At 34.5% G+C, this 72,089-nt stretch overlaps 4 protein-coding genes across 4 annotated transcripts; 1 reads left to right on the top strand and 3 right to left on the bottom strand.

Moving 5' to 3' along the window:
* Nucleotides 1–27,748: 27,748 nt before the first annotated feature.
* On the bottom strand, nt 27,749–31,367 carry LOC133337201 (uncharacterized). Its single transcript, XM_061545457.1, has 2 exons — nt 31,350–31,367; nt 27,749–28,241 (listed from the first exon to the last, which is right to left on the bottom strand). Exons 1-2 carry the CDS (start codon nt 31,365–31,367, stop codon nt 27,753–27,755), a joined length of 507 nt encoding a protein of 168 aa, XP_061401441.1. The 3' UTR covers nt 27,749–27,752.
* A 745-nt stretch (nt 31,368–32,112) lies between these two features.
* LOC133337200 (uncharacterized) lies at nt 32,113–32,768 on the bottom strand. Its single transcript, XM_061545456.1, has 3 exons — nt 32,765–32,768; nt 32,670–32,686; nt 32,113–32,601 (listed from the first exon to the last, which is right to left on the bottom strand). Exons 1-3 carry the CDS (start codon nt 32,766–32,768, stop codon nt 32,113–32,115), a joined length of 510 nt encoding a protein of 169 aa, XP_061401440.1.
* A 4,500-nt stretch (nt 32,769–37,268) lies between these two features.
* LOC133337199 (uncharacterized) lies at nt 37,269–62,774 on the bottom strand. Its single transcript, XM_061545455.1, has 5 exons — nt 62,766–62,774; nt 58,628–58,795; nt 58,338–58,446; nt 58,142–58,278; nt 37,269–37,817 (listed from the first exon to the last, which is right to left on the bottom strand). The coding sequence occupies exons 1-5, from the start codon at nt 62,772–62,774 to the stop codon at nt 37,269–37,271; spliced, it is 972 nt and encodes a 323-aa protein (XP_061401439.1).
* Nucleotides 62,775–62,982: 208 nt separating this feature from the next.
* Nucleotides 62,983–63,669, top strand: LOC133337198 (lectin subunit alpha-like). The gene is made up of 3 exons (XM_061545454.1): nt 62,983–63,111; nt 63,177–63,285; nt 63,368–63,669. The coding sequence occupies exons 1-3, from the start codon at nt 62,983–62,985 to the stop codon at nt 63,667–63,669; spliced, it is 540 nt and encodes a 179-aa protein (XP_061401438.1).
* Nucleotides 63,670–72,089: the final 8,420 nt, after the last annotated feature.

The raw sequence follows: 72,089 nt of genomic DNA, 5'->3' as shown, positions 1-72,089 counted from the left end.
TCGGCACATTGGAGTTTATAAAAAGTTTGGTCCATCGAACTTCTAGTTTCTAGTTTTTTTTTTTTTTTTTTTTGGTTCCTCACATTTTTTACTTGTTCAGGGATTCAATAGATAGGAGTTCATTCGATTTAAAGCCAACTTGAAAGATTTAGAAATCGGTGTCAAAATTTACAGGGTATCGAATAATTCAACTTTCTAACCATCTTTATTTCTAGTCACTACGCGTTAAAACGTAACCTCTCAACAATAGAACTATATAATCCCATTTCCCAAAAACACTACACCTACTTCGCATACCTAGCCTACCACAATACTAAGTTTTTTTACTATTTATTATACACCAGCATCACTACATACATCACTCTAGATACGTACATATGTCTGTGTGTGTGTTTTTTGTGTTGCACGTAAATATCTACTGCAGCGGCACGAAAAACATCAAATGGTAAACAATGCAAAACAATCTGCAACACGTATTTTAATACTTTGCTAAACAATAAAATATGGCATTCAAGTTTAGATAGACTTGCCAGGAAGACGACACACCGAGTTGAGCAACACATCCACAACAACAACAGCAGCAACAACACTTTTTGGCCACTGCAAAAGACAGCAACAAATTTTGAAATCCAAAAACTATAAATATAAAAAAACTTATATGAAAACATGTCCACATCACAAACTCGTAGATTCTTCCATTTGAGCGCCCAACAACGACGTTACCATTAGAATTCGTAACTAAATGTTTATTCGGTGGAACATTAAAAAATGGTCGGTCAACAAAAATGTCATGCAATATTTCCGGCAAATACACACAAAAATAGTTATATATGTATGTGTATGTCATACATGTGTATTTTGGGACGGATATTAGAGATTGCTCCATGAGTACTTCAATCTGACAGTTTTTTTGGGTTAGCGCTCAAAAACGAAAAAAAACTTCACAAACACACCCATACACCAACACATATTAAACAGCAACAAAAAAAATTATTTTATGTTTTTAAGAACAAATAAAATAAAGTAAAAGATTTTAGTACGTGTATGAAAAACAAATGGAAAAACTTTAGTTTATGTTAGATGCCAGTAGTCATAAACTATTGCAAAAAATACATACATATATTTTTTTGCTTAAACTTTGGGAAAAAATGGAATTTATCTTTTCTTTGTGTGGAGACAATAGAGTTACCTTCAATATGAATTGATAATGGAGAATATGGGACAAGCTGTGGTACAGCCTTCAAATAATGTTGTCTATCGTTTTCATTTACTCCTACGATGTTTGGTATTGCAAATACGACATATCAGTCCAAGTTTAGATTCCATATAAAACGCCCACCCCAGTTTTGGTATTTTATAATTCTATATTCCAGGTTTGTGGAGGCTGACATACATCAATGCAGAAAATTATTAATATAGATCGATGTTTTGGTGTATAAAGGTCCCGTCTCGTTTTCGGCTTTTTAAAGACTTTAGACGTGGATTTTATAAGGATACTTTTCAAGGATAGCGTGGATCTTTTAAGGACACTTTTCAAGGCAGGGATGAATATTTATGGATACTTTTCAAGGAAGGCGTGGATATTTTAAGGACCCTTTTCAAGGAAATAGTGGATATTTTAAGGATATTTTTTAAAGAAGGAGTGGATATTTAAAGGATTCTTTTCAAGGAAGGAATGGATATTTTTAGGATACTTTTCAAGAAAAGAACGGATATTTTAGGGATACTTTGTATGGAAGGAGTGGATATTTTAAGGATACGTTTCAAGGAAGACGTAGATTTTTAAGGACACTTTTCAAGGAAAGCGTTAATTTTTTAAGGGTACTTTTCAAGGAAGATGGATCTGTTAAAGACAGGAACGCGTGGATCTTTTAAGGATAACTTTCAAGGAAGGCGTGGATCTTCTAAGTATAACTTTCCAGGAAGGCGTGCTGAAGGCGTGGATTTTTTAAGGATAACTTTCGTGGAAGGCGTGGATCTTTTAAGGATAACTTTCCAGGAAGACGTGGATCTTTTAAGGATAACTGTTAAGGAAGGCGTGGATCTTTTAAGGATAACTTTTAAGGAAGGCGTGGATCTTTTAAGGATAACTTTTAAGGAAGGCGTGGATATTTTAAGGATAACTTTTAAGGAAGGCGTAGATCTTTTAAGGATAACTTTTATGGAAGGCGTGGATCTTTTAAGGGTACTTTTTAAGGACTTGTTGACTATAAGGTCTTGCTGAAGGCGTGGATCTTTTAAGGATACTTTTTAAGGACTTGTTGAATATAAGGTCTTGCTGAAGGCGTGGATCTTTTAAGGATATTTTTAAAGGACTTGTTGACTATAAGGTCTTGCTGAAGGCGCGGATCTTTTAAGGATACTTTTTAAGGACTTGTTGACTATAAGGTCTTGCTGAAGGCGTGGATCTTTTAAGGATACTTTTTAAGGACTTGTTGACTATAAGGTCTTGATGAAGGCGTGGATCTTTTAAGGATACTTTTTAAGGACTTGTTGACTATAAGGTCTTGCTGAAGGCGTGGATCTTTTAAGGATACTTTTTAAGGACTTGTTGACTATAAGGTCTTGCTGAAGGCGTGGATGTTTTAAGGATACTTTTTAAGGACTTGTTGACTATAAGGTCTTGCTGAAGGCGTGGATCTTTTAAGGATACTTTTTAAGGACTTGTTGACTATAAGGTCTTGCTGAAGGCGTGGATCTTTTAAGGATACTTTTTAAGGACTTGTTGACTATAAGGTCTTGCTGAAGGCGTGGATCTTTTAAGGAAGGCGTGGATCTTTTAAGGATACTTTTTAAGGACTTGTTGACTATAAGGTCTTGCTGAAGGCGTGGATCTTTTAAGGATACTTTTTAAGAACTTGTTGACTATAAGGTCTTGCTGAAGGCGTGGATCTTTTAAGGAAGGCGTGGATCTTTTAAGGAAGGCGTGGATCTTTTAAGGATACTATTTAAGGACTTGTTGACTATAAGGTCTTGCTGAAGGCGTGGATCTTTTAAGGATACTATTTAAGGACTTGTTGACTATAAGGTCTTACTGAAGGCGTGGATCTTTTAAGGATACTATTTAAGGACTTGTTGACTATAAGGTCTTGCTGAAGGCGTGGATCTTTTATAGATCAATGTGTTGGCATAAAAATTTCCTGTCTCATTTTCGGTCATTGTAAGTCTTTATATGATTAGATTATGTAAATACGTAATAAAGTGGATATAGTGGATATTTACCGGAAACCCCATAGTTTAAGGGTACACCCACATCTTTGTAATAAAAATGATTAACGTTGACCCAGGTCGGTATTTAAGGTATTTTATTTCATGTTATTTTCATACAATTTGTTGAAAAAAATTAATTTGTTTGTCCTAGATTGACGTCTATATATTCGGTAAATATATTATGCATACCGATTCTCCTTGTTCAGGGACTTTTACTACAATTTGATGGAGAATATTTTCGTCCTTTTTACGATCCTTCAAAGACATCTAGTGCGAAAATTCGCAATATGATCGGTTTTAAGCTTTAAATGGCTCTTCATATTTTTAAGATTTTTGACGTTTAGGCTGATTTGAAAAATTGAAATTTGCCTCACAGTTTTTATATCCTTTTTTTAAATCAGTATATATTTTACTGTAGGTTACAATAAGAATCTTAGGAGCATCTCTAAATATTAACCGTCTGAATAAGTTGATCAGATCGTTTTCCCCATGTAAAATTTGTGACGTTCGGATTATAATTATAGAACGTCTAGAAAACCAGACAAACAGTTTTTGGTCCATTACATCCCCGAGATATAATCTGATCGCCATCGAACATTATAGGCGTCGTTATTCACCATAACCGGAACCGGAAATTTAAAATTACTATCTCTATTAGATCGTTTTTGTAACCGTTTTTTGGTCCTCATTCCAAATTACGAAGTTCCAACCCGAATACAAATGTTAGAATTTCGAGTACCTTTTCGTACCCTTAGTACAAAAAATTTAGCTATTTCGTCTTGGCGTTGATTACAACTTTTTCATACAAATACGTATTACTGATGTTTCCTTTAATTTTTCTCAATCCATGGCAACTCTATTACAATACTTCAAAATTCTGCACGTACATATGATATTGTCCTAGAGAGTTTATAAATAACGTACTTGTCCACGAAAAACTTAAAATCAAAACAATATCCAACACGACACAGTAGAACGAACGATATATCAACTCCTACTGCAATACAGCAGCAAAGACAGTAATTCCCACAAAACTTCTGTTTATTGTCACTAAATAATGACATTAGTCAGGACATGAGAAAAATGTCCACATAGACATGAAAATAAAAATGTATTTCACAACTAATAAAGTTGCAAAAAAAAAAATACTAAGAGGAAAGGTACATGCAGCAGTGGGAGATCCAGATCAAGTAAGGATTGATTCTATTATATTTATAGATAACAAAATAGATTGCTTAACTTTTTTAGATGTTCTATGTGATTAGTATTAGAATGCAATTTCAGGAATATATTTGTGCCTTAAAATAAAATCTTGTTTTTTATAAGATGTGTAGAGCAGAAATATACTTTGTATGTGATTGTCAGAAAACAATTGGACACAATCGACTATAGTAACAAACTTATGTACTTAATTAAAAATAAATGTTACTTTTAATTTATTTGACTGATGTAGCAATAATACTTGTTGTTTTATTCCAATATATGAATGTAGACAAAATGTATAACTTTTGCTAAAAAGTTGAAATATTTATCTTTTTTGCATGTGGATGTAAAATAAATATTTCCATGTTTATGTCTATACATTGATATTCAGTGAAGTTTATTTTTTATGTTCCATTAAATTTAATTTACAAAAATATATAACTAAGGATTGTTTTATTTTTTAATACAAATTATCAATGTTGTATGTGGAGCATTCAATTTCTGAAATATTGTAGTTTTTAAATAATAAATAACAATGCCATAAAATTCATTTATGGTCAATTACTGATAAATTTGATTAAAAACAGACTTTCTGGATGTCTTTACACGAGATTTCTACGGGACGACTTCGACACTAACTTGCCGTCCCCTTCGCAGTGTCGGGGACTTTGCAACACTCTGAGATCACTTATAGGGTGCTGAGTGATCAAAAAACCCATCCATTATCGTCCTGGTGGTGCTCAGACTTCTTACAGTCTTCTAATCCTTTGGTGGGGCTACTGTGATCGACTTAACGCGATACATATGAATTCTATCAATTATGAAAACCCTCGCAATTTCGTTTGGATTTGAAGATCCCTTTACGCAAAAGGAATTCCTTGTCGTTAATAGAGTCATTCGAAGTTAATTGCTCACCGGTAAATATTTTTGTCAAAGTTTTCTTTGGCAGTGACGTCTCTACTTCCACGTCCAGCTGCCTTAAAAGCCTCGACACTTAGCTGCATACCGTGAAGATGTACTTAGGATATTTGTCCTCGCCAGACATTTGCGATCATTGGGGAAGACTCTCCTTGATTTGGAGAAGTCACTAAGATAACTATTGTGTTAATCACCGTAGTGATAATGGTATCCATAGCGTCTTCTCGCCTATCAAGGGTGAGTCATCCAAGATATGAGTCAGGATACTCTCTTGACTAAGGCAGATGGAAAAGAAATTTTGACAAAAATCATGAGAGCAGATACAAACACTTTTCAATTTTACGAGCCACTACCAAAGCTATAGGCATGTATTATCATGATGAAAAAATCATAATTAAATTTTCTACAATTCGAGGTAGTATTCCTTATTGGGCATACGACCTGCGATCTATATCGTGTACATCACATAAATGAGGAAGTTTGACCCGAAGCATGGATGGATGGGAGAAGACTAAGTGAGCCAGTACCATGATGGCTGGGATTTCTGATCTCTCAGCCCCTCTAAGAGATCTCTGGATGTTGAGAAGTCCCTGAAACTATCCTCCAATGCGAAGGAGGGCAAGGCAGTGTCGAAGTCGTCCCGTAGAAGTCTCGTAGAAATGCATCCAGGAAGCAACTGTTGTATTGCCAAAACCTAAATCCAGGGTTATGGCAAGTGAATATTTGTAATCTGATGGCGATTACTTTAAATGGGAAATGCTATTTTATGAATAAATAAAGGGAATTCTTTCATTTTTTTTTAATGTTTTGATGATGTTTCGGCTAAAGGTCAATGAAAAACTTTTGTTTTTGTTTTATTTGGTTTTTATTCTTCCAATATTTCGATTGTCATCGACAATCATCATCAGGGATCTGTTACAAAATAAACAATTGGTTACAAATTGAAACACGAAAATTACAAAACACACGAATCTTACAAAGTTTTTTTAATTTGTAAAGGAAAAGCGTCTACTTAAATTAAGCGTCAAAGTCAAACTAAGTTTTCTTATGTCTGTGTTTATGTACTAAATTCCTATAGATATGTGCACAGTGGTCCGTGTCAGTTTTGTAGTTGATTCTTTTTTCCGTCGGTACATTTATGATATGTAACATTTCTAATGTGAATCGTCTTTTGTAATTATGTTCCTGTGCTACAATGTCGATATCTTTGAAGTTTGGTTTGTGACCCGTTAACGTGCAATGAGCTGCTAGCGCTGTCTTTTGTTCTAGTGGCTTGTCAGATTTTTGATCGGATTTATGTCCGGAAAGTCGAGTTTTTAATTTTGTTTTTGTTGTGCCAATATATACCTTTTGGCATACATCAGATTCGTCACCGTTACATGCTATCCTATAAACTACATTGCACTTATCTTCTTTTTTAGTCTTCGTTTTAGTTTTGCTGAACATATTGTTGACACTGTTGGTGGTTTTTAAAGCTAATTGGTATTTGTCTTTATTGTAAATGTTAGATCTGCCAAATCTCTCCGAAAATCCAGGAATGTATGTCAAAGATTTATAACATTTTTCATTTATCTCTCTAATTCTCACGTTATCATTCTGCTTAGCATGTTTTAATAGGTCGTCTATTGTTTTTTGTGGAAAGTTGTTCTTTTTTAATATGCGTCGTATTTTTATTTCGTTGTTGTGATGAAATTGTTGGTCACTTATATTGAACACTCTATGTATAAAATTCGTTGCTGTGTTTATTTTCACTCTTCGGGGATGATTTGAATGAAAATTTATCAGTCGTCCAGATGCTGTTGGTTTTTGGTACCAATCTAATTTAAGGTTATTGTCTTGTCTGATTATTATTGCATCTAGATATGGGAGCTTGTCATTTTTCTCTACTTCGTGCGTACATTGTATGTTTTTGTCGAATGAATTCAAAATCCTTAGTGTGCTTTCGACTTCATTTTTCTTTACTATACAAAAAATATCATCCACGTACTTCGTTAATAACCTTGGTTTCGTCGTCATCTTTTCTATAGAAGTGTCTAATAATTCCTCCATTATTACGTCAGCTATGATCGGTGACGCTGGTGAGCCCATTGGAAGTCCTTTGCGTTGTTCGTACACCTTGTCCTGAAATATAAAATATCTGGAGTCTTTTATGCAAAGAGTCAGTATTTCAATAAATAATTCTTTCGGTATCCTGGTATGGTTCTTCAGTATATTCCATTTTTCGGCGATCGTCTTAATTGCTAAGTTAATTGGAACGCTGGGAAACAACGACACTACGTCAAATGATATTAAGGTTTCGTCTTCTTCTATGTTCACATCAATAATTTTTGATTTGAAATCTACTGCATCCTTTATATTGTATGTTGAGTCCTTCGTCAAATATTTTAAAATGTCTACAATGTACTTGGACAGTCCGTATGTAGGTGAATTTATGGATGAGCATATCGGTCGTAGTGGTATTCCGTCTTTGTGAATCTTTGGTAGGCCGTATATCCTTGGAGCGAGTGATGTATTCGTCAATAACTTGTTCTTTTCGCTTAAATTTATTATGTTCAGATTATGTAGTTTATCCACAAGTTTGTTGTTTTTATTTTGTAGGTTGGTCGTTGGGTCTCTTTTTAATCTGCGATATGTGCATATGTCTTGAATTATGTCTTTCATTTTCATTTCATAGTCCTTTTTATACATTGCTACTGTCTTTCCCCCTTTATCTGCATTTAATATTAATATGTCCTTATTATTTTTCAAAAATGTTCTTGTTTGTCCCACTGTGTCTATTATAAATTTTTCTCTTATACTCAGCTTTCTCCGTTGTAAGTGATCGTCAATGAGTGATACTAATTTTATTCTTGCATTTTCTTGCTCTTCTTTGTTGTCCAAGGTTTGTATACAATCTTCACTCTCAGCAATAACATTCAGTAGGGGGAATGATGTGTGTGTTGTTGGCACAGCAAACTTCGGTCCCAACGACAACAGCCACTGAACGTCGTTTGGTATCTCTTCGTTTGTGTTGTTGGTAAACCAGTCATTATTATGTTGTATGTTGAGTTGTTCCTGTTGTTTGTCTTTTAAGCGTTGGTATTTGCTGATGTGTCTTGTTTTATTATTGTTGTCATAATTCTTACGGAGAGAATTTTCGCTCTCAATATAAGTGTCGTAATCTTTCTCGTCCATGAACTGTTGTAGGCTTTCTCTTGTGTTTGAAAGTATTATTTTGTTGTTGCGAAGTTCCTTGTGTTTTTGTTGTATTAAAAGTTTTAAAATTTTGAGATGAAAATTGTAATTATATGTCTCAATTATTGACAACAAATTTGGCGGGATTTTGTCGTTTCTTTTGAACATGTTGTAGGTGTTCTTTGTTGTATTGCGAATGAATGTAGGTATTATTCCTATGTTTCTGCACTTTATTAAGTATGTTATGGACGCTGTCAGCATTGATGTTTGTCTATTATATTTTGAATATTGTTTTGTGGTGTTGATCGTGTTGTTGTCATATTTTTCTTTTATTTCTTTGTATAATTGCATTTTGAACTTGATGTCTTACTCTTTTTCGGTGTGCCTCCCGTGTATTATGCTGTTGATATTTATAGTTGACCTGACAAATTGTTAATGTTTTGATGATGTTTCGGCTAAAGGTCAATGAAAAACTTTTGTTTTTGTTTTATTTGGTTTTTATTCTTCCAATATTTCGATTGTCATCGACAATCATCATCAGGGATCTGTTACAAAATAAACAATTGGTTACAAATTGAAACACGAAAATTACAAAACACACGAATCTTACAAAGTTTTTTTAATTTGTAAAGGAAAAGCGTCTACTTAAATTAAGCGTCAAAGTCAAACTAAGTTTTCTTATGTCTGTGTTTATGTACTAAATTCCTATAGATATGTGCACAGTGGTCCGTGTCAGTTTTGTAGTTGATTCTTTTTTCCGTCGGTACATTTATGATATGTAACATTTCTAATGTGAATCGTCTTTTGTAATTATGTTCCTGTGCTACAATGTCGATATCTTTTTTTTTTTTTTTTGTTTTGGTGAGATCTCGCATATAACAACATACGTGTGGAATCGCCAATGTGATCCAAAACTTGACACTTCAATATTTATTTAATACATATTTCAATTTAAAATAAATCAAGTACGAAGCGTGCTTCTTTTGGTAACATCCCACAAATGTTCAACAATTTTAGAATGTCATTTAAAGTGATCATAAATACGCATATCGTTATTTGAAAATGGTATAGGCTTTTATCTGTAAACTATGTCAAAACATTGATCTATATAATACATTTTCAGCCAAGAGGGATTTTATCCTCTAAACAATTAGTGTATTCATACTTTTTACCAAAGAGTTCGCCATTTGTGGAGGGGTATCAGAAAAGGTTGCCCTATAAACTCCATCTTCGGATGTATCAAATCGGTTGGGGGAGATCCCAGAAGGAGAGGACCGACGTGTCCCATTTTCGAACTTGATCTCTGTACGGTAAACATATTACTAGGTGCAAATTTTTAATTGGATATTCCGTTAGCTTCATATGGGATTTACAAGTTTGAACCGATATGTCCCCTTTTTATACTCTCCACCACAATTATTTAAAATTGTCATTCCGTTTGAACACACATCGAAATATTCACAGGAGACCTCACAAAGTATAAATATCCTGGATCTGAATAAAATTCTATGTCGATTTACGTATGGACGTCTGTTTGTCCGTCTGTTTAAATCACGATAGATATCTCAATATTTAATTGTGACTGGCATTGGTATTGAAAATGGGAAATATCAGTCCACGTTTTGGTGTAGCCTTCAAATACGGTATATATTATGTATATTATGCGTATTGGGGATTTTGGACTCGTTTTCCATTCGAATTTTCTGGAAATTGGTATTCTGGGTTCTTATTGAATAATACATATCCGTACTAAAAATAATATTGACACAACTTCCAAGGTAGCCCCAATATTAGGTGTAATGGGGATTTTGGACACGCTTTCCAACAGAATTTGCCGTAACCAAAAAAGTATTAAGTTTAAGTTTCAGAGTAGCCCCCATAAGTATTCTAGGAATTTTAAATACGTTTTTCAAATGATATGTCTGTATTTTTGTATTTTGTTTTCTTATTGGCTGTCAGATCTGTCCCCACAAAACGGAAGTCTCATTAGTAGATATTTTGAGAATTGCAATCATATTTTTCTCACGTATTTGTCGTTATGTTCAAGGTCATATCATAACATGAATTTTCTCTTAGAAGCTCCCATTGATTGTAGATATTTTTATGGTCGTCCTCATGGTGGATGGCATAAAACGTTCGGCCTGGTCGAATATAACATCGTTTGTACTTTTATTCAGACATCTTAGGAGCAATAGATGTACTTTTGCAAATTTCAAAGATCCATTTTTAGTACCCCTTCATAAATTCGGATTCTATTTAAAACATTTTGTTTGTTTTGGAAGAGTTCCTCCTAACCCTTTAATAATCCCAAATGGTTTTTGGGGCAAGGAACCAGGACCATGTTTATTGCAATATGCTCTTTTATTAAGTTTTACTTATAATAGCTTTGTTACAATTTTTAGATTCAGGCCACAGTTATGGGCCAATCGCCACGAATGTTTGCATGTAGTTCGGGTTCTATCCGAAGAAGACCCATATTCATTTTAGAAACCAGTAAGAAAAGTAGTAAAGTCGGACGGGGCCGACTATATGATACCCTTCACCACTATGGGTATATTAAACAGGACCATTAACGTGAAATTGGATGAAGTAAAATATGTAAAACTTATCTAAATGTGACACGACTAAGATCAATCAATAAACATGTCATTCGTTTGTTACGCTATTCTATGCTAATTTTTTTACGATGTGCAAAATTTCATGTCAATCTGAAAATCATGAGGAGTTTAATGCACCATTTACTTAAAATCGGACGAAAATATATATGAAATCTATATCCAAATATGAACCGATTTCTTATCAATTGTCACAGGTTTTCACGAAACTTGGCAAACATAACTCTAGGCTCCATTCAGTACGTCGTGTCAAAATTCGTGCAAATCGAAAGATATATAGGGACTTTGGTGTACCAATTACATAAAATCGGATATAACTATAGATGGGAGTTATATCTAAATCTGGACTGGTTTTCACGAAACTTGGCAGACGTCACTCTATGCTCAATTCGGTAAGCTATGACAAATTTCTTGCAAATCGAAAGATTAATAGGGACTTTGGTGCACCATTTACATAAAATCGGACGAAACTATATATGGGAGCAATATCTAAATCTGGACCGATTTTCACGAAACTTGGCAAACATAACTCTAGGCTCAATTCAGTACGTCATGCCGAATTTCGTGCAAATCAAAAGATATAAAGGGACTTTGGTGCACCATTTACATAAAATCGGACGAAACTATATATGGGAGCTATATCGAAATCTGAACCGATTTTCCCGAAGTGGGAGTTGTATGTAAATCTGGACTGGTTTTCACGAAACTGGGCAGACGTCACTCTATGCTCAATTCGGTAAGCTATGACAAATTTCGTGCAAATCGAAAGATTAATAAGGACTTTGGTGCACCATTTACATAAAATCGGACGAAACTATATATGGGAGCAATATCTAAATCTGGACCGATTTTCACGAAACTTGGCAAACATCACTCTAGGCTCAATTCAGTAAATCATGCCGAATTTCGTGCAAATCGAAAGATATATAGGGACTTTGGTGCACCATTTACATAAAATCGGACGAAACTATATATGGGAGCTATATCGAAATCTGAACCGATTTTCCCGAAACTCACCACTCATCATTCTAGACTCAATTCAGTACGCTGTGTCAAATTTCGTGCAAATCGAAAGATATATAGCCACTTTGGTGCACCAATTACCTTAAATAGGACGTAAATATATATGTGAGCTATATCTAAATCTCAACCGATTTTTCCCAATTTCAATAGGGTTCGTCCGTGGGCCAAATAAATGAGCTGTGCCAAATTTCATCCAATTCGAATCAAAACTGCGACCTGTACTTTGTTTACTGACGGGCAGACGGACATGCATATATCGACTCAGAAAGTGATTCTATGCATATTCTAAAAAGGAACCATAGGGCTATCACGATTAGTTTTGCCAGTTACAAAAAAGACATAATACCCTGTACCACAGTGTGGTTAAGAGTATAATGATTCGTTGAAATGTAGAGGTTCAAATGGACCATAAATACCGTAGAAATTGATATTTTATCCATGAAAAGTGTTCGATCTTCAAATACGTAAATATTTACAGGGATCTACCTATTCTGATATTGTTTATGGGATCTGATAATATTTAAGAGATGGTAGTATAAACATGTGTATTTTTCTGTTAACTAAATTTTTTGGTTTATTATTGCTGTATTATACCTTTAGAACGTAAAGAATGAAAATTAACTGACAACGAATTAACATTTTGCTCCTGTTCAATTTCCAGAAAAAAATATTAATGTCTTTGAATCTGAAAGGGTAAAGCATTTCAAAAATTATATCCTTCGCAAAAATTAAATTACACCCCATGATTAAATCTTAAAAAATATAGAAATAGAGCATAACTGGTATATTAAGTCTGTACCAAATTATAACACATACTTCTACTAAATTGAAACATAAAATTTGCCCACAATTTTATCCACTTATTATTATTCCTTTGAAATCGCTCCATTTCGACCATTAGCTTATGACTAGCCGGCAACAATTTCTAACTCTCTTTTGTTCACAATTTAAGATACACACCCAAAAATTAGCCATATTGGCAACAAAAGACTCCAAATATAAAATCCTTTGTTATCTCGCCATAGTTACAGTAAATTGTGGACTACTCTGGATGCATAAGCCTGCAGCACCCTCTACACATAATGAGTGGAACTTCGTTCTCTACAAGATTCCATCCAACACTTACAATTTGTACATTTGCACTTTAAAATAATGCAAAGATATGCAAATAATTTTGTAATTCTGCAGATAAAGGCAGACCAAGACGATACATAGGCGAATGCGCACACACACAACTGAAAAGGAAGGAATACTAAAAACAGAGACAATATGACTCTGTCGTTGTACGACTACAAGTGCGACGAATAAATGATTGGGTAGAGGGAGTTTGGGGTTATGCGACTAGAAAATTTGCATGAATGCACTTGAAATGATTAACTTTATTGTTTGCTATAATCTTGGCAAAGTTTTAGTTGCATCTTGTATTTTATTTATAAAGAGACAATATTTGTTCTATAAAATTATGTATTTTATGGATTTCAGCGTTGTAGACACTGAAATAATAACAAATATTTTTGTTAATTATTTAAAAAAATATTTCAACATTTTGTGGAGAGGGGGGTGAGGGGCACCTTTGAACACTTTTTTCTTTCAAGTCTCATAAACAACACATGTGGAAAACAGTGCGTTTAAACTAGAGCATATAGTGGATATAGTCAGTGGTCTAGGGCTAGATAAACGCCAGAACAAATAGACTTCATATGGAGGTAAATGCGCACTCCGTATAGTAATTATACCATTCACCACACTGTGGTACAGGGTATTATGTCTTTGTGCATATGTTTGTAACAGGCAAAAGGAAACGAGATAGACACATGGTTCCTTTTGAGAATATGCATAGAATCACTTTTTAAGTCGATTTATGCATGTCCGTCCGTCCGTCTGTTGGTGTTAAATTGTAAACAAAGTACAGGTCGCATTTATGATCCGAATTGGATGAAATTTGGCATAGGTCACTTAGTTGGCCCAAGGACGAACCCTATTGAAATTGGGAAAAATCGGTTCAGATTTAGATATAGCTCCCATATATATATTTAACCGATTTAATGTAAACGGTCCCTATATATCTTTCGATTTGCACGAAATTTGGTACAGGCTAATCATTTAGGACTAGAATGATGTCTGCCAAGTTTCGTGAAAATCGGTCCAGATTTAGATATAGCTCCCATATATAGTTTCGTCCGATTTCAGGTAAATGGTGCCCCAAAGTCCCTATATATCTTTTAATTTGCACGAAATTTGGCACAACGTACTGAACTAAGCCTAGATTGATGTCTGCCAAATTTCGAGAAAATCGGTCCAGATTTAGATATAGCTCCCATATATAGTTTCGTCCGATTTCATGTAAAAGTGTCCCAACGTCCCTATATATCTTTCGATTTGCAAGAAATTTGGTACAGGCTAATCATTTAGGTCTAGAATGATGTCTGCCAAGTTTCGTAAAAATCGGTCCAGATTTAGATATAGCTCCCATATATAGTTTCGTCCGATTTCAGGTAAATGGTGCCCCAAAGTCCCTACTGAACTAAGCCTAGATTGATGTCTGCCAAGTTTCGAGAAAATCGGTCCAGATTTAGATATAGCTCCCATATATTTTCGCCCGATTTCATGTAAATTGTGCCCCAAAGTCCCTATATATCTTTCGATTTGCACGAAATTTGGCATAACGTACTGAATTGAGCCTAGAAGGATGTCTGCCAAGTTTCGAAACAATCGGTCCAGATTTAGATATAGCTCCCATATATTTTCGTCCGATTTCGTGTAAATTGTGCCCCAAAGTTCCTATATATCTTTCGATTTGCACGAAATTTGGCATAACGTACTGAATTGAGCCTAGAGTGATGTCTGCCTTATATCTTGCGATTTGCACGAAATTTGGCATAACGTACTGAATTGAGTCTAGAATGATGTCTGCCAAGTTTCGTGAAAATAGGTAAAGATATAGATATAGCTCCCATATATAGTTTCGTCCGATTTCCTGTAAATGGTGCACCAAAGTCTCTATATCCTTCGATTTTCACGAAATTTTGCATAACGTACTTAATTTAGCCGGGAATGATGTCTGCCAAGTTTCATGAAAATCGGTCCTGATCTAGATATAGCTCCCATATATAGTTTCGTCCGATTTCATTTAAATGGTGCACCTAAGTCCCTATATATCCTTCGATTTGCACGAAATTTGGCATAAGACACTGAATTGAGCCTAGAGTGATGTCTGCCAAGTTTCGAGAAAATTGGTCCAGATTTCTAAATAGCTCCCACATATATAGCTCACATTTTTTAAGTAATTGACGCAACAAGGAACCAACAGGAACAAAACGTTTTGAAATTAGTATAACCTAACCTGTGACAAGTTTGCTTGAAATCGCTTTATATTTGGATAGAGCTTCCATATATATTTTCGCCCGATTTCAAGTAATCAAACTCCTCATGTTAGTCAGATTGACAACAAATTTTGCACAACGTACAAAATTGACCATAGAACTACGTAGTTGCGTTTTCTAGAAGTACAGACATAGCCCAACGTATGACCTATTTATATTTGTTTGAAGTCGATTTACATACTTTATGGATATATCCAGGTAGATTCACATTATCACATACATTATTTCATCCAATTTCATGTTAATAGTCCTGTTTAATATACCCATAGTGGTGAAGGGTATCATATAGTCGGCCCCGTCCGACTTTACTACTTTCCTTACTGGTTTTAAATTCTCTTTTTATAAAATATATTCTAAGAATAATGAGGGTGTATACATACAAAAATATGCCTTGTCGATATATTGGTTTCAGACAATGTATTCCAAATTTGAAAAATTTGAGAAAAAAAGTATCCGATCTTACCCAAATCTGGTATATTCCACAAGAGTCGACATTTTTAGTTTTATATAAAGCGATGAATGTAATCATAATTTAGCGGGAATACAAAAACGATTAACAAAAAAATGAAGCAAATCAAAATAAACAGCAACATATGACAATGCGCTATGGCACACGAAATAGGACACTTATTGATGGAATCAAATGATGGAATCAAAGCGATATACTTTAACTTTCATGTACTATACAGTGAAAAAGAAAATGGTGGTGAAAGCGGAGTTGGAATCATAATGTCGAAGAATTCTAAGAGGTCGTTGGACACATTGAAAGGAATATCTGACCGTGTGATAATGACTCGATTCAAGAGCAATATAATATAATTACGTCACCATAGTACAGTGCTATGCTCCAACGGAAGATGCTAAAGATACTGTGAAAAATGAACTCTACTCACAATTAACATCCACGCTTAATAAAATTTGGAAAAGTGACATTGTGATTCTCGTGGGTGGTTTTAACTCTCAAATAGGAAGCGATAACACCAAAACTCATTCAGCAATGAGAACACATGAATGGAGAGTCAAAAACAATAACGATGAGCAACTCATAGAAATGTGCCAAATATTCCAATTACTCATTGGTATATGGAACGTCAGAAACACCTCTGAAAATAAGGAAATTTACAATAGCATTTCAGTGGGAAATATGCTGAATATATCGCCCAGCTTGAATGAAATAAAAGAGGATAAGAACAATTAAAAAAACCAAGCAGCAGAATATGGTTTAACGGTGGAATCGCTAAAAGCCGACGACAGAACCCCAGCTAAGTTACTTCGACCTCACATCATTTCAGCTTGGGAGAAAGAGAGACTGCCTCCAATTTGGAAGAAAGGCATTGTTATGAAGTTACGCAAAAATTGCGACTTCAAAGATTGTAACAACATGTGAGGAATAACCTTGCTCAACAGCATAAAAAAAATTCTGGCAACCATAATACAGAAAAGAATTCAAAGGCAAGTAGAAAACATTCTGAGAGATGAACAAGCTGACTTCAGACCAAATATATTCTGTGTGGACCAGACCAACATCCTACGAGTCATAATAGACAAATCTAGGAATGGCACACCCCCTGTAATTTAGACGGACTGTAATATGGAAGGCATTGAACAAAAAAGGAGAGCACCTGAAAATAATCCGAATAAAATAAGATATATACGAAGATGCAGAACTCTCAATTCTTCAAAACGGAAACACAAGTCAACCATTTCACACCAAGGCAGGATGCCTCTTTCACAATTGCACTGGATGAAATAATAAATGAAGTCTGCTCTCAGAGAAGATGTTGGACTTGGAATTAACATCAAGAAAAATAATGCCATGAAAACTACAATGCAATGCAATTGAGTATGTCGAGCAACAAGAATAAATATAATAACATCATAATATTATGAAGACTATCAGTAATTTAAAGAGTAATAATATAATTATATTTATACATATTCCGCAATAAACCCGAAGATGCATCAGGTGCAGACATTTGTATATACATATACTAATGAATATACAGCATACTTTTAGGCTTGATTTGGTTTAATATCGAATAAAAAAATTTGTGGTATGAGATAAATATTTGTTAACCTGTACTTTTCTGAGTGAAAATAATATTAATTTAATTTAAAAATGTTGTATCTCTTTTCAGAATTGGCAGAAATGTGGTAATTGGAAATATCAGGTTAGTCTCAACAAGATTCTGGAAATGTTGTCTTAAGGGAACACCCCATTTTAAATTTTTTATTTTTAAGATTTTAAATGGGCTGGTAAATTAAAACCAATGCTTGTTAAGGGAACCCCCCCCCCCATTCCCGATTTTAATTTTTCAAGATTTCCAATGGGCTCGTAAATCAATACCAATGCATGTTAAGGTTTGTAACTTTGCACATATATAATTGATGATTTAAAAGAGAAGAAACATAATTTACAAAAAAAAATATTATTGTTTTGTTGTTGTTTTTGTAATTAAAGAATGATAACTCCTCACTGGAACATCGGAATCCGCATATTCCAACGGTGTTAGATAGAGTACACGTCTGGCTCTCGTATGAACTAGGATTATTGACTTCGCTCTAAAATTAACAAAATGGCGGACCTTGGAAAAAATATTTTTGGAAAATCGCCGATTTTTTACCAAAAACCAAGTTAAAAAATAAGGAACATCTTCACCGATTGACTTTATCCTAGTTCATACCATAGCTATACACTCACAGAGAAATGTGTAAAAATTTGCAATCGATTGGGTTATGAGTTATCGTGCCCGCCATTCGCAAAACGCGTTTAAAGTTTGAGAAGCCCTTTCGGCTATATCTTCAAGAGTTCTTGAGATTTTCACTTGAAATTTTGTAGGGACATTCTTGAATTAGTGTAGATTCGAATTAAATCGAAAATTTTTTTGACCCCGAGGGGGGTCCCCCTAAACACTAAACTTCTTGAAAATCATAGCTAAGAATAAAACAATGTTGGAAGAAATCATATTATATATATATATGGGAAATTACAAAAATCTTTTAAATTCCTTGAAGCTGAGGTTTGCAAGGTTATAACTCGCGAAATATGAACATATTGCATATAATTTAAATTCCATTCTATAAAATGAAGTGTTCTTGTCAAAATCTTGAAATTTTGGTAATAAATAATAAGTTGCGTGGAAGCTGTGATGCTGGTAATGTAAAAAAATGGGTAAAAATGTGTTGAAGCCAACGAGTTTTTTTTTTGTTCGTTCCCGATTTGTGGCTAAACTACACAATGCACGCACATGTGATCAGTGACTAAGTTGCAGAATACCCCATGGACAATATGGTTCTAATGTATGATTTTTCGATATAATCACTGCATCCACCCAAAATGGATGCTGACATTTTGAAGCCGGATTTTCGGTGTTTTTTGAATTTTTCTTATAATTAGGATGCGCATCCAGATAATGGACTAAACTAATTATAGGATCGTAGAACTCGTGATTCTGCTTCGTTTAGTCTATATCTCATGAATGTGCTCACTGTAGCTTCTTTGCAATTGGGTTCCAAAGACGAAAATTTGGTGCGTAAATTTTTATAAAAAACATATTTTTTGAGTCTAAAATTAAGAAAGTCCATTCAAATTCCGTGGAACCCCGCGTGATTTTAGTTTTTTTACGTGCCGGATCTAATGAGCCCATCCATGTTGAATTCCGTCTAATAAAACGGCGGATATAGGTACCTTGAATGTGGGAAAAACTGCAAAAACTTATTTTGACAAATTCGCGTAAATAATCGCGATTTTCTTCGAATTAATTTTACATGCATTTATGCTTGTATTGTCAAATTCGCGAATCTGTGTGGAAATAGGTCAAAAATACATCGATACGCGAATAATATGCATATTTTATCCAAAATTGATTGTGGAGGCACATCCGCGGTTCTTAACCGATCCTTTTAAAATAGGTGTCCTTTTGCGTATTTTCATAGGAGATTACTAAAATCGGATGCGCATAAAAATCGTATGAACGTTGCGTGATTTTTAGCCATTTTTAGGGTTTTTGCATAGTAAAGTGCATCGAGTGGCACATTTTGACCGCTAAATTAAACATCGAAAAATTAATAATTATTGAAAGACATTGATTCGGTTTATACGAAAATCGCATGCGCATCAACTGATTTCAACTAATTCGCGAATTGCAAGCTTTTCAATATTGATAATTTTTATGTATTGTAAGTGCAATATATTTAGCCATTAATGACGTCGAAACTCTTATCAGATGAATCTGCCGATATTTAACAATCATCTAAAAGAATTTGCAAAAGAAAGCGTCGTATATTTTAGAAGATTAAGGCAAAACCGTATCCTCTTAAACATACTAAAAAATCGAAAATTCCAAAAAACATTTGTTTTAATTCAAAAATTAATTTATTTTATTTTCCGATATCTTCATGTTTCTATTTGTTTTTCGCGACTATTAAACCGTATTTCAGTGTGATTTGACTAGTATGCAAAGAAAACAATGGTGTTTAAGCATTTGTGAAGAAATTCGCGAATTTCAACGAATAGGAATTCATTTAATTTATATTTGAAATACAAGATTTAAAGATTTTGACAAGAACACTTCATTTTATAGAAATTAATTTAAATTATATGCAATATGTTCATATTTCGCGAGTTATAACCGTGCAAACCTCAGCTTCAAGGAATTTAAAAGATTTTTGTAATTTCCCATATATATATATATATATATCACATCCCTGTACTAAAACTTATTAATATTGCACCAAGTTCGAGAGTAGCCCCCATATCTCTGTACTAAAAATGATTAAAATTGACTCAAGTTGATATTTTGGGTACACGGTTTCAACCGAATTAGCTGTTATTTGTATTCTTATTGATTGTCAAATTTCACTACCCAAAATTATCCATATTGATCCCCAATTTGGTATAGCCCCTTAAACTGCTAGCCTCACTATTACAAGTAGGTAATCATTTTTTTCTCGCGTCAATTATAATACGAGTTTTCTCCTAGGAGCTCCCATTACTATTACATATTTTGAATGTAGTCCTCATTTTGGAGGGTATAAACAGGTTGGCCGGGAATTTTTAATGTGTATAATATGGTGCTGAGTATAAAAGTTACCGCCTGGCAGGACCTAACATAGTTTTTGTTTGTTTATGGATAAAATTGACTAATGGATCTAATCAATTTTATCAATAAACATAAAACAGGTGACAACAATATTAAGTCCTGCCAGGCGGAACTTTTTATACTTTTATACTTAATCATGCCCGCCATTCGCAAAAACGCTGTTTGGAGAAAAACTCCCATAAAATCGTGGTCTAAAAATGACTTTTTGGGGCGTGCAGTTTTATGGGATTTACCTTACAAATTTGACTACGATTGGTAGGAAGATGTCTTACCCAATGAGATCTCAAAATATCAAATTACCCCCAATTCAGTTGAAATGCGTGCAAAAAATGCCAAAATATCAAAAAATAGCAAACCGATATATCAATATCCAAACATCAAAGAAATACTAACAAAGCATTCAAAGCTCTGCCTAAATACTGCGGTCTCTATCGTAATTTCAACTGACTAATGGACGGACATTTTATTCTCATCAGGATTACATACTTTATATTCTTCGACGATTCGAGGAGGAGTTGAATTAACGTTATTTTTATTTGATAGATATTGAATATTGACTTTAAATTTATTACGAAAATTCAAATAAACCACTCATCTGCAGCACTGACCAAACACAAAATTTTAGGATTCTATCAATAGTTAAGGGTATATATGTCTCAGTAGTTATTCATACACAGCCACCAATACAATAAATACCCATTGTATAACTAACTTAATGTTCATTTATGTGTGAAGTGCACTATCCACTGCGATAATTACATTCTCGCTTTACAAATTACCATTCTTATGTGCGTTACCCAAAATGTTGCAACAATTGTTGCAAACACGCGTAAAAGTGTTATAACGATGGCGATAATAACGCGACAGCATCCATTCAGTGTTGGTGAGAATACAACATGTCTAGATAACACAGAAATACACACACACACAACCACAATGTTTCATTTAATACGCATTGAATTGCCGTTAAGTCCAAAATCATAAGAAAGCAAATATTTCAAAATGCGATTAATTTCACATTACAATGATTTCGAATAACGACCCCGTGTAAGATGGCTAACAACGTCTTTGCCGCGAAACGGTGTTCAGTCATGTAGAAGAAAATTTTGGACGATGATGACGAAGTGATGTATTATGGAAATTACGATAAATAATTGTGAAATTTTGCTATTCATTATGACATTGCGGTTAATTTAGGTTATTTAGTTGTAATGGAATACAAGTCATAGGTTATTGTTTGAGGGGAATAATAAAAGGAATAATAGGAAGATATACAGACTACTTTAGAAGCACTTCGATTCTCGCAACTACACCATAGTGATAACTAAAACTTTCGATACAATGCAGATTGCGAAGTACAAATAAACCTATGTCGAAACTTGTTTCGAAGAGATTTTCTAAACCTCTGGACAAAGGAAGTACTGAATTGCTGTCACTTTCGATAGAATGTGTTCATAAAAACTCAAAATCATCCAAACACCGAAAGTTAAACATATCGATACGAGCGAATTAGTATTTTTAACTTGTGATAGGAAAATGAAAAATGTGTCCAAAAACTTCAAAATACAAATAATTGGGCGTTATATCATGTGGGTGAGTTGTCTTTAACCAATAACATCTAATAGTCGATGATTCAGAACTGTTTAGGGAAGGCCGCTTACATGGTCGCTTGCATGGTCACATATCAAGACCATGGAATACATTTCAATGAGCTCATTAAAAAATAATAATTTCCGTAATTAGTGTACGATTGAAGAAAATGCCACACTAGGAACTGATGACAAAAATCCTCGCAATACGATCGAAATCAATAATCTTCAAAATAACGTACGTTTAGTTTAGAAGGGCCGAAGTTTACAACACTCCACCACGAGGGTATAAAAACGATTTTAGATAATTTGAATGTATAATTATCTAAAATCGTTTTTATACCTTTCACCACACTGTGGTATAAGGTATTATGTCTTTGTGCATATGTTTGTAACAGGCAACAATAATAGAGATAGACCCATGGTTCCTTTTGAGAATATGCATAGAATCACTTTCTGAGTCGATATATGCATGTCCGTGAGTACGTCCGTCTGTCCATCTTAAATTGTAAACAAAGTACAGGTCGCATTTATAATCCGAATTGGATGAAATTTGGCACAGCGTATTTGTTTGGCCCAAGGACGAACCCTATTGAAATTGGGAAAAATAGGTTCAGATTTACATATAGCTCTCATATATATTTTCGTCCGATTTAAGGTAAATGGTGCACCAAAGTCCCTATATATCTTTCGATTTGCAAGAAATTTGGCACAGCGTAATGAATAAGGTCTAGAATGATGTGTGCAAAGTTTCGTGAAAATCGTTTCAGATTTAGATATAGCTCCCATATACAGCTTCGCCCGATTTTAGGTAAATAGTCCACTAAAGAGTCTGGAAATCTTTTGATTTGCACGAAATTTGGCACAAAGTAATGAATAAAATCGAGAATGATGTCTGCCAAGTTTCGTAAAAATCGGTTCAGATTTAGATATAGCTCCCATATAATTTTTCATCCGATTTAAGATAATTGGTGCACCAAAGACCCTATATGTCTTTCGATTTGCACGAATTTTGGTATAGGGTACTGAATTAAGTCTAGAATGATGTTGCTAAGCTTCGTGAAAAGATCCACAGCTAGGCCGATTGACGCAACGTACTGATGTAATATAAATTAGTCTCTGGCAAGTTTCCCTGAAATCGGTTCAAATATACATATATAACAAAAACGCGTCGTCTGTTAGGGTACATATGTAGAATATACCCAAAGTGGTGAAGGGTATCATATAGTCGGCACAGTCCGACTTTACTACTTTCCTTACTGGTTTTATCTATGACACAGTAAATCGCTAACATGTAATAAAAAACCATTGTAAATTTTTGATCTGGCACCCAATGTGGTTAAAAAATAGCCCAAAATCCCCAACATACCGAATAATGGGAGTTGTCGTTATATGAGAGATATCATAAAAAGTAGACCGATGTCGATCATTTTTGGTACGGAGATATGCTATCCAATGGAAACTCAAAGGATCAAATTACAGACAATTCTCTCCAATACCGAATAATAAGAGTTTTATGGGAGCCATCATTAAATATTGCGACCTCTATCTGGATTTCAACAGACAGACATTCATAAATAGGGATTGAATTATATTCTGATCCACTTACACTCCAATAGGAAAAATCTAATTTTAAAGTTTTAAAATACCAAAAATAGGGGCAATGCAAAACAAAATATCCCATTTGAAATCCAACCTGTGCACAAAATGTCATTTCTCTATCTTAAATATTGGGATCTCTATCGCGATTTTAACAGGATATGACTAAATCAACATTGACTTTTATTCTAATGAAAAAGTAATGTCTCTGATGAATATTTTGAGGTCTTGAAAACGGAATGACAAACTGAATACTCCATCTTAAACATAAAACAAGGAAAGGAGAACAAAATTGAAAATGTCGCTGCATATACAGAAAACCATTAATCAGGAGGTATTCCTTGTTTACAAATATCAGATTTGCTACGTCCTAGTTATTGAAAAAAAGTATTTGTATGTCCATACTCGAATATTGATTAATGTTGGGGATAATTGCTTATTTGTAATAAATCATAGTATACAAAATTCAGTTTGTATCTATCATTCTTCTTTAGTATAGGAGCATTCAATTCAAGATACATTGTTCGTATGACAAATTTACTAAAAACCCCTTTCTTATATATTTACAACATTTTACAAAAAAACCCTATAGTCGGTTTTTCTCCAAATCCTTGAACTAACATTCTATACACACAATAAGGACATATTCTTGGAAAATGGAAAACTAAGAAAACATTATAACAATGGCTAGATAGAAATTATATTTTTTCTTCTCCTATCTACGAAAGGAGATTGTGCCTTAGTACATAAAACGGGTCAATGCATCCTGTTGTATGAAGCTGTGTATGAAAAACAATCTCCGTTCACCTGCATTTGACACAATGCTGACCATTTATATGCAAATTAATCAAACATGTTATTCTTCTACAGAGTTTTGTGTCCCAAGGATTGAGTTATCAAATTTAGAACATTGCTTTGTATTTTATTGGGATAAAAATTGGTATAAAAACATATTTTCTTTTTAAAGTATGATAAATGTTTGTATGATGATTCTCGGAAAATTGATAATAATTCACAGTGAGATGGTTCGGAGTAAAATTAAAGGAAGCTGAATATAATCATAGTTTTATCATAAGATGAGGGCATAAACATATTCTTAAATTTTGTCATTCTGGAAATTTGTCACTCCGTTTCCAATACATCGAAATATTCACTGGATATTAATTAATTCTGATCAAGAATATATATTCATAAATAATATAGATATAGGTATAATTGATTTTAATATTGATATAGCTCCTAGGTCGCTTGGTATTGAAAATTGGATTAAACCGTTTTTTTTTTTTTTGTATTTTTATGCTCTTTTATGTCTTTGTCTTTTCATTTCGATGTGTGGAGAATTACAGACTTTTTTCCAGCCAAATTTATTGTAATTATATATATTAGGCTGAGAAAACGAAATCCATTAGGCCTGTCGTCGAAAATGTCGATAAAATCGGAGAAATGATCGAAGTTGGCCGGTATGTTAGCAGTCGTAACATCGCCCAAGTGCTAGAAATCTACCATAAAACAGTTTGAAACCATTTACATAAAGATGAAATCAAAAGGAAGCTCGATGTTTGGGCGCCACACCAATTAACAGAAAAAAAAATAGGATGGATCGAATTTCCATCCGCGAAGCCTTTGTCAAACGGAATGAGATAGACCCATTTCTTAAATGGATGGTGGCTGGAGATGAGAAATGGATCACATACGATAGCCTGAGCGAAAACGAACGTGGTCAAAGAGCGGTGAAGCACCTCACACGGAGGCCAAACCAGGACTAACGGCCAGGAAAGGCATACTATTCATTTGGTGGGACTGTAAGGGAATTATTTTTTATGAGTTGCTTCCATGTGGCCAAACGCTAAATTTTGATCTCTACTGTCAACAACTGGACCGTTGGAAGATAGCAATTGACCAGAAACGGCCAGAATGAGCCAACAGGAGATGTGTCGTGTTCGACCAGGACAACGCTAGGCCACACAGAAACTTGCAAATAGAGAGCAGGACTTCTATGAGAGAGGCATTATGAATTTACATTTAAAGTGGCAACAAATCATACAACAAACGGTGCATATTTCACCCAAACCAGACATTCCAAATCATGCTAAATAAAGTCCTCGAGTTCATATAAAAATAATAGGCTTCTTTTTTTCCCAATGGACAGATATTTAGTTCATGTTTCGTCATAGCGCCATATAAATATCCCGTCTCATTTTGATTAATCTGAAGGTCTTATCCGCAATTTTTCAACTGTATTTTGCCATTTCGGGTATTTTGAAGGTTTTTGTCGCATTTTTAAACCGAAGTACCTGTAATACACCATAAGGTAATATTATTCCGTTGGCAAACCTCAAAATATTCTCCGGAGACTTAATTTTCCTAATCAAGTTCAAATTGTAAGTGGTTTTTGTTATGTAGGTCTGTTTGCTTGTCTGTTGAAATCACACAAGATGTCGCAATATTTAAGATGGAGTTTTGGAATAGACAATAAAATATGTCGGGGTAACCACAGAAGTTTATGCACGATATTTGACCGAATTGGCTATATATGATATATTTCTTTTTTTTCATTTGTGTCACATGTTCCCACCAAATATTTACCATGACATAGCACTCATATAAAATTCAAGACTGATTTTACGTGAATGTCCACCTAATGCTTTTTATGTCCAGCTTTTTCAAACCCAATGTCCAGCTTAGATACCTTACCAGCTTTAGATACCTTACCCCACCACATTTTCAATATTTGTAAGGTTCTAGCCGCATTTCCGATATAGTAAGGCGACCAGATTTTGGAACAGTGCAAGCACTTCAAGACTTTGTTCTATACTACTCCACTAAAATAAATATTGATCAAGATCTTAAAAATAAAGGAGACTAAAGATGACAGATTATATATATATATATATATAAATGCAGATAGAGGACATCCAGTTGAAATAGATGATTGTCCTCTAAAAAAGTGTGTATTGAATAAGCTGTGTTCGCCTTACATGGGTTTTTTCGTTTATTATAAACATGGTATTTCTGTCTCCTGTTGAACATGTCGGACACTAAGCAACATAATTTTGGGTAAAGGGATGAAAACCCCTGGCGAGTATATTAAAAACTCAAAAGGACAAATTCGACATAGGTAACGTTTTTGAGTTATGGTTCGATTAACTTTTTGATGATAAGTCTACAGTTCGCGAAAAAAAATCGTATGAGGAATGTTTTTGTAAAATATATCATCCTTTTATCTCGAGTCCTTGTTCTTCCTTTGCGTTCTAATATTCTTGAACAACGTCAACACCAAAATACAAGATTTTTTGACCTCTAAATATTATATAAAAAGTCCCTCATACGTTTTTAGGTAGGGTCCTCAAAGACAAGAAATCGATATTCGTATGTTTGCATCGACATTTTCGACTTTCAAACGATCTTTGTTCAGAAAACCTTATATCTACGAAGAGTAATAAATTTCGGCTAAATTATAAACACCTAAAATTCTATAAATATATTTTTAAATTATTTTCAAAGAATATTTTTGCAGAGCTATAAGCGTAGACCCTCTGCTACAATACAGATTATGTTAATGTAACGATCATCAAACCTAATCGACGATGTTTTGACGTAGCCTTCATATGTAACCTGTCACTCAAATATATTTGATTGATCTATCGTCAGAATTACTCTTCACTTTTATGATCGCCGTAGTGATAATGATGTTACTTATTTCTGGTCTAAAATTATGTTTTAAAACTTTTTCTACAAAACTAATTTACTATGGAACGGCATGAATATTAATTTCCATTATCGATATAACAGAAAATAACTCAAAACTAATTGCTTTATACGAAATGATTTATTAGAAAAATATTTCGGGGTATAACCCCGACAACAATTAACAAATTAATGGAAAACAATTACAACCGGCAATCGTGCCGATGGCAATCATATTGATTTCAATATTTAATGAGATCTGAGACGATAACGTTTGACAACGCGATAATGATAACCATCCTGAGCAAGACCTTCAGCAGGGGGCAAGTAAGTTTGTTGAGGTTGAGCGGGAGGCAAGTAGGTTTGTTGTGGTTCAGCAGGGGGCAAGTAGGTTTGTTGAGGTTCAGCAGGGGGCAAGTAGGTCTGTTGTGGCTCGGCAGGGGGCAAGTAGGTTTGTTGGGGTTGAGCGGGAGGCAAATAGGTTTGTTGAGGTTCAGCAGGAGGCAAGTAGGTTTGTTGGGGTTCGGCAGGAGGCAAGTAGGTTTGTTGGGGTTGAGCAGGAGGTAAATAGGTTTGCTGAGGTTGAACTGGAGCATCATAATGATAACCATCCTGTTGGGCTGGTCCATTATAGCTGTAACCGGAATCCTGTTTAGGATAATCATAGGCACCACTCAAATGGGAGACATCGGCAGCAGCAACACCCAAAAGGGCACAGACCAAAGCCAAAGTGAATTTCTAAAGGTACCAAAAAAAATTAAAATTAATAATTTACAATATTCGGAAATGATTTGAATGCTCACCATTGTTGCAATGTTTTCTTGTTTGAAGCTAATGTTGTAAAGACTAAATGTCGTTTGATATAGTTTCGTCAAATTCACTCTGCTTTTATATACATAGATCATTTGTCAAAATATATGTTTTTCTCTCTTTGGTTGCTGCTTATGTATCTTCTTCGTTTATAATTAGCCTGACATTGAAATACATATCGTTAAGTTCGTATCGAACGTCAAAAATAACCAAATCGATTTAATTTGGTTTTAGGAAATGACAGTTAATACAATATTAGGAAATATCTGTCACTTTTTTGTTGTTTTCTTACATTTTATTAATTTGTTTATATTTAGTAATTAATAATTTAGATTAATACTCAAAGGGAGGTCTTAACGCTTATTTTTTTTAATTGCTTTACGCCTAGTTAGATTAGAATCGTATTTTTTGTTGTATGTGAATTGAAAAAAATACAATTTTATTCAAATTAATTCGATTCATATTTGATATAATTGAAATTAATTTTGAGAGTTCATCATGCTAATGATGGACTCTCAAAATAAAGTAGAAAAGAAAATATTTTGGAAACTAGTTAATTTTTAAGTATTTTTTGAAGATTGATTTTTATAATCTCCATCGTTGCTACAGATTTGTACTACACTGTCTTTGGTATTTTGAAAGTTTTAGACATATTTTTAACCAAATCGTCTTTGCAACAATATGTGCTTGCCCATGTTTTCTTTCACCATCCAAGACCCCTGAATGTTAAATTACATTCACTTTTGACAATCCAATTGTCATTATTTTGACGGTCGTTGCCCTAATTTCCTAGCGAAATGGCTGTAATTTGGCATTCATGGCAGAAACAACACTGCGGATCATATAACCATTTCTTGACAGAGCCCTCATATAACTGTCAGAAATTTCACCGAAGTGTGTGCAGTATGGATGTTCGATACACCTACCCAAAAAATTTCCCAAATAGGTCCATGCCCCCATACTAAAGTCCTGCTTTATTTTCGGTATGTAGAAGTTTCTAGCGCAGTATTCCAAACTATGTGACTGTAATTTAGTACCTAATTTTTCAGAGCTTAAAAAACGTATTCTCCTGAAAGGTACTGACTGATAAAAATATATATATACATAGTGAATGAATAAAATGTTCGGAACCTGACTATATATTAGGTTGGGGAAAAAGAAATCCATTAGACCGGTCGTCGAAAATAAATAAAATTAGAGAAATGATCGAAGTTGACTGGCATGTTAGCAGCCCAGGAGCTAAAAATCAACCATAAAACGGTTTTAAACCATTTCCTTAAAGATGAATTCAAAAATAAGCTCGATGTTAACAGAAAAAAAGATGAATCGAATTTCCATATGCGAAGCCTTGGCCAAACGGAATGAGATAGACCTATTTCTTAAACGGATGGTGACTGGAAGGCCAGGAAGGCCAGGAAGGATCTGTTATGCATTTGGTGGGACTGGAAGGGGAATATTTATTATGAGTTGCTTCCATATGGCCAAGTTCTGATCTCTACTGTCAACAACTGGACCGTTTGAATTGACCTGAAACGGCCAGAATTGACCAACAGGAGAGGTGTCGTGGCCTCGGCAGAAACTTCGGGAGCTTGGTTGGGAAGTTTTTTAATGCATCCGCCATACAGCCCGGACTTGGCACTAAGCGATTATCATATTTTTTCTTGCAATGCAAAATTTCAATTCATCATGCAAGAAAACGGTGCATATTTGGCCAAATCGGACATTAGGAAGCATGTTAAATAAAGACCTATAGTTCACATAAAAAAATGGATTTCATTTTACAGTGTATTACATCTGTGTGCATATGTTTGTAACCGGCAAAAGGAAACGGAATAGACATATCGTTCCTTATGAGAATTGTCATAGAATCATTTTCGGAGTCTATTTACGCATGACCGTCCTAATGTTGTTGTTAAATTGTAAACAAAGTACAGGTCGCATTTATGATTCGATTGGATAAAATTTGGTACATCTCATTTATTGGGCCCAAGGACAAACCCTAATGAAATTGGCGAAAATCGGTTTAGAGTATATGTATTTTATTTATATATATTTTCTTCCGCTTTGATTTGAATGGTGCACAAAACATACATGATTTGTATGACTGCGACAAAATTTTATATAGCATACCAAATTAACCCCTGAATGGCATGTGTTAAATTTTGTTGAAATCGGTTCACATTTCCATACGATGTTATATAAATGGTGCACCATGTACGCCATATTTAGTTAGATTTGCATAATGTATTGCATTTAGTCTAAGATGATGTGTTCTAGATTTGGTTAATATCGAATCAGATTTTGATAGACAGATAGCTCCCATATATATTTTCCTCCGATTTTCTGTTAATGGTTCACTAAACTACCAATGTTTATCCGATTAACACGAAATTTGAAATACCTAATCGTATTGAGTCCATAATGACGTGTGTTTAGTTTCGTTTGGATGGGTTCAGATTTAGATATATCTTACATATATAGGCGATGATGGATACCAAACAACGGATCTAATTGGCTCTAACAAAGCTGATCTGATTGACTCTAATAAAGCCCAGGCTTATCGTGGTCCCTCATATCAATTGTAGACACTGACCTCACCGCGGTGTCACCTGGGGTAGCTACTTTCATCATCCGTTGAAATAGTGAGCTGATATGTGCCGCGAGTTCACTCATATAAACTATAAATGAGAATAAAAGGGGTTGAGACATCGGGGTAGATGCCCACACTCATAAAACCCGTCCGACAATGAAAAAGAAAGGAACAAAGAACCAAACCCCCTAATGTTGACGACTCCCGCAAACGTATAGAACAGGAACATTTGGGCGGATGTACTCAAGAAGTACACCTCTTTTTCCTCTATATTGCACTAATTTCACCTCTATATTGCACTAAAATAAAAAAATCGGTCCAGATTTACATATATATCTCGTATATAATTTTGTTGGATTTCATACAAATAGTGCACCAAAGACTCTAAGTTTGACATGAAGCATACATTTTAAAATGGCCATTCCATATCAATGGTGCCCTCCTACCGACAGGATATTGTACATAGTAGCATCTGTTCTATGTACCCAAAATGGTGAATGGTATTATAACCCAGAAAAAAATAATTCAGCATAGGTCAAGTTTGCATTTTATGGAGTGATGGATGTGTTGCTAACTGTAAAGTTCATAAAGAAGCCGGACAATTTTTAGCTTCTGTTACGACTGCTAACATGTCGTTCAACTTCGATCATTTCTCCGTTTTTATCGACATTTTCGACGACCGGCCTACCTGTGAGAAGTGCATCTTTAACAAAAAAAAATCCTGAACGGAATCTACGAAACCAAAATTGCACATAATTGGCTGTTAAAGTATCGGAACCACCATTCACAATTTTAGCATGGCCCCAAATCATTTTCCAACAGAAGTGCCTGTAATTTGGCACTCCGTAACCTTGCCGATTTTTTCTAAATCCTTCTTGTAGCCCATGACATAGCCCCTCATATCATGATTCCGAACAATTTCAAATTTTTTGAATGCGGTCCTAACGTGTGAGTGCATAAAAAGTTCGGCACGGTCGAACTAAACGGTATTTTACTTGTCTAGAAATAGTTTGCTCAGTTACATTAGCCAAACAATAAATTTGCCGATCAGGATGTAATAATAATTAAAACAGAACGTTTGATTTAAAGTCTTTATTTCGTGTATAAAAAAATCTATGTCAAAACAACAATAACAATTTACAATAGAAAACAATATAGACATTCATAATGGAAGTATTTAGATCACAGCATAGGTTTTCGATTCACTTTTTAATGAGATCTGAAACGATAACGTTTGACAGTGCGATAATGATAACCATCTTGAGCAAGACCTTCAGCAGGGGGCAAGTAGGTTTGTTGGGGTTGAGCAGGGGGCAAGTAGGTCTGTTGGGGTTCAGCAGGAGGCAAGTAGGTTTGTTGAGGTTGAGCGGGGGGCAAGTAGGTTTGTTGAGGTTGAGAAGGAGGCAAATAAGTTTGTTGCGGCTCAGCAGGAGGCAAGTAGGTTTGTTGGGGCTGGGCAGGTGGCAAGTATGTCTGCTGTGGCTGAGCAGGAGGCAAGTAGGTTTGTTGGGGTTGGGCAGGAGGCAAGTAAGTTTGTTGAGGTTGAACTGGAGCCTCATAATGATAACCACCTTGTTGGACAGGACCATTATAGTTATAACCAGAATCCTGTTTGGGATAATCGTAGGCACCACTCAAATGCGAAACATCAGCAGCAGCAACACCCAAAAGGGCACAAACCAAAGCCAAAGTGAATTTCTATAAAATTAAATAATCAAATTAATTATCCATTCTGTGTGGAATTTGCAGATTTTTGGATTACTTACCATATTAGTATTGTTTTCTTAATTACACCTTATACAGCAAAAGATGAAATTGAATTGTTATAGTTTTGTTTAGTGCCCGCGGCTTATATACTTACTCATCGTTTGTTCATATTATTCTGCCTCAAATAGTTATTATTGTTTTTTTTTTTTTTTTTGTTTTGTTGTGATTGTGTTATTATTGGACTGACATTGAAATTGCTCTTATTGTCGAAATTAGTAGTGAAGAGACTATAACAAATATCATTAGGGATTTTAAAAATATAAGAACTGTTATAGCTATAAACGTTTATTTGTTTGAGAGCATTCTGGAGGACATTTAGGTAATATTTATTAGAATTACTATCATAAATAATACAAGGTTGGAATTTTAAGAATATTTGTTGAGACCTTTTTTAACCCTACGGTCAATAACCAAAAATGTATACGTTGATCAATAACCGTGGTACATTTGTACCCATCCAAAGATAGCTATGTAACTCATTAAAAAATTGGACTATCGTGAGGTTTTTTGTTTTAAATTAGTCTATACGGATCTGATCTAGATGTAGGAACACAAAATTATATATACATTAAAATAATATATATTTTAATCCATGCTTAAATGATAATCTATCTAAAACAATCATAGTAAATTGGTTATAGCTTTCGAATGGGTTAAGCTTTTTTAGTTATGTTTTTATTGGGATCTTATTTAGATGTTCCTCAACCTCTCTGCAAATTTTTGTGGCCCTAGACAACATGGGCCATCAGGGCGACTCGTGGAAATCAGAAACTACCTTGGTTTTCCTTTGATCCAAATATCTTCATTATTAAAGTTTTACAGCATTTTTATTTAAAAAAAAGGTACAATTGTTCCCGGTTATTGACCGTAGGGCTAAGGAGTATGCTTATTATAACCTTGAGCAATATATTTTTCAAACTATTTGTCCAACGTGCAGGATATTCGTTGAAAAAGTATTGGCGAGGATTTTTAATAAGAATTGTGTATATAGCATTGTCAAGAATTTTTAAAGATTATTTTTGAAGAGTTATTTTGGTGTGTCCGTCCGTCAGTCCATTATGAATTGTAAACACGATACAGACCACAGTTATGGCCCAATAGTCGCGAAGTGCTGCATGCTGGACGGATTCAAGCCAAAGAAGACCGCTATTGTTTTTGATAATAATCGGTTCATTTTTAGAGTATGAAATGGACCTATAACTTTATTTTTATCTGCTTTTCTCGCTTTATAGGCTACAATTTTGACCCGAACACCACCATATTATACAAGCGGTCCAATGGACTCCAGACTTTTGTTGAAAATGGCAAAAATTGAATACTATGGCTTATATATTTAAGCCTGAAAGATACAAACCCGAGAAGATATACTATCATACAAAAAATCGTGATTCGGAAAGATGTCCACAGACATCTAATTGGTCAGCTTTTGAAATACTAATGCTCGGAATGTATATCCGCAAAAGAGAAACATATAGTTGTGTGCGGTATCATATAGACGGCCATAGCACATATGTTTTCAACTTACTCACAGTTTATATGGGACAGACGGAGCTAAAATAAGATGTATCGGTCGGATATATCGTTATGGCACCTTCGGAACTTTTTGTTTAGAGATCTATATCTCAGTACTTATTCGACTGATATTAAAACAATATGGCTGGTTATTGTCCTCGTAATTATAAAAACTAGATATTCGATAACTTTTGATCAAAGCTAGTGATGTACAATGAGAGCCACATAACGAAAAAACCCCATTGCCGGATGTGCCCCGGTCTAATAACATTTTTTGTGAATAGCTACAGAAGTGGAGTTTTTAAAGAATATTTTGAAAAAAAAAAATTAAATGTGGATTATTTAAATAATATTTTTTCGGGGATTACCGGAGGTTCATTATAAGTCAATGAAAAAATATTGATAAACCATATGTCAAAAGCGCAAATTAAAAAGAATATATAAAGATACTGGTGACCAAAACTAAAGCAACTGAAATTTCAAAATGAATAAATGACCTGTAACTTTTGTTATTGAATTTTTTTAGAAATAAATAGGTAATTTATTCACTTGGAATAAAACACAAAAAATAATAAGTATTCTATGGAAAAGCAAATTTACCGAATTTAATCTTGGTCAGAAGTAAAGCAACTTTTTGATGTTTTCTTATAAATAAGCAAAGTTTGCTGGTAATCGCCAGCATAATCAATATTTTTCTTCACGATAGCACACCTACAAGGCATTCAATCAATAAAATGCTACATTTTATCCTTGGGTATACTACTCTTTGCATCATGGGAAGAGGTCCTTTTGGGAAACTCTTGATTTTTATATCTATGATTTTCCTATAGGATAAAGATCTGATGATTGTGTTGGTCATTATAAAACCCTGATTTTTGACTCCCGCTAATAATCCTTGACATGTTTCGGTGTATGTTTGTTAAATAATATAAAATTCATACATAATGATTGAACATTTTTAAATAATATTTTTTGAATGTCATTGTAAGCGAACATTTGTAAGAATATATTTTTTGAACCACAATAAACATAGAATTCCTAAGAATATTTGTTTGAGGGACTTCGTTACAGGGTATTATGTCTTTGTGCATATGTTTGTAACAAGCAAAAGGAATCGAGATAGACCCATGGTTCCTTTTGAGAATATGCATCGAATCACTTTCTGAGTCGATTTATGCATGTCCGTCCGTCTGTTGATGTTAAGTTGTAAACAAAGTACAGGTCGCATTTATAATCCGATTTGGCTAAAATTTGGTACAGCTCATTTATTTGGTCCGTGGACGACGCCCATTGATATTGGTAAAAATCGGTTCAGATTTAAAGCTCCATTTTTTTTATAAATGGAGCATCAAAGCCATATCGTACTGAATTGATATTCAAAAAATAGGATTAGTTTAGCTTGAAGTCTTTTTTTTTAGTTTTTAAGTTCCTATATATCTTTCGATTTGTACGAAATTTGTCATAGCGTACTGAATTTATATGTGCTAAGTTTCGTGAAAATCCATTGAGATTAGATATAGCTCCGATATATATTTTTTCCGATTTTATGTAAATTGTACACTAAAGATCCAACGTTTAGCTGATTGGCACACAATTTTGTACTATCCATTATTTTTATATGAACTATAGGACTTTAATTTGGCATGCCAATTTGTCCGATTTGGGCCAAATACGCACCGTTTTGTTGTATGTTACCATTTTAAAAGTAATTTCATAATGCCTCTCTCTATTTGTAAAATTTCATAATGCCTACTCTCTATTTGTAAAAGCTCTAGTAGTCGATTTTCACAATCTTCCCTAGATACCAATTTTTATCATTAAAGAAATTTTGCAATGCGAGAACAAAATGATAATAGCTTGGTGAAAAGTTCAGACTGTATGGCGGATGCATTAAAACTCCCCAACCAAGCCCCTGAAATTTCTGGCGAGTCACTGTAGATGTGTGTGGCCCAGCTTTGTCCTCTCCTGTTGGCCAATTCTGGTCAATTGTAAATGGTTTAAAATTTTTCAGCTGGTCAACTTCGATCATTTTTCCGATTGTATCGACATTTTCGACGAGGTGCATTTTTAACATCAAAAATTCCTGAACGAAATCTACGAAACCAAAATTGTTTCTGGTCAATTGTAAATGATTTAAAAAAGTTTATGGTCGATTTTCAGCTGGTCGACTTCTATTATGTTTTCGATTTTATCGACATTTTCGACGAGGTGCATCTTTAACAACAAAAATTCCTGAACGAAATCTACGAAACCAAAATTGCACATAATTGGCTGTTACAGTATCGGAACCATAAACACCACTCACAATTTTAGCCGCTTGGCTTGCATTTTCGCCTTTGTCTCTTTGTTCACTTCCATTCCCAACTAAATGCACCAAACAAAAAACAGCAAAATAATGTTTTTTTCTCCGAAGTGTCGCCCTTCCAACGAGCATTAACCTGAAATTGTTTGATCGATGTTTACGAGTAATGACCTATACACCCAAAGCGTGGCCGATTGACACAGCATATTGCAAAACGTGCTAAAGTTGATACAAATTTATCTCATGTAAGTTTCATTGAAATCCCTTCAGTTTTAGATGTTTATCCGATCGAAAATATCCCACATTTTAGTTCGTTCAATTTCATGTCAATGTTCCTTCGAACAGACTACAAAATAACATTCGATGTGGATGGATTAAAAACTATTAACTTATAATTTTTGAGGATATGATCGTGCATTTTTATACCCTTCATTTAAAAATATTTTTGCTTAGTGATATTGGTCAGATGTCTGATATCCTATGTAATATTTAATGAAAAAATTGCATCCTTAATCCGAACTACATTGGAAGTTGTCGAGAAATTTGTTAACTAACATAAAAACAAGAATTTTGAAATTATTCTTAGCTTAAATAAAATCATGATGTAATTTTCCTGATCCAATTTTCCGATTCAAAAAATTTAAGTCAATTTTTTGTTTTAAAGTTTTTATTTCGTATACATAAAATCTATGTCTAAATAACAAATTTAACAATTTAATAGAAAACAATATCGAAATTCACAATCGAAATATGTAGATCACGGCACAGGCATTTCATTCAATATTTAATGAGATTTGAAACGGTAACGTTTGACAGTGCGATAATGATAACCATCTTGGCCAAGACCTTCACTAGGGGGCAAGTAGGTTTGTTGGGGTTGAGCAGGGGGCAAGTAGGTTTGTTGAGGTTGAGCAGGGGGCAAGTAGGTTTGTTGTGGCTCAGCCGGAGGCAAATAAGTTTGTTGGGGCTGGGCAGGGGGCAAGTAGGTTTGTTGGGGTTGGGCAGGAGGCAAATAGGTTTGTTGAGGTTGAGCAGGAGGCAAGTAGGTTTGTTGAGGTTGAGCAGGAGGCAAGTAGGTTTGTTGAGGTTGAGCAGGAGGCAAGTAGGTTTGTTGGGGTTGGGCAGGAGGCAAGTAAGTTTGCTGAGGCTGGGCAGGGGGCAAATAGGTTTGTTGGGGTTGAGCTGGAGCCTCATAATGATAACCACCTTGCTGGACTGGACCATTATAGTTGTAACCGGAGTCCTGCTTTGGGTAATCATAGGCGCCACTCAAGTGGGATACATCAGCAGCAGCAACACCCAAAAGGGCACAAACCAAAGCCAAAGTGAATTTCTAAAATAAAGAAGTTAAAATTAAATAAAATATTTCAAAATAATAATTTGGTGATTTTCGTAATACCCACCATATTAGTATTGTTTTCCTAACTGCACCTTATGCTGCAAAAGATCAAATTGAATTGTTATAGTTTCGTTAAATGCCGGCGGCTTATATATACACAAAATTTGTGCGCACAATACTGCCTCCAATAGCTGGTAATATTTTGATGCGTCTACTTCTCTTCGGTGTGTGTGTTTGCTTTTTAATTGGACTGACATTGAAACTCCTCTTATCGTCAGTTTGAAAATATAAAAATCAAAAAACTTTAAAATAAATAACACAAACATTAAATGAAATGCCCAAAATTTTGTGTTATGCGTTTGAAACCACCAAAGTCCATCGAAAAAAACTCAAAAACCCAAACCGAGAATTACACCACAAAAGCCAATTGCAAGAAATCGTCAAGTCATGTATGAAGATAAACCAAAGATGATCGATAATTTTTTGTATTAGAATACCAGAAATATGTTATATGAGCCGTAGTGAACATTGGGGTGGTTTCAATTTAAGGCGTAAGTCTCAATTAATTTTTTTGTTTTTTTGTATTCAATAAATCCATCCAGTTCGATTTTTTTTTTGTACACTCAACCATCAGAATACATAAATATATTTAGATACCTAAAAGATATATGGAGGTTATATCATGGAGTAATCGAAACAACAAATTACGAACAATAAGATTGGAAAATTTGGTTAGGAACTTGTAAACATTTTTAAAAAGCTTAATATTGGAGGGTACATTTTTATAATGACTATATCCGATATCCGTAGGCCGATATATCAGCTTCCAAGCACTCTAGAAGTAGTAGCAATGTATATGGGCACTTCCGCAGTCACTTACACGCCCATATGCAGAATGTCAAATGACTAGCATAAATATTCCGATCCCTATCGGGACTACCACGACGAATAGACAAATATACTTTATGGGATCTTCGGTGAATATATCGGGACTACCACGACGAATAGACAAATATACTTTATGGTGAATATTCGGTGAATATATCCGATCCCTATCGGGACTACCACGACGAATAGACAAATATACTTTATGGGATCTTCGGTGAATATATCGTGGTGTTACAAACGATATATTGTACCCTAAATGGGAGGTCGTAATATTACCTTATACCATTCCACCCTAATACATACATAGCACACACCAAACGCACTATGCCGCTTCATAAAAACCATGAAGCGTCACTTGCTCTACGTTTGCAGCACAAAACATGAAACACAACCTTTTTTGTTTAAAAATAAATTCCTTTGCATAGCTTAACATCGATTTCAATGTCAAGTTTATTTGTGTCTAGATTTTGGCCACTAATTACTGTTATCTAGACTCTCTAGAGCACTTCAAAACGTAAAGCCTAAATTAGAAAAACAAAAAAGAAAACAGGTTAACACATTTAATTAAGTCAAGGTATCATCATCACCATCATAATAGGAGGCATTTGTATTCATAGCAATAAAATCGATCCACAATTGTGGGAGAGATTAGTTAAATAAATAGCGGCTTTTTAATGGCTTTTCTACCCTCATCGCTTAATTGCCTCACGAACATTTGAGATGTCACGAAAAAATTTCCACGACATTGACGTCGACATTTTTGGCCCAATTTCGTTGATTTATATTTTCAATCGATCGTGTAAAGTGTGCCTACTTTTTATGTCGCAGGTGATTCGATCATATAAAAAATGTTTGAAAATTTTAGACTCGAATGTGTATACGATTTTTTTACAATAGAATTAATGTAGATTGGTAACATTTTTTTAATGTGACATAACCTTCGTAAAAGGGTCCAGTCCTGCATTAGGTATTGTAACATTTTCCACACTGGTTCTAGGATATACACTTAAGCATGTAAGTGGCCTGTTGTACGCTCTAGAGAAGGATTGTCCTAAACTCCAAGGAATTCTGTTTTGTTTGTGAAGTCTCTCCAAAGGTGTAATTTCCTAAGAATTGGATTGAGAAGTTTGAGAAGGCTTGACTTTCCTGCTAGCTGTCAGCCATCTGAGTAACAAAAGTTACCAGGGGACATTTTTGCTTGTGTTCCGCTCTCCCATGAGTCCCTGCCTGATATCATAGATTCACATTTTGTGATTATTCTTATTTCAAGTATTAGGCTCATAACTACCAATTGAGAATGCAATTATGGCTTGTAATATATTATGGTGCAGTCTTATGTGTCTGGTGTAGATCCCCTCGTTTATAGCATTAAGTCTGAAAGCTATGACGGCTGGATGTATATGCTATATTTTCCCCAAAGCTCTAGTTGGTGTTGTCCTAATTGACCCACATATACGGACTTTCTGCAAAGATTTTATATTACATTTTTGTCCATTTCTGTCTTGTGGACAACAATTGTCCAATGGTCCTTCTGCAGAAGGACTTATATCTGTGGACTTTGTCTAGCCGTTCCTTGTTCTGTATAGGACACTCATGCTCAGAATAGTACTTTGGCGGTGATGGCTAAACACGCATTCTCCTTTTTTTCTTTTCGTCAGCCATTTTTGACGTAAATACAAGACGTAAATCCGTCTTGGCTGGATTTACGTTAAGGCCTCTCGGTTCGCCCAATTAACAACATATAACGCCCAATTAACATCCAGTATAAAGGGTCAATATTTTGAAAACATGTAAATCGTAATATGTTTAACAAGATTACATCAAGTCCGATCCACCTTGGGTCCACTTCTTCTTGTACCTCTCCCACAAAGTGACATAGTTTTGAAAATGTGCACATCTAATATTAAGATAATGGAATGTCCAATTTATTATATTTTACAAGTGCCAAGATATCCATCTTCAAGCCTTCGGTTTGGAGTTTTACTCATTGGTAGAATTTCCGGACTTCATTCTGACTCCTGTACATTTCCATTTGCGCACGTTCATGTTTTTTTTTGGTCTTTCTTTTTTTCTGCAAATACGTTTCTCCTCTCCTTTTCTCCTCATAATTCTCTATCGCATTACCTGTTGCTACTGTCCGCCCTATACGCTGCGATTTTCGCCTCAGTAGCATTACGACACTCCTGATCGTACCACGGGTTTCTTGGTGGTGAACTTAGAAACACAATAGTTTATTTGATGCAGTTTGTAGAGAGTGGGAAATTATTTGCCATTGTGCTCCTATGTTATTATCGGGACAAGGAGTGCTTTCGTCTGGCACGTGGGTAAGTTGAGCGGAGTAGGCTTCTGACATATGTTGTGTTTGCAGCTTTTCGACGTCGAATTTCCGTGCTACATTAGATCGCACCTTTGCTACTAAATTAAGACGTGTGCGAACCTTGGCTGTCACAAGGTGTTGATCTGATAGTCGCTTCTCGGATCGATCGAACGTCTAGAACACAATATGATCAATTTGATTTCTCGTTACTTGATGAGTAGAACTCCAGGTGGCCTTGTGTATACCGAGATGATTGCCGTTACGCCATCGCACTTCCTGTAAGGCAATTATAACGGGTTTGTACTTCTTGAGTACATCCGCCAAAGCGAAAACTGCGCCTGTTCTGTACAACGAGCGCACATTCCAAATGCTGATTCGCAGATCGTGGTCCTTTATACGTTTACGGTGGTCGTCAACATTAGGGGTGTTTGGTTTTCTTTTTCTTTGCTTTTCATAGTAGGAGGGGTTTTCCGAGTGTGGGCAACTAACCCGACGCCTAAACCCATTTTTTATAGTTCTTATGGGTGAACTCGCGGCACATATCAGCTCACTATTTCAACGGGTTATGAAAAAAGCTACCCCAGGTGACACCGCAGCAAGGTCAGTGTCCACAATTGAGATGAAAGAGGGACCAAGATAACTATTTGAAAGCCAATCAGGGCCGTAGCTTTATATCTATCATCATATTGTGTTTTGTAAAAATTGGTGCAGATGAAAATATAGTTCCCATATATAGAAATTTTCGACTGACTTAATTTTAATTGTGCACCAAATAATGATCTGGTATCCAATTGACATTAAATTTTGAACAGAGCTTTGTACTGAATAGTTGGATTTAAATCGATTTACATAATTTTGAACTGTCGTCCTTCAAAAATCCGACGTCTGTTAGGATGCATCTCTAGAATATACCCAAAGTGGTAAAGTGTATCATATAGTCGGCCACGTCCGACTTTACTACTTATACAGTAAATTATAAATTGTACATATTATAATTATAATGTTACTACTATAAACATTTATTGTTGTAAATTAAAGCGTTTCTATAAGAATGACCTAAGTATCTTACACCATTGACGGAATGGAAGAAGTCAAAGCGTAACACAGAAAAATATACCCTAAATTAAAAATTAATAACCAATCGTTAAGTGAATCGTTATACATCGCCATGTATTCGTTTCATTTACAACTTTAACACATATTGGAAACACGTTTTTTTATTTTTGATGTAGGTAAATCTTATTTTGGGAGCATACATATAGTCATTAATGGAACAAAATAATTTACTTAAATCATTAATCATGTTTTGTGATGGACGAAAACTGGAGAGGTATATTATTCGTAAAATGCCAGCAAAACATAGTATAATACAAAACAACAAAACCAACAACAATGGGAAAACCCATCATAACACTGATCCCAAATAACCCCCCCATTGGCATCAGGGTAACCTTTACACTTGAATGTGCATTTCCAATGAAATGCCCATTATTATCATCATCGTGTTTATCAAAATCGTTATTATCTTCGTGAGCATCAACGGAAGTACCACTACCAATCAACCATCATCGTCATTTCGTTTTCATTTCAAATTCACACAACAAACGTTAACGATTACGCTTGGGTCAATAGTACCACTTACCCAGCGATGGAGCACTGACAGTATAATAAATAGTTCGGAGGTGTTTCAGATTGTTTTGGATTATTCGTTTTGGAATCAAAGTGAACAAGACTTTTTGTTTACTCTGCCTTTTCTGATTGACCGATTATTTATCGTTCAAACCTCTCAAATTGTGGGTTAGTCACGCGCTCTGGATTTATCAGATATTTGTAATGAAATTTGTAAATTTATCTGATCCATTCGACACAATGGGACTTTTCATGTCTGGCTTTTTCAAATTTATGTTTTCAGGCGTTATGCTGTGTATTTGTGTGTGTGTGTCAAAGTGTTCGTTGCTTGTAAGTGTTACTTTGCCTTAGATTTCATGAATATTTTAACACGTCCACAGACATCATAAATTATTTGCAAATATATTGTAAAGTACTCAACAACAACTTAAACAAATTACTTTATAGCAACAAAACCATGTCCAAAGAAGATCGAAATTTGGTATGACAATGTTGTGATTTGTTAATTGAATATTTGAGGTCATGTCAGAAGAATAGTAGTGCGGATATATGTTAGTTATCCATTAATCATCATCGTTATTGCAAATTATGGTTAGTTATTGAACTTTTGACAAATAGATTTCGTACGTGTGACATTATTAATAGAATATCATTTGTAAAAATATTACGGTCAAAACCCAACAATGATGGACATGAAACACAAGTGTATATATACCCGGAAACTGTAAAATTTAGGGTACAAAAATACAAAATACTAATTAGAAAATATAAAATTTAAAATATTAAACATAAAATACTCTGTGCAACAAGATTTTGGAAGCTGGATATTCCTGGAAATTAGAAACTCGCAATAGGTCTAGCTTGTAAGTTTTGGCGTGATGAATTTTTTATAATACATTTTATACAGTATCTTGAAGAGTTTAATGTGAGTTCCTGCCAATAGGCCTACCTCACAGTGGCTGAGCCACAGGCGGAAAAGCGCCCAACAGCGCTCCAGCACCGAAGTACTGTACCAATTGGAGAGCATGCAGAAGGCATACTCTCCCCCTTGGTGAGGGGCGAAAATACATTTTATACAGAAAAGGCTTTATATCTTTGTAAAAAAATTTGTAAAATATATTGTTCTTTCTTTGTGCGTCCTAAAAAACTGAATATGGACATAGCCGACAATACGACACACCAAGCAAATTTCGTGAACTCTGTGAATATTTTAGTATACCCGCAACATTCACCAAGTAAAAAAATAAGTAAAAAAGCGTTAAGTTCGGCCGGACCGAATTTTGGATACCCTCCACCATAGAAATACTGACAATTTTTTTAAATGAAAACATAGGGAACATACATATAACTACAATTCTTCCAAACGATTGTTGTAAACTAATTTCCTAAAATCCCAAAACCCTAAAATGTTGACATATATTATTAACGCATGGTACTGTGAAACATGTGTATAAAATGCTGAAAATACTCCAATTTAGAGGGCAATATTATATATGAGGCATACTAAAGCGGGACCAATATTGACAACATTGTGTAGGAATTAACAACTACTTGGTGTTTTCATTATATAAGGGGTTAGCCCTAATTAAGGGTCGATGTAGCTCAATTCCAAGCTAATATTTTAGTTTTGAATCCCATTACCGTCCATCACGCTAAATATTAAATAGGTAGGATGTTTTATATAGGACCTGGGCCTAAATGCGGGTCCTCACGTTCTAGTTTTTATGTCGATATCCTCCAAGAGAAAAATTATTTCAACATATGGCTAAATCGACTAACTCGTTTTAGAATTCCATACTATGAGGGGTATGAAATGAAAATTTCGTCTACGGATATACCCCTACTGTGGTCGAATACAGCTATATGGGATTACCCCAATACACGGAAAAAATCAGCTAACTATTTTAAAATAAAAAAGGGGGTTATATGGGGACTACCTCTAAAAGGGGGTGAATATTAATAATTTTTGGTAGGGAGATTTGTTACCATATACCACTACAAAATACCAAATTACAGCGAATTCGGTTGAAAACCGTGCTCAAGAACCCCAAAATACCGAAAATTGGAGGGTACCCTTATATGGGGGCTACCCGAAAAAATGGACCTATATTTATAATTTTTAGTGGAGAGATTTGCTACGCAATAAGAACTCAAAGTATCCAATTTCAGCGAATTCGGTTGAAAAACGCGCTCAAGAACCCCGAATACTGAAAATTTGGGGGTACCCCTATATGGGAGCTATGCCTAAACCTGGACCGATATAGCCCATCATCGAACTTAACCTGCCTGCAGACAAAAGACGACTCTATGCAAAATGTTGGCGTTCTATCTCAACTCGTTTAGACGCTAGAGTGATTACAACAGACAGACGGACAGACGGACATGCTTAGATCGTCATAGAATTTTACGCTGATCAAGAATATATATACTTTATAGGGTCGGAAATGATTATTTCGATGCGTTACAAACGGAAAAACAAAATTAATATACCCTCCATGCTATGGTGGAGGGTATAAAAATACAAAAATAAGGATGTGGTCGATCCCATACATGTTAACCAATCATCAGACTATAGATGTCCCTTGTAAGTACAAAAAATGGACGCGTAGGACGTTTGGCATTACAAATGGGATATATCGGTTTTGATGTAGCCCTCATATAACGGTACCAATTATACGTTATTTTGGCAACGTTTTTTAACCTAATTGAATTTAATTTAATATTTAAAATGATCAATACTGGTTAACTTTTTAGGGTATCGCATATATAACGGTACCCCCAATATTCGGTATTTTGAAGTATTTGGGTACGAATGATTATCAGTAATGGGCCATGTTTCGGGGAGAAATAGCCATGAATAAATCAGCAATTTCTTGAATTATATGATGATTTTATGCAACTATATCAGTAGTGACAGTTCAGCATGGAAGAAGACTGCAAAAGATCATCAGATCGTACTGATCAACAAATTATCATAGCAGTAAAGAATATCCATTTCAACGGACTTTGTGAGACGGTTATCATTGGATATAACCTCAAGTACAAAGCGTGGTAGCAGGCCTACTTACCCGGACTCTCAAGAAAATTCTCTTATTTCTGAAAAGATACTAATTGGAATCCGACTCAGTGGAGAAATATTATGCTCTCGGATGAATTAAAGTTAAATATTAACGCTTCAAACATGAAAAAATCGTGAAAAAATTAAAGGCTCAGGCTACAACATGGCAGGGGTACTGTTTTTATTTTTATGGAGTTCGATACGTATACGAGATTTATGAAGAATGGATCGGATTAGGAGTCAAAAATCAGGGTTTTAAAATGGCCAACGCAATCATCGGATCTTTACCCTATAGTAAAATCTTTGGAGTAGCATATATAGCAAACTAAATCAGTATTTTCATGTCAATCTGGCAAACTTGAATTTTTGGTGTAATATTTGTGTGAAATCCGGCTATATATTTTAGGGGATATATATGTACATCTGAACCAATTTAAACCAATTTGCTATGCAAAATTTTGTTTAAACCGGACCAATATTGGGAGTTGGGTGCACCATTTACCTAATATCGGACGAAACTATATATGGGAGCTATATCAAAATATGAACCGATTCCAACAAAACTTCGTATACATCAATCCAGACCTAATTCAGTACGCAGTGCAAAATGTTGTATCAGACGTTTTTTTTTTTGCATTCAGTTGTGAGTTATAGGGTGTTAAAAATTGAAGTTAGCAAAGAGAAAGGCGAAAATGCAAGCCAAGCGGCTTAAATTGTTAATGGTGTTTATGGTTCCGATACTGTAAGAGCCAATTATGTGCAATTTTGGTTTCGTAGATTCCGTTCAGGTAATTTTGATGTTAAAGATGCACCTCGCACGGGCAGGCAGGTCGTCGAAAATGTCGATAGAATCAGAGAAATTATAGAAAAATTCCTTTAAAATGGCAACAAATTATACAACGAAAGCATGTTAAATATTATTAACATTAACATATTAATATTACATGCAAAATTTCGTGACGATTGGTTCATAACTGTGGCCTGTATCTTGTTTACAAATTACAATTAAAATGTATAGACCGACGTACAGCTCGATTTAGCAAGTCGAGATATGACTATCGGTTACTAAAAGCTGGGTCTTGGACCAATATTTCGCGGTACAAAGCGATAATACCCTGACAACATAGATGTGTAGGGTAAAATAAACGACTCAGTTTAAATCACAATAGGGATGGCAATATTTAAAATAGACCTTTGAAATTTTGCACTGACATTGCAAATACTCTTTGGTATTGCATGTAACTGCATATCGTAATATTCTGTATTTTGGACACGCTTTTCAACCGAATTGGCCGTAATTTGGTATTTTGGGTTCTCATTATATTACACATATCCCTACCAAAAGTTATTAATATTGATGCAAGTTTTTGGCTAGCTCCAATATAACGGTACCACCACATCAATTAATATTGACCCAAATCGATATTTTGGGAATTTTGGGCACTTTTTCAGTATGTTCATGGTCCTACCATAATCATACCATAACCATACCATAAATAATCCAACCATTCTCGGTTTTAAAATTGGTATATATAACTTCTCAAAAATGTTTCAATAAAATTTCAAGTGAAAATCTCAACAACTTTTGAAGACATAACCGATTTATTGTGTTAGCAGCATGTGACGGCAAATCCAATCGTTTCCAAATGTTAACACCGGTCACGGTCTTCTTTATTATTCTTTATTTATCCCACTTGGTTTTCCGTCGAAAATAGACGATTTTCAAAAATAAAGTTTCTAGGTTCGCCATTTTGCTAATTTTTGAGCAAAGTCAATAACCCTAAAGGGTTATAATCATTAAATGGGGTTTATTTGCCAATTTATATCTCTTTTTAATCAATTATAGTTTACCAACATTATTTTCGTTACTAATTAATAAATCGAAATCCATTAATTTTGTTATATGCCAAATTATTTAATACCAACAGTGTTAAAACAACACAAAAAAAGAAATCAAATCTTATTAACAACAATACAACAAATTCGTATACTTTTTCATAACTAGTAATTTGACAATTAATATATTTGAACACATACTGCGTTGACTGTGTATTAGGCCACACTGCGGAAAAAAAACGATAAATATAAACTCATCTCAAGGTCCTTCAGCTTTTTCTTTATTTGCCTAATTGTTTTACAATTGCTTTCGTTGGAATTTCGTTTAAAAAATTGTATTGAATTTGACTGGAAGACTACAATTGAGTATTGTTTAACGAGAAATAATATTGTAAATAATAATAGAGACACTCACTTAATTTTTTACAAAGCTCCACAAAAATTGACAACGTCTATATAAAGTTGTTAAAACACAAATATTTGTGTTCTAACAATTAGCATTGAATTTCGACGCAAACAACATCACCTGAAATGGGTCATAATTAATTTCCTTGGCTAACACACACTTTCAATTATTAATTTGAAATCTAAAGAACTTGTTTGAAGTAGACCCTTTTCTGCAAAAGAAACAATTACTTTTAGCTTGAAGCACTCTACCTCCACTATGCTTGACCTCGGCTTTTTAATTATTATTCCAAAACAAGAAATGAACTGCAATAACAAATAACACAAGGAAACAGCTACCTAAATATAAATGTATGTATATAACCTCATTATAATTTATTAAATGAATAAACATTTGCGCGGTGGTGATGAAGTTGTCCTTTGACACCAAAGTGACTATTAGAAAATGTTATTTCCTTTTGAGACTTTAGACGTTTCTTCTTAACCAAGTTTTCATTTGTGATAGAATTTTCTTTGCCATTTGAAAGATGGTGAGATGTTCATTAATAATCTTTGTGGTATAATTGGAATGGTTGTGAAACGGAATGGCCTACATTTGTCATTTATAAATAAGTGACAGCATAATTGGCTGAAGACTGAAAGTTCTTCAAAGCGTGGATTTTTTAAACAATATTTTTTCAAGGACCAACACAAGGCGTGGATTTTTTAAAGAATATTTTTTCAAGGACAAACACAAGGCGTGGATTTTTTAAAGAATATTTTTTCAAGGACCAACACAAGGCGTGGATTTTTTAAAGAATATTTTTTCAAGGACCAACACAAGGCGTGGATTTTTTAAAGAATATTTTTTCAGGGACTATCAACAGGCGTGGATTTTTTAAAAATATTTTTTCAAGGACTATCAATAGGCGTGGATTTTTTAAAGAATATTTTTTCAAGGACTATCAACAGGCGTGGATTTTTTAAAGAATATTTTTTCAAAGACTATCAACAGGCGTGGATTTTTTAAAGAATATTTTTTCAATGGACTATCAACAGGCGTGGATTTTTTAAAGAATATTTTTTCAATGGACTATCAACAGGCGTGGATTTTTTAAAGAATATTTTTTCAAGGACTATCAACAGGCGTGGATTTTTTAAAGAATATTTTTTCAAGGACCAACACAAGGCGTGGATTTTTTAAAGAATATTTTTTCAAGGACCAACACAAGGCGTGGATTTTTTAAAGAATATTTTTTCAAGGACCAACACAAGGCGTGAATTTTTTAAAGAATATTTTTTCAAGGACCAACACAAGGCGTGAATTTTTTTTAAAAGAATATGTTTTCATGGTCCAAAACAAGGCGTGGATTTTTTAAAGAATTTTTTTTTTTTTTCAAGGACCCACACAAGTCGTGGATATTTTTAAGAATATTTTTTTCAAAAACCAACACAAGACGTGGAGTTTTTGAAGAAAATTTTTTTCAAATAACAACACAAGACGTGGATTTTTTGAAGAATATTTTTTTTCAAATACCAACACAAGGCGTGTTTTTTTTTAAAGAATGTTTTTGAAGGACCAATACGAGAAGTGGATATTTGAGCAATATTTTTAAAGCATTGTAATAGACGTGGATGTTTCAGCAATATTTTTAAAGGATTGTAAAAGACGTGTAGATAAGAATATATTTATACCCTTCACCACACTGTGGTACAGGGTATTATGTCTTTGTGCATATGTTTGTAACAGGCAAAAGGAAACGAGATAGGCACATGGTTCCTTTTGAGAATATGCAGAGAATCACTTTTTAAGTCGATTTATGCATGTCCGTCCGTCTGTCTGTCCATGTTAAATTGTAAACAACGTAAGGTCGCATTTATTATCAGATTTGGATGAAATTTGTCACAGCTCACTTGTTTGGCTCAAGGACGAACCCTATTGAAATTGGGAAAAATCGGTTCAGATTTAGATATAGCTCCCATATATATTTTTGTCTGATTTAAGGTAAATGGGGCATCAAATTCCCTATATATGTTTCGATTTGCACGAAATTTGACTTAGTTCCAGAATAAAGTGTGCCAATTTTCGAGATAATCGGTTCAGATTTAGATATAGCTCCCATATATAGTTTCGTCCGATTTAAGGTAAATGGTGCACCAAAGTCCCTATATATCTTTAGATTTGCACTAAATTTGGTATAGAATACTGAATAAGGTCCAGAATGATGTGTGCTAAGTTTCCTGAAAATCGGTCCAGATTTAGATATTGCTCCCATATATATTTTCGTTCGATTTAATGTGCAATATCTTTCGATTTGCACGAAATTTGGCATATCGTAATGAATTAGGTCTAGAATGATATGTGTTAAGTTTCCTGAAAATCGGCCCATATTTAGATATAGCTCCCATATATAATTTCATCCGATTTAATGTAAATGTTGCACCAAAGTCCCTATATATCTTTTGAGTTGCACGAAATTTGGTATAGCGTAATGAATTAGGTCTAGAATTATGTGTGTTCAGTTTCGTGGAAATCGGTTCAGATTTAGATATAGCTCCTATATATTGTTTTTCTTCCGAGTGTATGTAAATTGTGCACTAAAGACCCAAAGTTTGTCTGATTGCCACACAATTTGGTACAATGCACTTTAGTTAATATAAGTTAATTTCTGGCAAGTCTCATTGAAATCGGTTCAGATTTTGATATAGCTTCTACAAGTATATTTTCGTCCGATTTTACACATAATTGACACAAATTTTGCACAACGTACTGATGTTAGTATAAACTAGAAGTTGGATTTAAATGCTTCGTCAAGGTGGGTCCAATCGGCACAAAATTTTGCTCTACGTACTGAAGTTACTATAACATAACTTGTGGCAAGTTTAGTTGAAATCGGTTTAGATTTAGATTTAGCTCCTATATATTGTTTCGTCAAATTTTAAGTAAAAGGTTCTTGGGGCACCTTTTACACCTATAGCGTACCGTGGGCTAGGTATAATAAGAATCGGTTCAGATTTAGATATGATTTGTTCCGTACGTTGCGGTTGGGTAGTCTTTACGGGGAATAGTCAATTTTTACCATACAAAGACTAATTTAGCCATCTGTTGTAAGCATTCCGCATTCTAAAGATATTGTGATAAAAAAAACTAAAACATGACTACAATGAGATATATCGGCAGACATTTAGGCATCTCCTCAATATAGTGATACCTCCTGAAGGAAAGAATTGAGATACCGGTCATAAATTAGGCATAGCCCTCATATAATGATAAATCCCAAATATTCACTATTTCCTACACTATGTAATCAATATTGGTCCCCCTTTAGGCATACCCTCATATAACTTTGTAATCTAAATTACAGTAGTTTGAGGATTTTATACGTTATCATGCGTTATCAGTATCAGTCCACTTTTTGGAGATTACAGATTTTAGGAAAAAATCCCCATTAAAAATTGCTGAAATTTGTATTTGGTGTACATATCGGTTTGTAGAATTATCGATATATGCCCAATTTCTGGTATGTTCCCTATATTTTCATTGCATGTATCTGTCAGTATAACTATGGTGGAGGGTATCCAAAGTTCGGCCCGGCCGAACTTAACGCTTTATTCACTTGTTTTTTAAATAGTTTTCCATGGGCTATTAAAACTATTTTTTCAAAAGCTATTACAACTGCGTTTTTCCATTTTTTTAATATTATTATTTTTATATTTAGTTTCGCTTTTTTATATATTATTAAAAGTAAACTATCATTCAACTCGAACAACAATACTGCAAAACTCTTTAAAAATCCCTAGTGTGCCTTTGACATACTTTAAATCTATAAAAAAAAGTATAAAGAACAACTGAAAATTGAAAACAAAGTATTATTGCTTCTTATTCTTTGTTTATTTTCATTTAATAAACGTCTTCGAAATTGGCAACAATATTTTGCTTTGAAATCCTCTGTGTGTTTTTGGCATAATTTTCCTATTATAATTCTTCCTTACTTCCTCTCACCTCCCTTCTCACTCCTCTACAATTATTTTTCTTTTCAATAAAAGATTAAAAACTTTTGCCCCATGGCAACCGATGAACGAACAACAGTTCAAGTAATTATTAAAATTAAACAAACTATAGTTCATTTGGGTATAATTTTGGAAAGATAGAAAATAAATTACGAAATTTTCAACCACCCACCCACCTTAACTCAACAACAATAAGCAAAGGACTTCGTACAGTTACTATTGAATCATGAATAAATGAACGAAAACAAATAAATTATAAAGTATAGTCTCCATTAAGCCTTTGTAAATACCACTGTCAAGTGCTAATTGAAAATATACCAGGTGAACATTTCGGTATAAATTGGAAACAAAGAAATAAAACACTTTAAAATTAACCCTTTCAGGCAAATATGTAAACAATGAAGTTTTGTTGAAATGAATAATGAACGCACATAATTGTTAAACTTAGGTGTGTATGTATTTATATATATATATATATATATTGTGTAATTTGAATACACAATAAATTATCGAATGACATTCATGCATGATTCCTTGTAAAATAAGCCGATTAGATGTAATTCATATCATGAAGAAATTCCTGTTAAGATCATTAAATATTTTAAATAATATTTATTGGTGACCAGTTAAATTGAGAATAATTTTATTAAGAAATTGCCTTAAAAACAAAATTCTTTAAAAAATCCACGCCTTGTGTTGGTCGTTGAAAAAATATTCTTTAAAAAATCCTCGCCTTGTGTTGGTCGTTGAAAAAATATTCTTTAAAAAATCCACGCCTTGTGTTGGTCGTTGAAAAAATATTCTTTAAAAAATCCACGCCTTGTGTTGGTCGTTGAAAAAATATTCTTTAAAAAATCCACGACTTGTGTTGGTCGTTGAAAAAATATTCTTTAAAAGTCCACGACTTGTGTTGGTCGTTGAAAAAATATTCTTTAAAAAATCCACGCCTTGTGTTGGTCGTTGAAAAAATATTCCTTAAAAAATCCACGCCTTGTGTTGGTCGTTGAAAAAATATTCTTTAAAAAATCCACGACTTGTGTTGGTCGTTGAAAAAATATTCTTTAAAAAATCCACGACTTGTGTTGGTCGTTGAAAAAATATTCTTTAAAAGTCCACGACTTGTGTTGGTCGTTGAAAAAATATTCTTTAAAAAATCCACGCCTTGTGTTGGTCGTTGAAAAAATATTCTTTAAAAAATCCACGCCTTGTGTTGGTCGTTGAAAAAATATTCTTTAAAAAATCCACGCCTTGTGTTGGTCGTTGAAAAAATATTCTTTAAAAAATCCACGCCTTGTGTTGGTCGTTGAAAAAATATTCTTTAAAAAATCCACGCCTTGTGTTGGTCGTTGAAAAAATATTCTTTAAAAAATCCACGCCTTGTGTTGGTCGTTGAAAAAATATTCTTTAAAAAATCCACGCCTTGTGTTGGTCGTTGAAAAAATATTCTTTAAAAAATCCACGCCTTGTGTTGGTCGTTGGAAAAAATATTCTTTAAAAAATTTTCTTTAAAAATTTACTCCGTAGAAATCCAAGCTTATAGCTCTGATAGCCCTTCTAATAATTCAATAAATATTCTTTAAAATCCTCCCGCGACCAAAAGTCTTAGAAATTCTGCGAAAAACCACCAATGAATTGTCATGCAATCAATCTGTCAACAATATGCATAATACCGTCCATGCTGGCCTATGAATTCATCACCCTCCAATCCATAAGACATTTAATGTCTCCCCATGAGTAAGACCATAATAAATGGTGGTTTTATTCGCGTAGCCACACAAAAACAGTGAAGAAAATTTGCACACTTGCAATCGTTTTTTTATGTCTTGGCGTGACTGCTATACAAATATCACTGACACACTCACACGCGTTCTCACTCACTCACATGTCAAGTGGCAAAACCATCAAATCATCATCACAAGAGAAAAAGGGCTATCAAGGCTATAAAACTTCAACACTAGCACAAGCATCACTCATGTACAAATAGAGTGAGTGAGTGATAGACAAGTGGACGGACAGGCTGGCTGGTAGACAGACATACGGACGTGTGTATGTCATCGGTGTGACAATGTCAAGTGTCGTTCGTTCGTAAGTTTTATCAGCAGCATATCAAGAAATATGGCTTTGCCAAACTGAAATTCTTTGGAGCATAGCAGAGAAAAAGCGAAAAAATAACAAAACTGAAAAATGACTAGAAGATGAAATACCGACCAACAATTTTTGCAGGACAGCAACAAGAGCAAAGAATTAAAAATGACGACATGTGAAAAAGATTCTGCAATAGGCTCTGTTAGGAATGTGTGATGGGTGCTTGTTTTATTTCAAGTAAAGATAATAAATTGTATATATGAATTCCATTTTATGACAGATCTGTCAGACATAATCCAAGGGGGCCAACATTTTGGGATTTAATTTCAAATAAATGATAAAATGTTGGACTATAGTCATATATCATTAACAGGTGTTTATACATCAGCTGACGATAACAAAGCACGTAATATTATTAAAAAATATATTAATTAAAAATTTATTTTTTTTAATCCAAGCAAAGAGATCTGATAGATCTTTATATAGTTGATGTTGTACGAATATTGATCTGATACACTTTTGGAAAATATATTTTAAATTTTCCAGCTAATAGCTCTAATAGACCCATGTACAATATTTTGCAAATATCCCAGCTTAAAACTCCGATAGGTCTTTAAAAATGCACGTTTATTTGGGCTAATAGTCCTTCAAAAAAATCTTACATATTTACCTTGCTCAAGACAGAACATTTGTTCCATTATCAAGCTTAGAAAAGATTTCCAGGCGTGCCGGTCTAGTGCTCAGTTTTTCCAAATTGAAAGACCGTGTTTCGATATGTTATCTTCCTCTTGATATTTCCATCTTATTCTTGGCCTTCCCCTCCTGCGTGAACCATTAGCAGGCTCGCATTTATATGCCTTTTGAGCTGGGGCATCATCGTGGCCAAAGTATTAGCTGCAGCCTGCAGCTCGATACGAGTGACTGTGTCAATAAAACAGCACGGGCAGTATAAGTGTATTGTAGAGGGTGAGTTTGATCTGGTGAGAGATGATCTTTTTCTAAATTTCATACTTATACCATAGTAGCATCTGTTGGCCAACACTTTCCCCCTCCGAATCACAAAACTGATGACAGTTGTTGTGTTAAGGGCGGTGTCGAGGTAGATGAAATCTTTGACAATCTCAAAACTGACCCACAGCATCAGCTTGGACTTCTCGCCATTTACTGTCTGACTCACTTTGACAGACTCCTTCTTAATTTGTTCAAAGGTAACTGCTTTAAATCCATTATGTCGATGTCATCAGCGTAGGCGAGTAACATACGCTATTTAGTGTACATAGTGTCATTTTTGTTCTCGTATGACCTTTTCCAGTATAATGTTAAACAGGCCCACGACAAACTGTCAAAAGTCCTTTCCGACTGTAACTTCTGACGTTGTTCCACTTAAAGTTATCCTAATATTATTAATTTTGCAGGAATGCCGAACGCAGACATCCGTTCAAGCCATGTCTGCGTTCGGCATTCCTGCAAAATAGGGATGTCGAATACGGTTTTATAGTTGACGAATAGATGGAATGCGTCGATGTGGTTTTCGTGAGACTTTTCCAGGATTTGGCGCAGTGTGAAAATCTGGCCTATGGTGGATTCAACAGGTCTGAATACGCATTTATGTGGTCCACTAATGTCATTGACCATTGGCTTCAGTCGTTCACACAGCACTTTATATGCGATGGGAAGGAGACTTATTCCTCTATAGTTGGCACATATCGTATTGTCTCCTTTTTTGTGCACGCGACTCAGGATGCTGATGTTCCAATCATTGGGCATGAATTCCTCTAGCCAAATTGTACTTATCAGCTGGTGCATGCTCCTAATCAGCACTGACGCTATTTGATACCAGAAGCTTTGTAAAATGCTACTTCCAGATCCTCAGTACGCTGTCTGTATCTGTCATCAGGTTTCCGTCTTCATCTCTACAAAAGGATGTGCCTGCACCAAAACCTTCGGTGTTTTACTCGTTTACTCGATTTGCTCACGCTTTTCTTGTTCTTTCTTCATTTTTTCTGAAAATACGTTTATTTTCTCTTCATTTCTCCTCCTAATTCTTTCTCTCATTACGTGTTGCTACTGTCTGCAGGGTTTTCCCATACGCTGCGTTTTTCACATCAGTAGCATTACAACACTCCTGATCGTACCATTGGTTTCTTGATGGTGGTCTTTGGCAACCAAGTGTTGATTTTGCAGCAGTTTGTAGGGAGTGGGCAATTCTTTGCCATTGAGCTTCTATATTATTATCAGGACAAAGAGTGCTTTCGTCAAGAAGGTGGGTAAGTTGCAGCTTTTCGACGTCGAGTTTCCGTGTTACACTAGATCACACCTTTGCGAACCTTGGCTGCTACAAGGTAATGGTCCGAATCTATATTCGCTCCTCAAATCTTTCAAACGTCTACTACACTGGATGAATGCCTTCCGTCTATCAAAACAAAATCAATTTGATTTCTCGGGAGAAGGCCAGTTGGCCTTGTGTATATCGAGATGCTTAAATCTGGTGCTGCTTACTACAAGTACCACCGGGAAGTCAATCAGCCTCATGCCGTTGCTGGATGTTTCTTCATAGATCCTGAATTTTTCGATGGTAAGTCCAAAGATATTTGCTCTTCTAATTTTTGCATTAAAATCTCCTAGCAGAATTTAAATGTCATTAGCAGGTCAGCGGTCATATGTTTTTTCTAGGAGCTCGTAGAATATGTCTTTGATCTGCTCATCTTTGTCTTCGGTCAGAGCATGGGCGTAAATGAAAATGATGTAGAAGAATTTCACTTTTATACAGATTATAGCAATTCACTCACGTACTGGAGTGAATCTACAGACGAGGTATTTTATTCACCTATTAACCATAAATCCGCAGCCAAATGCATGTCTCGTTTCATTGCCGCTATAATACAGGTCGTAATCTAACGTTGGCCGAGTAAGACTCGGGTCATTTCGGATCGTAGTAGCTACTCCAGGTGACACCGCGGGGAGGTCAGTGTCCACAATTGAGATGAAAGAGGGACCAATAATAAGAATGGGATTTGCAATGTTAATGCCAATCGGATCCGTTGCATGGTGCAAATCATCCCCTACGTCATTTTGACTAATCGTCCTTGAACAAAATATTCTTCAAAAATCCCCGGGTATTTGGACAGATAATCGTTAAAAAAATATTCTTTAAAAATCCTCCTTATTTGGACAGAAAGTCCTTAAAAAAATATTATTTAAAAAATCTACGCTTGTTTGGTCCTTCAACAGATATTCTTTAAAAAATTCGAACTTATTTGGTCAGATAATTTTTGAATAAATATTGTCTAAAAAATCCAGGCTTTTAAGAACTGATAATCCTTGAAAAAATATTGGTTACCAAATTTACCCTTATTTGGTCTGATAGTCCTTCAAAAAAATATTCTTTAAAAATCCACGCTTATTTGGTCTGCAAAGCTTTGAAAAATATTCTTTGAAAAATCCAAGCTTATTTGGTCGCTCTGATATCATGTGCATAGTTCCCTCATGATTAATTTCTAAAAAGGTTGTCCCTATCTGTTTTATTTCCAGTTGCCAAAAATTTATTATAAAAACAAAAATGTTTGTTTATTCTCTGCTATGAATGCAAACAATCCTATAAAATGTGTTTTTTTTCTTTGTTGACAGTGTCATTGGCATAAAAATCAAATCTAAAAATTATCTTTAAATTGAACTTTGCTAAACATTTGCGAATTGCCTTCCTGCATAAGGACTTTCATAGGATGTTTAGACATTCTACTCGTTATGGAGTTTTTTATTCGTTATATATTTAGTGGAGATAAACTAGATAGGACACTCTTCGCAAATCAAACTTCGTGTATAAGTCACTAAAGTTAAACATTCGAAGTAAATTATCAAACAGTGGTCTGTCCAAAACAAAACTGAGTAAAAAACAGTATCATGCATGTTAAAATTTATTTATATTTTAATTCAAGTCTGAATATAAAAAAATTATATTCTTAAAATTCCATGAATATAATCTTCCATCAGGGTTATGAATTTCTTCAGCTGATTAACATGTGGAATTTCTTCGCAAAGTAAATTATATTTAGCATTCAAGCAATCGCGATCATTCCAACGATAATCATCGCTGGTAGTATGGATACATACTTCTTCACCCCTGCCATTTGGTTCATTATCTCTCCAATAGGTATAATCGAAATCTTCACCCGAAGATATCCAACTAAAAACTACACCACGGTCACGAAAATTAGTAGCTACACCACCCAGCCAGAATTCATAGATATCTTGAATGAATGTGAAATATGGAATTATTAAAAAAAAATCAAATATTATTATTTCGTACTCAGCTGTCTTAGGCCTGTTAGTAAGGCCTCGTTTTTCTCTTCCGTGGTAATGCTCACCAATGTCAGACCTCTTTTGGCACATTCAGTTAGGGAATCGTACCAATTATACTATATGGGAAAATGATTTGAGTTATTTAAATCCGTTAGTTACTATATTTTTTTCATAAATCCTGAAGAAGCTTTATCAAAATTTTATATATATTTGTTGGTAGGTTATATTTCAATGGCATGGAAATGGGAAATTTCTTTTGAAAAGTAAAAAAATCCTTTTATTCTATGACTTTCTTACCGTATTTCCATCATCAACCATATATTTGTTGCCATCTGGTGCCGTATACCATTTCACCTCGGCAAGTACTGTTCGAAGTGATAATACAATTACCAGAAAATATTTAAAATATTGAAATTTTTGCATTTTCTTTTTCCGCTTCTTAGCAATCCAAGGGAAATTATACAACTAGAAAATAAAATTATTTATATGGATTTTATATACAGAATTATCTTAATTTGTAACATCACAAGCAACGAGTTTACATAGCGTTTGAAACTATTATTGGAAAAACAAAACACCTGTTCCGATTGTCATTATTGCAGTTAGTTAATGTGTAATTAACAAATGTGTATATAAAGTTTCCATGTTATGTGATCAATTGACGTAATGTTACACATAACCCTATATTCGATATATTATATCGCTTTATAATTATAATTGTTATACCATACATAACTATGTTGTTAGGGTATTATAGCTTTGTGCAGCCCCTAGAGTTTATAACGCAGCGACATATTTGTCCTAGACCCACCTTAAAGTATACCGATCGTCGTATCTCGACTAGCTGAGTCGATCTAGACATGTGTATCCGACCGTCTGTCTGTGCATTATCATTTTTAAACACGATACAGGCCACAGTAAAGGACCAATCTTTACGAAATTTTGCATGTAGGATAGGTTCTGGCCAAATATGCTAAATTTTTGTTGGGTTTTCTGGTCGAAATTTAACATGAAGATGGGGATCGGACCAAAAAATAAGCATGCCTGTTTTAATAAAGATCGGCCAATATTAAGCGGGTCAAATAGACCCTGACTTTTGTGTGAAAAATTACAAAATTTGTATTCTATTACAAAATTTTTCTCCTGAAGGACATATACCTGAGAAGTTTATAGTATATTCAAGTGGAGTGCTTGACATTTAAATTGATACCAAATATATTGTTGTATGTACTCGGATGTGGGAGTTACACCTTAATATTTACAGGTGCTTACGTATTCCGATATTATTTAGTAAACCATTACCACACTAGAGAGCGAAAATATAGCTTTGAAATTTTCTATGATGTTACAGTTATGGTCAAGGACAACGCCTATAATTTTGGGATGAAATGGACCGAATTAGATAAGTAATTAGAAAATCTGTACCGAATATTCGGAAAATATGTCAGTGTAAGACGAGGTGTTCTCTAATCGGGCAAGAATCTGTAAATATTCAAAATATTGTCCAGGATCGGAATAAACATCCGCAGAAAGTTAAAGTTCCGTGGTAGTTGTGTAGGGTATCGCATGGTCGGCCCCGTCCGACTATACTGCTCCGCTCACTGGTTTATTAATAAATTTTGGGTTTATAAAAATGTTTTGTTTTGCAAATAATAGTGAAAATCGATTCTGAATAATTTTGTCTTTAAAGAAATACAACTATGTTGCTGTATTCTTCAAGATTTTTGTTGTTGTATTCTTGAAGATTTCAGCAAGGTATATTAGGTTGGAGAAAAAGAAATCCATTATTTTTTTCAGCAGATGGCTGATAGATTTCTCGTAAAGTATCGATCAAACAATTTCCGATTTGTGCTCGTTGAAAGGGTGACATTTCGCAGTAAAAAATATTTTGCTGTTTTTTGTTTGGTGCATTCAGTTGTGAGTTACAGGATGTTAAAAATGTAAGTGAACAAAATTCGGTACATTTTACAGTTTTTCTTTGTCAAAGGCGAAAATGCAAGCCAAGTAGCTAAAATTGTGAATGGTGTTTATGGTTTCGATACTGTAACAGCCAATTATATGCAATTTTGGTTTCGTAGATTCCGTTCAGTTAAATATGCACCTCGCACAGATAGTAATTATCGAACAGTTATGTTTTTTAATTAATAAATAAATTTTTTATATGAATTCATAAAATATATGTAGCCTTATTATAAAAATATAGCTGCCCAAAATACACTTCTTTGGTATTTTTTCTCAGATTCTCTTTAAAATATTTCGTTTAAGAGCACAGCTCAGAATTTTCACGTATTCCCTTTTAGTAATTAACTTTGAAAACCAAACACGACGACTATTGTTTTTCATGTAATAAATATATACGTAAAAACAATGATCCTTCTGTTTCATTATCCGATACTTAGTCGTATTCCAGAAAATTTTACACTGTTCCCTTTTTAATGCAGCGATTTCACTTGCGTGCACGTTGAGGCGATATTTCAGATATCTGCTCTTTCCTGCACAGACTATCCTGCGCAGAAATAATTGCAAGTGTTATTTGTGCAGGTAAGTCAGAACTACTGTACACTTAAGGCAATGGAAGGTCCTTTGTGCTCTCTAGAATGGAAGAGAGTTCATAGAAAAGCATCACATCTAGGAATTCTGTGTTCTTAGCCAAATCCGTAAGACTTTTCCATAAACACCCACTTAGGTCGGTTAGTTCGTAGGTAATGTCATTTCCCAAGAATTGTGTACGAAGTCCGAGTAGTGGCATCAGAAATGTTGCAGCGTTTCGCTGTCATTCCCTGATTCCCTTGCACAAAATCTTATGTAAATGTGCCAGCAGATTTATTTTTTGGTAAGCGTTACGATTTGCTTAGTCTAATTATACCCTTCACCACACTGTGGTACAGGGTATTATGTCTTTGTGCATATGTTTGTAACAGGCAAAAGGAAACGAGATAGAGACATGTTTTCTTTTGAGAATATGCATAGAATCACTTTTTAAGTCGATTTATGCATGTCCGTCCATGTATTTTTGTTATCAAAGTACAGGTCGCATTTGTGATCCGATTTGGATGAAATTTGGCACAGTTCACTTGTTTGACCCAAAGACGAAATGAAATTGGGAAAAATCGGTTCAGATTTAGATATAGCTCCCATATATTTTTTCGTACGATTTTAGGTAAATAGTGCACCAAAGTTCCTATATATCCTTCGATTTGCACGAATTTTGGCATAGCGTACTGAATTAAGTCTAGAAAGTTGTGTGTAAAATTTGGTGAACATCGGTTCCGATTTAGATATAGCTCCCATATATATTTTCGTCCGATTTTTGGTAAATAGTGCACCAAAGTCCCTATATATCCTTCGATTTGCACGAAATTTGGCATAGCGTACTGATTTGAGCCTAGAACGATGAGTGTTAAATTTCGTAACACTCATCGTTATATATTTTCGTCCTCCTATATATATTTTCGTCCCTATATATCCTTCCCTTTGCCCGAAATTTGGATTTGTAAGTAAATGAAGAACTCAAAATGTGGCCGAATGCAAAAAACATACTGAAATAACTGTAACCTAACATGTGACAAGTTTCGATGAAATCCGTTTACATTTCGATATTTTGCTTTAAATTTAATTACATAATTTTGTCCCTTTGTAAGAAGCAACTCTATATCTGACCAAAATGTAGTATAGGTTGCAGAATGACATGTGTAATTTCATGTCAATGGCCCCTCAAAAATGCAACGTCTGTTAGGATTCCCTCTGTTGGATATACCCAAAGTGGTGAAGGGTATCATATTGTCGGCCCCGTCCAACTTTACTGCGTTCCCTACTGGTTTTCATTTGGATCACCCCATGTGTGCCCCTCGTGTTGTGCTAAAAGATTTGGAATTAATCACGTCTATATTGGGGAGAACATTTCTGGCGAGTAGATTGGTTTTATCATTACCTACTATTCCTGTGTGTCTCGGTAATCGAAAGGCCGTGTCGTGAGAAATTATTTATGATTTTTAAAATTCCAGAACAGTTGTAGATTTGATAGGAGGCATTAAATATGTCCAAATGTTTCAAGAAGCTAGATTTATTCCTAGCATTTCAATAACAGATTTATGGAACTTCGGTAGTATGAAACATATAACAATGATCAAGAATTTGCTTTATTGAAAAACTCAGGTAATTCAAACAAACTCCCTGCATTCGGCCACATCAAATTAAAAAGAATTGACTGTATATTAAATTTGGCATTCGACATCTGTCTGCATTTTATGATTGCCTCCATATAAGAGGAGTTATTTGATATTTTAGGAAACCTTGGACACATCTTCCTAACCAAAAATCTACCCATAATTTATGAAAGTCCCGAACTATTACCTCATAGTGGAAGGTATAAAGAGTTCGTCCCGACCGATCTTTATAATGTTGTTACTTGTTTTTATATAATGAACATGCCTACCTTCGTCATATGTTCCGCATTTAGATCCACTATAAAGATCAATATTCGCAAATCTTGAAAAAATAAATTGCGACATTTTGTACATGTACACACTTGAGCAAATATTAGCTCTTATGACGTCTGTGTTACATTCTAACTATATAAGATCTATTTTTTAGTTGATATTCTTGATAGACTTGTTTCATAAAATCAATTGCAAATAGTGTACCGAATACAAATGATGTTGGCTCCGCAACATTTAAAATACTTTGTATTCTTTATTTTGTCGATACGATGCGTTTTTGGCGAAGAAAAATGGTATGATGCATCAGATGGAAGCAAATATTTGGTAATCGATGAGGACAATGTAAGCTATATATTAGGGTATGTTAAAAATACATTATGCTAAGATTCCCTATTATCATTATATAGTACAACTGGTTTGAGGCCCTAACTGCATGTTCAACAAGAGGCTTGGGTTTGGTTAGTATACGGAGTGAAGAAAAACAAAATGCTCTAGTGGAAGTCTTGAAGAAAACGGGTAAGATCTTATAATATGTTTGTATTGGGGTACGGGAACAGACCCATTATAATGTTTTTAATTGTTTGATATTCCCTTTTAGGAAAAATGTATTATTGGATTGGTGCCTTGGGTACCTATAGCACGGATACTGGCCTTGTCTTCAAATGGATTAATGATGGCGAAGAATTTGATTACACTAACTGGGCACCGAATGAGCCAAACGGCCGAGGTCAAGAAAATTGTGTCCATCTAGATCGTTTCAATTATCGTTGGAACGATAACAATTGCCGAACAAATAAAAAGGCATTGGTATGCGAGGAGCTACCCAGAGTTACAGATATGAAAAAATATATTTCAGCTTTAGAGAGATTTCTTGATGATTTTATGGCTGAAGAATTGTAATTAATTAAGTAATTTAATAAAGGGTATCATGCAAATAATAATTTTAAAAAGGTGTATTCGATTAGGAAAGAAGTAAAAAATTATTTTTAATAAATAAAAAGGCGTTAAATATGCCCAGACTTTTTTACAACCTACACCAGGTAAGAGGTCTACGATACACATTTTAACATTAACGTGTTCAGAACGATTAAATGTACGAACTGTGTTGTGTTGTTTATAGTGACTTAATAAATCAGTTTGCCAGAAAATGGGCATAAACACGTAAAAAAGTGTCAATTGGTGCTGCCGACAGATATATACCCTCAGCCAATGGTGGGCGGAGGTTTTCGGAATTACAAACAGATTTTATTATTAGCTTTATATAAGAAAAATGCTTTTTATTAAAGAGGTTTCGGATTTAATGTTAATAAAATTTTATAAAATATTAACCATTTGTGAGGCATGTACCAGAAGGAATGGGCTACTGGGTCCGAATTGATATAGGGTTGGTAAAGATAATGGGTTGTGCAAAGTTTCGTTCAAATCGGACATTCCATTAGCTTGATATTGGATTTATAAATATTGACAATTTTGACCCTCAGTGAGTGAGTGAGTACCAGAGTGAGTGAGACCGATGGGTCCCATCTTCCTACTTGATCTAGGCTCAGTGTTGTGCAAAGTTTGATCCAAATCGGACATTCTATTAGCCTGTTACTGGATTTATAAATATTGACAATTTTGACCCTCAGTGAGTGAGTGAGTACCAGAGTGAGTGGACTGATGGGTCCCTTCCTTGATCTAGGCCCAGTAAAGATAATATGTTGTGCAAAGTTTGGTCCAAATCGGATATTCCATTAGCCTGATATTGGATTTAAAAATATTGAAAATTGTGACCCTCCAGAAGGAGTGGACCGATACTAGAAGTAGTGGACCGATATTCCCCATCTTCCGAATTAAAGCTATGTTTGGAAGAAATATTAAGATGTCCAAAGTTTGAATGAACTCGATTATTCACATCGAGAGTTATCGTGCAGACCAGCCAGACAGACAGACATGTGTAAATCGACTCCAAATTTTCTGAAATGGATTTGGTCCAAATAAAACATGGGGTCTAAAACCAATATTTCGATGAGGCATATTTTCACCGTATCAATTTCGTTCATGATAGGTTATCACGTCGTGAAACTCAGTGCTATACGAAGCACTGAGAAAAAATGTTTTACAGATTTAGTTCATTCAATCGAAAACGATTGAATTTGGCTATCATTTAAAATTCGTAAATCGGTCGGCCGCATTGTTTGCTATTAAATTAAAAAAAAACACAATATTATGTTCCAAGTCACAGAAATTCGGGTTGGAAGTCTGCTTAATTGTAATGCTATTTTTTCATACTCCCAAGACCCGGATACTTCCACATCAGTGAAAAACTAATATCGAAATATCGGGTCATACGTCCATGTTTTGAAGTACGTCACATATACCGAAGTGGCTGTAAATTGGCAAAATAGCCTTCGCATATAGTTTCCGCCCCATTTCGAAGTAATTGAACATTTTCTGCAAATATATTTTTTAACCTACAAGACCTCAGGAATTCCACATAACAGTCACTTCGGTGAGAAATTACTCCCAAAATCTTCAAACTACCAAAAATGGGGCTGAAACTATTTGTGAAGGATATACCAAAAAGTTTTCCGATATCAACAAATTACCTGCACAGATGTTGATCACCCCCTTCAATGCAGCAAAAATCTTAAAAATTCCGCCAATAAGGCGAGACTTTTGTATGGATCATTTCCTGCATATAATTGTATAACCCTAAAAAATTTAAACATAAAAATATTCGAATGCTCTAGGCAAGATTTTAACCCCGATTGTCAATTTACAGTCATCTAGTTGGAAAACGCGATTAAGCCTTAAAAATGCGGATTATCCCGCCATCTAATATACATTTTAAACAAATTCAAGTTTTTAATAGGCCTTTAAAATCCGCTCCTCTAATGTTCTTAAAAAACAAGCCTATAACATATCTTTAAAAATTGACTAATATGCGGCCAAAATCCACTCCTTTGAAAGATTTTTAAATGAAATACAGACCTATGATTTTATAAAAAATGCAGGCCTCTAATAGAACTTCTAAAAAATTTAGAGCTCTAATAGATCATATCATATCCCGCCCTCTAAACGACCTTCTAAACATTCCACACCTTATTCAGTTCCTTGAAAGACATTCTTCAAAAATTCACTCCTTATTTAGGTCCTTTTAAAATACACGCTTTATGCAGGTCCTTTTCAAATACACGCTTTATACAGGTCCTTTGAAGACATTCTTTAAAAATCCACGCTTTATGCAGATCCTTTGAAAACATTCTCTAGAAAATCCATAATTTCCTAAAACTCATCAAAAATCCACGCCTCTAGCAGTCCTCGGGAAAATATCCACTGACCAATATTTTTTAAAATGTCACGCTTATAACAGTTCCCTAAATATATTCTCTAGAAGTATTCTTTAAATATTAACATGTCCCTACAAATGTTCAAGTGAAAATCTCAAGAACTCTTGAAGATATAGCCGATTTATTGTGTCAACATCAAGTAACAGCTGAAGGGCTTCTCAAACTTTAAATGCGTTTTTATCTTTTGCGAATGACTAATAACTCAATCGATTTCAAATTTTTACACGTTTCTCTGTGAGTGTACAGCTATCGTATCAACTAGGATAAAGCCAATCGGTGAAGATCTTCCTTATTTTTTAACTTGGATTTTGGTCAAAAATCGGCGATTTTCCAAAAATATTTTTTTAAAGGTCCGCCATTTTGGTAATTTTAAAGCGAAGTCAATAATCCTAGTTCATACGAGAGCTAGACATGTATTCTTTCTAACACCGTTGGAATTTTCGGATTCCGATGTTGCAGTGAGGAGTTATCATGCCCGCCATCAAAATTAATGACTTTTCTTTAATTACAAAAAACAACAACAAAACAATAACAAAATTTTTTTGTAAATTATTTTTCTTCTCTTTTAAATCTTCAAATATATATATGCAAAGTTACAAACCTTAACGAGCACTGTATTGATTTGCCAGCCCTTTGAAAATCTTGAAAAATTAAAATCGAGAATGGGGGGGTCCCTAAAAATATTCTCTAGAAATACACGACTTATTTGGTTCCTTGAAAAACAGTCTATGAAAAATAGAGGCCTCTTTTAGGCCCCTCGCTCTTTGTAAAATCCAGGCTTATTTAGGTCCGTGAACGCTCTTTGAAAAATCCACGCCTTATTTAGGTCCTTGAAAAAATATTTTTTATAGCATGAGAACCGAAAATCAAAAAATTACAGGCATGAAAAACATGTCCAAAATTCCCTAAATATCAAATATTTGGGGATACCGCTCTGTGGGGGGCTACATCAAAACGTGGGCTGATATATTCCATTTACAATACCGAACATTCTAGGAGGAATAGCAATGTCTGTACAAATTTTCCGAGCTCTATCTTAAATATTGCGCCTCTATCGTGACTTGGACAGACGGACATGCATAAATCGACATATAATTTTATTGCTATCAATAATATATGAACTTTATGGGGTCTCCGGTGAATATTTCGAAGTGTTGCAGAGTGACAAATTTAATATACGCTGCACCTTATGGTGGAGGGTATAAAAACCACAACTCTAATAGCCTTTTAAAGGATATTCTTTGGAAATCCACACTTCTAACAGTCTTATTAAAGTTCCACGCTTCTATTGGTTCAGAAAAAATGTTTCCAATATAAAATCCGCGTCCCTTTTGGTCCTTGAACATGTGTCCTTTAATAAAAATCCACAATAATATTAGTCCTTCAAAATGCGACCTCTATGTCCTTTAACAAATCCAGGAGCCTACTTTCTTTAGAAATCCACACTTCGAATATTTTTCTCTTAAATTCCATGGTTCCATTGGTTCAGAAAAACATTTTCTAATATAATATCCGCGTCCCTGTTGGTCCTTGAAAATGTACCTTTAAATAAAAACCAATAATAGTCCTGCACAAATGCAGAAGTCCTTTTACAAATCCAGGGGGATAAGTCTTTTGAAATATTCCACAAAAATCCTTTCAAAAATATTCTGCAAAGTTTGGGTCCTAAAATTATGTTTTCTAAAGCATATCAATGAATTTGATAGTCCTTTTGAAAACAGCCACTAGATATTTAATAACATACTTCTTTAAAAATGCTAGCTTCTAATAGTCCTTGAAAAGATATTCTTAAAAAAAATCCACACCTCCAAAATTTTCTTCTAAAAACTATTTTTAACCCAGTGAGCGGAGCAGTAAAAAACATACCCTACACAACTACCACGGAACTCAAATTTTCTGCGGATGTATATTCCGAGCCTGGGCAATATAAACTTTCCGGGTCTATGTCCTTCAGGGGTAAATATATATGCTATAGAATACAAATTTTGTCATTTTTCACACAAAAGTCAGGGTCCATTTGACCAGCTAAATATTGACCGATCACTATCAAAACAGGCATGCTTATTCTTTGCCAATTCCCCATGGAAAATTTCAATAATCGGGCCACTCCCTCTGAAAATGGACAAAAATTTAGTATTTGGTCCAATCCCCTAAATCCCCAATAGGGTCCCATTGGCCAGAAATCATACATGCAAAATTTCTGAAGATTGGTCCATAACTGTGGCCTGTATCGTGTTTACAAAATAATGGACAGACGGAAACACACATTTTTTAGTCGAGATATGACGATCATTTATATAACTTTTGAAAAGCTATAATACCCTGACAACATAGTTGTGTAGGGTATAAAAACATATATCTACAAAAACATATATCTACTTTTAAAGCTCGACTCATTTGTTGGTCCTTAAAAATATTCTTCAAAAAATGCATGGTTCTTGCAAAATTATCATCTAACAAAAATCCACGCCAATAATAATCCTTTAAATAATCGAAGCATCTAAGTCCTTTAAAAATCGAGGCTCCTTTGAAAATGTTTTTAAAAAATCCGTGTAATTTTCTCAAAAAATATTCTTTAAAAAACAACGAACATTTGTTCCGTTCATTTATATAGAAGCTATAACAAAACTTGGACCGATATATCCCATCGATATCAAACAGCCTAGAATAAAGACTAAATTGGGTCTCCCCTGGTGACTAAGTTGGGTCTTGAGGAGTTGGCAAATTTAATATACACTCCACCTTATGGGAATATACACGATTTTTCTTATGACATCAGCCTCAATTGTTTCGTATTGATTTTAAGTTGTAATCAAACACTACTCCTACACTATGATCAAATTTTTCACCTATACCCACATACATACCACAAAATATAGACTCTCCGTCTGAAGGATATGCAATTGTTTACAATTGCAGTCGATGTAGATGACTTTGAAACGGATGTTCTTGCTGTCACTTTATTACACCATTTCCGGTCTGTGCACGTTGCCATAAAATATACATGTGCCAGAATCCAAAGGAACTGTTAACCCCTGACTGACTGTATTGCATTCGTTCGTATGGTTGGTGGATTTTCTTGCGGTACGATATTGTGGCTTTTCGAAGCTGATGCGTCTGGTTTTCAGTGCTTGGCATTCTTTTCATTCATTTCCGTAAGTTGTTTTTCTTTTATTACGGCGAAATCGCAACTCCCGTCGCCACTCTCTCCCTCACCCAGTGACTAAGATGCCATTCCATAAGTTTACAACATAAAAAAATCTTTTGAGATCATGGCAAAATATTCTTCTTTAAGTTGATTTTTGGCATTTCTGGTTCTTATTTTTTCTTCAGCGATTGTTTTGTTTATTTGCGCGGCTGTCATTTTCTTTTTTTTCTTTCACAGAGTGAACATAAATGTTATATCTCCAAGTTGTAAAGTATTTTTCGTATTGTTATTTTTTCGCATATTTTTGAGGCTTTGCAAATTTCCACCACATTGTTTATTGTGTATTCTTATTTAAAGAAGTGTATAGTTAGTATAGTTTATTTATATTTTTCTTAATTTTCCATAACAATGAACAGCATGTGAATAAGTAGTGAACTATTTTTGTCTGAAAACTTCGTTTATATTGTGTGTGTGTGTGTGTGTGTGTAGAGAAAGAATTTATTCTTGGCGTGTGAATAAAAGTTTCAGCCACAAATTTCGAAATGTAAACTACATTACAGTCATCTATGAAATATTTCAATTATGATAAAAATGAATTTGTAAGGGATATGTTCTGAAGGACTATCAAAGACGTGGATTTTTACAAAAATATCCAGGACTATTATCAGCTCAAATAAACGTGAATTTTTAAAGAATATTTTTTCAAGGACTATCCAACCAAATAAGCGTAAATGTTTAAAGACTATTTTTTCAAGGACTATCCAACCAAATAAGAGTAGATTTTTATACCCTACACAACTATATTGTCAGGGTATTATAGCTTTGTGCAGCCCCAAGAGTTTGTAACGCCGCGAAATATTGGTCCTAGACCCACATTTAAGTATACCGATTGTCATATCTCGACTAGCTGAGTCGATCTAGACATGTGTGTCCGTCCGCCCGTCTGTCCATTATATTTTGTAAATACGATACAGACCATAGTTATGGACCAATCGTCACGAAAATTTGCATGTTGGATGGGTTCCGGCCAATGAAGACCCCTATTGTTTTTGGTAAAGATCCTTTAATAACTAGGGGATGAAATGGACCAAATACTTAATTTTGATCGGTTTTTCTGGTCGATCTAGAGGCCGCAATTATGACCCAAACATCGCGAATTTTTACATAGAGAAGGGGATCGGGCCTAAGAATAAGCATGCCTGTTTTGATAAGGATCGGTCAATATTTAGCGGGTCGAATGGACCCAGACTTTTGTGTGAAAAATTACAAACTTTGTATTCTATAGCGTATAGATTTACCCCTGAAGGACATAGACCCGAAAAGTTGTTTGTATATCCAAGGGCAGTGGTTGACCTTTAAATTGATACCAATTATATGGTCGTATATACTCAGATGTGGGAGTTACACTTAAATAATTACAGGTTATTTAGTAACCCTTTACCACACTAGAGGGCGGAAATATAGCGCTGATCACTTTAAAATGTTCCATGAAGTCCAGTTATGGCCATGGATAACGCCTACAATTTTCGGTGACGATCAAATAATTATATTGTGATGAAGTAAACCGAAAACTTAATTTTGTGTGTTTTTTCTCCAATGGAAATAAGAACATCACAACACAACCCACGACGAAGGGAATCTGGACAAATAATTAGGAGGGCTGTACTGAACATTAATTGTCGGCCTCTAGTTGGTCCAGATGGTTCAAATATCGTGAAATATTGCCCAAGCCCAGAATATAGATCCACAGAATGTTAGTTTTTCGTGGAAGTTGTTTAGGGTATCATATGGTCGGCCCCGTCCGACTATACTGCTCCGCTCACTGGTTAAAGAATATTTTTTCAAGGACTATCCAACCAAATAAGTGTAGATTTTTAAAGAATATTTTGTTAAGGACTATCCAACCAAATATGCGTAGATTTTTAAAGAATATTTTTTTTAAAGACTATCCAACCAAATAAGCGTGGATTTTAAAGAATATTTTTCGAAGGACTATCCACCTAAATGAGCGTGGATTTTTAAAGAATAATTTTTTCGAAGGACTATCCATCCAAATGAGCGTGGATTTTAAAGAATATTTTTCGAAGGACTATCAGACCAAATAAGAGTGGATTTTAAAGAATATTTTGTTAAGGACTATCCAACCAAATATGCGTAGATTTTTAAAGAATATTTTTTTTAAAGACTATCCAACCAAATAAGCGTGGATTTTAAAGAATATTTTTCGAAGGACTATCCACCTAAATGAGCGTGGATTTTTAAAGAATAATTTTTTCGAAGGACTATCCATCCAAATGAGCGTGGATTTTTACAGAATATTTTTCGAAGGACTATCCATCCAAATGAGTGTGGATTTTTAAAGAATATTTTTCGAAGTACTATCAGACCAAATAAGAGTGGATTTTAAAGAATATTTTTCGAAGGACTCATCCAAATGAGCGTGGATTTTTACAGAATATTTTTCGAAGGACTATCAGACCAAATAAGAGTGGACTTTAAAAAATATTTTTCGAAGGACTATCCATCCAAATGAGCGTGGATTTTTAAAGGATATTTTTCGAAGGACTATCAGACCAAATAAGAGTGGATTTTACGGAATATTTTTCGAAGGGCTATCCATCCAAATAAGAGTGGATTTTAAATAATATTTCTCGAAGGGCTATCCATCCAAATGAGCGTGGATTTTTAAAGAATATTTTTCGATGAACTATCAGACCAAATAAGAGTGGATTTTAAAGAATATTTTTCGATGAACTATCAGACCAAATAAGAGTGGATTTTAAAGAATATTTTTCGAAGGACTATCAGATGAAATAAGCGTGGCTGTTTAAAGAATTTTT

This window comes from Musca vetustissima, unplaced genomic scaffold, assembly GCF_032173495.1.
Source record: "Musca vetustissima isolate MV318-11 ecotype Yass unplaced genomic scaffold, APGP_CSIRO_Mvet_v1 utg8643, whole genome shotgun sequence".
Taxonomy (NCBI): Eukaryota; Metazoa; Arthropoda; class Insecta; order Diptera; family Muscidae; genus Musca; species Musca vetustissima.
Note: the sequence above shows the minus strand (reverse complement) of the source record. Positions and strands in the feature narration are given on the sequence as shown.

What these genes read in the sequence shown, in the direction of transcription:
- LOC133337199 (XM_061545455.1), bottom strand. An exon ending in AACAGGCCTAAGACAGCTGA is followed by an intron (nt 58,279 to 58,337) that starts GTACGAAATAAT and finishes CATTCATTCAAG; the next exon opens with ATATCTATGAATTCTGGCTG. An exon ending in CAAATGGCAGGGGTGAAGAA is followed by an intron (nt 37,818 to 58,141) that starts GTATGTATCCAT and finishes TCTTTATTTTAG; the next exon opens with AAATTCACTTTGGCTTTGGT.
- LOC133337198 (XM_061545454.1), top strand. Translation starts at nt 62,983, where the DNA reads ATGATGTTGGCTCCGCAACATTTAAAATACTTTGTATTCTTTATTTTG. An exon ending in TGGTAATCGATGAGGACAAT is followed by an intron (nt 63,112 to 63,176) that starts GTAAGCTATATA and finishes ATCATTATATAG; the next exon opens with TACAACTGGTTTGAGGCCCT. An exon ending in GGAAGTCTTGAAGAAAACGG is followed by an intron (nt 63,286 to 63,367) that starts GTAAGATCTTAT and finishes ATTCCCTTTTAG; the next exon opens with GAAAAATGTATTATTGGATT.